Raw genomic sequence first — 72,089 nt, 5'->3', positions numbered from 1 at the left:
GACAGCGCACAATTTCATAAAGCAGGATCTGTGAGGCAATGGTCTGTGGACGATAGCATTGCCGAAGTGGACTGACTAGCCCAGAGTCTCGATGTGAACTCTATGGATCCGCGTTGAGATGAGTTGGAACGTCGACTTCCTTCAAAACTCCCCAATCCGTTGCAACCTATTACAAAACGATTTACATAAAATACCTGTATGGTGAGAAAATTGGCAAGTGACCCTAAATAATCAAACCTGTGAGGTCGTCCACATGAGTTCTAGAAGGAATCCGCTAAACTTTGGTCACTCGATAAATCAGTCAGCTCCAAAGGCCGTAAATTCTACTAAATACGTAGAAATTATAATGACAAACAACTGAAATTGGAAAGAACACATAGAAAATGTTGTGGAGAAGGCGAACCGAAGACTGCGTTATATTGGCAGAACACTTATAATATGCAGTAGATCAGCTAAAGAGACTGTCTACATTACGCTTGTCCGTCCTCTTTTGGAGTACTGCTGCGCGGTTTGGGATCCTTACCGTATACGATTGATGGAAAACATCGAGAAAATTCAGAGAAGGGCAACAGGTTTTGTATTATAGAGAAATAGGGGAGAGAGTGTCACGGACGTGATCAGGATTTGGGGTGAAAGTCATTAAAACAAAGCCAGATTTCTTTGCTGCGGGATCTTCTCACGAAATTTCAATCACCTACTTTCTCTTCCGAGCAAATGTTTTGTTGACACCGACCTGCAAAGGGAGAAACAATCACCAAATTAAAGTAAGGGAAACCGGAGCTTGCACGGAAAGTATACGTGTTCTTTTTCCTGCTCGGTGTTCGGGAGTGGCATAATAGAAAATTAATGTGAAGGTTGTTCGATGAGCCCTCTGTCAAAATTTAAGTGTGATTTGTAGAGTAGCCATGTAGATCTAGATCCAACATCACTACACTTTCTAGTTTGAACGCTTGAGGAAGAATGGGCTATCATTCCCCCACGGACATTGATACACTTCATTCGAAGTGTCCCCAGTACACCACATATTGTTGTTGTGGTCTTCAGTCCTGAGACTAGTTTGATGCAGCTCTCCATGCTACTCTATCCTGTGCAAGCTTCTTCATCTCCCAGTACCTACTGCAACCTACATCCTTCTGAATCTGTTTAGTGAATTCATCTCTTGGTTTCCCTCTACGATTTTTACCCTCCACGCTACCCTCCAATACTAAATTGGTGATCCCTTGATGCCTCAGAACATGTCCTGCCAACCGATCCCTTCTTCTAGTCAAGTTGTGACACAAACTTCTCTTCTCGCCAATTCTGTTCAATACCTCCTCATTAATTATATGATCTACCCTTCTGTAGCACCACATTTCGAAAGCTTCTATTCTCTTCTTGTCCTAACCAGTTATCGTCCATGTTTCACTTCCATACATGGCTACGCTCCGTACAAATACTTTCAGAAACAACTTCCTGACACTTAAATCTATATTCGATGTTAACAAATTTCTCTTCTTCAGAAACGCTTTCCTTGCCATTGCTAGTCTATATTTTATATCCTCTCTACTTCGGCCATCTCCAGTTATTTTGCTCCCTAAATAGCAAAACTCCTTTACTACTTTAAGTGTCTCATTTCTTAATCTAATTCTCTCAGAATCACCAGACTTAATTCGACTACATTCCATTATCCTCGTTTTGCTTCTGTTGGTGTTCATATTATACCCTCCTTTCAAGAAACTATATATTCCGTTCAACTGCTCTTCCAAGTCCTTTGCTGTCTCTGACACAATTACAATCATCGGCGAACCTCAAACTTTTTATTTCTTCTCCATGGATTTTAATACCTACTCCGAATTTTTCTTTTATTTCCTTCACTGCTTGCTGAATATATAGATTTAATAACATCGGGGAGAGGCTACAACCCTGTCTCACTCCCTTCCCAACCACTGCTTCCCTTTCATGTCCCTCGACTCTTATAACTGCCATCTGGTTCCTGTACAAATTGTAAATAGCCTTTCGCTCCCTGTATTTTACCCCTGCCACCTTCAGAATTTGAAAGAGAGTATTCCAGTCAACATTGTCAAAAGCTTTCTCTAAGTCTACAAGTGCTAGAAACGTAGGTTTGCCTTTCCTTAATCTAGCTTCTAAGATAAGTCGTAGGGTCAGTATTGCCTCCCGTGTTCCAATATTTCTACGGAATCCAAACTGATCTTCCCCGAGGTCGGCTTCTACCAGTTTTTCCATTCGTCTGTACAGAATTCGCGTTAGTATCTTGCATCCGTGACTTATTAAACTGATTGTTCGGTAATTTTCACATCTGTCAGCACCTGCTTTCTTTGGGATATTAATGACATATTAATGCCGATTAATTGTGTCCGGATACTTTGGATAGTGTAATCGGACAGCCAAACCGTCAGCAATTCGCTATGTTTGCTACAGCCCGCCGCACTTGCGGACAGTGATGGAGAGGCAAGATAGCCGCGCACAGTTGCCGCAGACGGGTTAAGCCAAAGTACACAAGCTGAAAAAACAAAACTCTGGCGCCCTCTTATGAAAGTTCGTGCACTCGGTGTTTTAAATCGATGTTTTGATTTAATTATGAATTTTCACGAAATGTCTCATCTATGAACGTTACACCCATTATCCAAATTGCTTCTTGGTTTTAAAGTAATTGCATTACATGTTTTAGACATTATCTTTGTTTACTCTTTTATACCGCGCAGTATTATTGCTGCTCCTCTCGTCTCTCCGTCTTCCTCTGTTCCCCCCTCATCATCCACGACACATGTCTCTACGTGATAGGGATGTGACGGAGAGGCGCGGCTTCTAGTTCTCAAGCAATTATCGAGAAGGTTAACGAGAAACGGCGCGTGTTTCCGGTTACCTTCGAGTAAAGTTGTGATTCAGTTTCTTACAGAGGATGGAAATAGCATTTCAGCGACATTTATTTGAAAAATCTCCGTAAAGTGGCAAAAAATACAGTGGGCTTGGTTAGACATCTTAAATTACACAATTTATCTAGCAATGAAAACCAACGTCTATGGATACAGAGGCTCATTCTTCTAATAAGGCGAGTCAGGCAAAATATCCAGGCATGTATGACATCCATTCAAATAGCACAAAAAGGGAATTCTGGGAAAAAGATTGGATAGTGCCCGAAGCAGTCCGCCAAAGTCGGAAAACTTTAATTTTTAAATCGACTCCGCTAACATACGGCGTACCCCAAAATCAAAACCATGCAAGCTTTTGCACAGTACGATAGGTCATTTTATTGGACTAGTTTTCGAGCTAAACGTGTCTCCTTGCAGCAGCACTGATCTAAATGTTGCTTTCTTTTCAAATAGGGAAGTCAATGGCAACAAAAACTACATGAAACACTAGTGGCCATGATAGAAGACAATTTTCAACCGCTCTCAGTCGTAAAGGGAACTGATTTTCGATGTTTTGTTGCTTGGTTGAACCAAAGATATTCGATATCAAATTGAAAAAAAATGCGCAGCATGGCTGAAGAAATTTACCATAAAGAGAAAGATGGTTTAAACGTGGAAGTGAGAGACTTCACCTGCGTTTCTCTAACGACAAATATATGAATATATGGCTGCAACTGGTAATTCAAATAACAGTAATTGGTTCCTGTATGCTTTAATTCTCGAGACATTCCGTTTCCCAGACAAGCATACAGCGCTAAATATTAGTGACGCGTTGGATAACTTCGTTTCAAAACGTAACATCAAAAACAATGTTGTAAGCATCACAACTGACATGACGGCAGGCTTACATCTTAGTCATACTGGCAGCATAGATACTGCAACAGGTGTCTTGTTTAGCACACAAAATCAATTTAGTTGTGAAATGTTATTTGAACAGCAACAGTGAGCTCTGCACTATGCGGAAAAAGCGAGAAAAGTGGTCAATTATTTTAAAACAAGTTGCAACGTTAATGAAAAACTCTACGAAATCGAGGTCCTAATGAAACGTGTGCATAAATTAATTCAGGAAACCGAAAACCGATGGAACAATGCATTTTGTATGCTAAATACCTATCCTACCGGATCAAAAGGAATGTTCTGCATCGTGTGTATCACACTCACATTCAGGTGTTGAGAACATCACAGCTGACGAGTGGCGAATTTCGAACTAGGGCTTATGTGTGCTGGAGTGATTTGAATTGGCAACAGGTGAAATCTCAATTGAAAACTATACCTCTCTTTCGGAAGCTACTTCAGTAGTCAGACGAGCCGGCCGGAGTGGCCGTGCGGTTCTAGGCGCTACAGTCTGGAACCAAGCGGCCGCTACGGTCGCAGGTTCGAATCCTGCCTCGGGCATGGATGTGTGTGGTGTCCTTAGGTTAGTTAGGTTTAATTAGTTATAAGTTCTAGGCGACTGATGACCTCAGAAGTTGAGTCGCATAGTGCTCAGAGCCATTCAGACAGCTTATGCTAACCGTACGCAAAGGAAAACAGGCAACATATGCAAAACTCACTAATAGCTAGACTAGCGTTAATAGAAACTGAATACACTCCTGGAAATGGAAAAAAGAACACATTGACACCGGTGTGTCAGACCCACCATACTTGCTCCGGACACTGCGAGAGGGCTGTACAAGCAATGATCATACGCACGGCACAGCGGACACACCAGGAACCGCGGTGTTGGCCGTCGAATGGCGCTAGCTGCGCAGCATTTGTGCACCGCCGCCGTCAGTGTCAGCCAGTTTGCCGTGGCATACGGAGCTCCATCGCAGTCTTTAACACTGGTAGCATGCCGCGACAGCGTGGACGTGAACCGTATGTGCAGTTGACGGACTTTGAGCGAGGGCGTATAGTGGGCATGCGGGAGGCCGGGTGGACGTACCGCCGAATTGCTCAACACGTGGGGCGTGAGGTCTCCACAGTACATCGATGTTGTCGCCAGTGGTCGGCGGAAGGTGCACGTACCCGTCGACCTGGGACCGGACCGCAGCGACGCACGGATGCACGCCGAGACCGTAGGATCCTACGCAGTGCCGTAGGGGACCGCACCGCCACTTCCCAGCAAATTAGGGACACTGTTGCTCCTGGGGTATCGGCGAGGACCATTCGCAACCGTCTCCATGAAGCTGGGCTACGGTCCCGCACACCGTTAGGCCGTCTTCCGCTCACGCCCCAACATCGTGCAGCCCGCCTCCAGTGGTGTCGCGACAGGCGTGAATGGAGGGACGAATGGAGACGTGTCGTCTTCAGCGAAGAGAGTCGCTTCTGCCTCGGTGCCAATGATGGTCGTATGCGTGTTTGGCTCCGTGCAGGTGAGCGCCACAATCAGGACTGCATACGACCGAGGCACACAGGGCCAACACCCGGCATCATGGTGTGGGGAGCGATCTCCTACACTGGCCGTACATCACTGGTGATCGTCGAGGGGACACTGAATAGTGCACGGTACATCCAAACCGTCATCGAACCCATCGTTCTACCATTCCTAGACCGGCAAGGGAACTTGCTGTTCTAACAGGACAATGCACGTCCGCATGTATCCCGTGCCACCCAACGTGCTCTAGAAGGTGTAAGTCAACTACCCTGGCCAGCAAGGTCTCCGGATCTGTCCCCCATTGAGCATGTTTGGGACTGGATGAAGCGTCGTCTCACGCGGTCTGCACGTCCAGCACGAACGCTGGTCCAACTGAGGCGCCAGGTGGCAATGGCATGGCAAGCCGTTCCACAGGACTACATCCAGCATCTCTACGATCGTCTCCATGGGAGAATAGCAGCCTGCATTGCTGCGAAAGGTGGATATACACTGTACTAGTGCCGACATTGTGCATGCTCTGTTGCCTGTGTCTATGTGCCTGTGGTTCTGTCAGTGTGATCATGTGATGTATCTGACCCCAGGAATGTGTCAATAAAGTTTCCCCTTCCTGGGACAATGAATTCACGGTGTTCTTATTTCAATTTCCAGGAGTGTATATGCTGATGGTATCGTGCTCGACTCAAGACTCAAAACGTTACCATTTATAAATCGATTTCTTTCAAAAAATGCCGTTGCAAGCGTAATTGCAAGCGCTCGCTCGAGATAGAGATCTCAAGATCTGTTCATTCGCCCGCCAACGCCATTAGCCACGAATAGCATTTCGAACAATACGCCAGTAGTTCCTTTTGGGTTTTCTCGATAAAGAAGTTTCCAATTAACATCTGATGAAAAGCGGCCGTGGTAGTGTAGACGTAGATATACAGCGATGTTTGGAAGCACGGCACCTACAAAAAAATGGTTCAAAAGGCTCAAAGCACTATGGGACTTAACATCTGAGGTCATCAGTCGCCTAGAACTTAGAACTACTTAAACCTAACTAACCTACGGACATCACATACATCCATGTCCGAGGCAGGGTTCGAACCTGCGACCGTAGCAGCAGCGCGGTTCCGCACTGAAGCGCCTAGAAGCGCTCCGTCACAGCGGCCGGCCGCACCGTACCTACAACGCACAGAGAATCCTGTACACTTTTGGAAGAATAATACAAGTTACCAAGTTATAGCTGTCGTGACAAAAAAAATCTCGTAATACCTGCAACCTCTGTTCCCAGTGAGAGAATGTTTCACAAAACGGGATTACTTTTAAACAAACAAACAAAGAAGCAGTGTAAAAGGCCACCTGGTTAATAAAATAATATTTGTAAACAAAAATCGCTGTCTGTTCTGTAACGGGAAGAAAAAATACATGGTGATGAATATATTTTTTTCTTTTTTTTCTACAATAAATAAATATTGATAAGCAGTTTCTGCGTGTAATAGGTTGTAGCATTTCTCTTTTAGCCTGAGGTCACACAAGTCATGGGATACCTCCTAGTGTCGTGTCGGACCCCCTTTTGCCAGGCATAGTGAAGCAGAAGTCCCCTGCAGAAGTACTGCGCCATGCTGCCTCCATAGCTGTGCACAACTGCGACAGTGCTGCCGGTGCAGGATTTTGTGCACGAACTGATCTCTCTATAATGTCCTATTAATGTTCGATGGCACTCATGTCGTGCGATCTGGATGGCCAAGTCCTTCGCTCGAATTGTCCAGAATGTTCTTCAAACCAACCGCGCACAATTGTAGCCCGGTGACATGGTGCATTTGTCAACCCTAAAATTTCCATCGTTGTTTGTGAACTTGAAGTCCATGAATCGCTGCAAACGGTCTGCAAATAGTCGAACGTAACTATTTACCATCAGTGATCGGTACAGTTGTACGAGAGGACCCAGGCCATTCCCTGTAAACACAGCCCACACCATTGCGGAGCCGCCACCAGCTTGTACAGTGCCTTGTCGACAACTTGATTCAGTGACTTGATGAGATCTGCGCCACCCTCGAATCTTACCTTCAGCTCTCACCAACTGAGATCGTGACTCATCTGACCATGCCACGGTTTCCCAGACATCTAGGATACAAACGATACGAGCATCTCGTCAACATCAAAAAGTGAAATAATCCTGAACACAACAATATATACACTCCTGGAAATTGAAATAAGAACACCGTGAATTCATTGTCCCAGGAAGGGGAAACTTTATTGACACATTCCTGGGGTCAGATACATCACATGATCACACTGACAGAACCACAGGCACATAGACACAGGCAACAGAGCATGCACAATGTCGGCACTAGTACAGTGTATATCCACCTTTCGCAGCAATGCAGGCTGCTATTCTCCCATGGAGACGATCGTAGAGATGCTGGATGTAGTCCTGTGGAACGGCTTGCCATGCCATTTCCACCTGGCGCCTCAGTTGGACCAGCGTTCGTGCTGGAAGTGCAGACCGCGTGAGACGACGCTTCATCCAGTCCCAAACATGCTCAATGGGGGACAGATCCGGAGATCTTGCTGGCCAGGGTAGTTGACTTACACCTTCTAGAGCACGTTGGGTGGCACGGGATACATGCGGACGTGCATTGTCCTGTTGGAACAGCAAGTTCCCTTGCTGGTCTAGGAATGGTAGAACGATGGGTTCGATGACGGTTTGGATGTACCGTGCACTATTCAGTGTCCCCTCGACGATCACCAGTGGTGTACGGCCAGTGTAGGAGATCGCTCCCCACACCATGATGCCGGGTGTTGGCCCTGTGTGCCTCGGTAGTATGCAGTCCTGATTGTGGCGCTCACCTGCACGGCGCCAAACACGCATACGACCATCATTGGCACCAAGGCAGAAGCGACTCTCATCGCTGAACGTGTCTCCATTCGTCCCTCCATTCACGCCTGTCACGACACCACTGGAGGCGGGCTGCACGATGTTGGGGCGTGAGCGGAAGACGGCCTAACGGTGTGCGGGACCGTAGCCCAGCTTCATGGAGACGGTTGTGAATGGTCCTCGCCGATACCCCAGGAGCAACAGCGTCCCTAATTTGCTGGGAAGTGGCGGTGCGGTCCCCTACGGCACTGCGTAGGATCCTACGGTCTTGGCGTGCATCCGTGCGTCGCTGCGGTCCGGTCCCAGGTCGACGGGCACGTGCACCTTCCGCCGACCACTGGCGACAACATCGATGTACTGTGGAGACCTCACGCCCCACGTGTTGAGCAATTCGGCGGTACGTCCACCCGGCCTCCCGCATGCCCACTATACGTCCGTCAACTGCACATACGGTTCACGTCCACGCTGTCGCGGCATGCTACCAGTGTTAAAGACTGCGATGGAGCTCCGTATGCCACGGCAAACTGGCTGACACTGACGGCGGCGGTGCACAAATGCTGCGCAGCTAGCGCCATTCGACTGCCAACACCGCGGTTCCTGGTGTGTCCGCTGTGCCGTGCGTATGATCATTGCTTGTACAGCCCTCTCGCAGTGTCCGGAGCAAGTATGGTGGGTCTGACATACCGGTGTCAATGTGTTATTTTTTCCATTTCCAGGAGTGTAGTATTAACTCTCAGGAGGTTAAATTATCCTAAACACGACAATATTAAAGTTTAACTAGAAGTTTTTTAGAAAATTGTTCCTACACTTACGTTATGATGTTGGTCAGTACTGTGAAAATCGTGCGATTCCGGTTCAAAGTTCGGTACTATTTTTAGAATGACAATCAAATCTACAGTGGCTGGTTAGTTACGTGACAAACTGAGCAAAAGATTACCCAAGGTCGCTCGAGTTTACATTGGACCCAAGCTGGTGAACCAACAAGTTCACGCTCTGCACGCAGTGTTTAACTTAACGCTTCGATGAGCTGTCGCCTGCTAGGCCGCTCTCTTCCACTGAAATTCCTTTGCTGAATTTCCCAGCAGAAACTTTCCCTGTGTCTCTCGTTATGTGAGAGAACATGTACTCATCCCTAGTCTTAGAATGTGGCGATATACAGGCGCTTGGTTGGAGCAGCGTGCATATTATAATGCCCTCTCAGTTCTCGCAAGAACAATTAAGTAATTGGCAGGTTCGTTTCTCCACAGTTGGGGCTAAACGAGGCTACAGCTAATTTCTAGCTGGATATCAACCGCTGTGAATGCAGTGATCACACAAATTACTCCTCTGCATCGTACAGAGCGTTATGCGCTCTGTTCTGCACTTGATGCCAGTTCAGAGAAGAGTCCCCAAAAATATCCGTCTTGTCTTACTCATAGCCGAACTGTCTCCCCACCTGGGTTCTTTCGTTCTTCACGTCACGGCTTTTATCGACCAATGGAAGCGTTCCTCTTATTTTGTGATAACTCTCTCTACCAATCGCAAGGTCCCTACCATTACATTGCGTCGAAACTTTGGCTCTTTTCTGCTTCCTAGCGCGTTTCCGCCAATCGGACGTTTTGTGCCCAGTCCAGACGCCTAAATGCGTACATTGACTCTCTCACGTATGTACCACTTGCTGGACATGTGATCTAAAATGCATCACTGGTCTTGTTACATATCCATTTGGAATTCCAAAACGCAGTTTTCTAAAAGCTTTCTTTCCTATCCTCTCTCAGATGGGCCGTTATACTTACTCTCCCCATCTGAGTCACCTGGTCGGTCGTTGACTTTCCGCCTGGGACACCCCTTTAAGTGGTTTCCGTGGTACAACCTGTAGCGCAGCCTTGCCTCTGCGTCGTCCCTCTGAATTCCAAACTAAAACGCCTCTTGCTGCTTGTTTCACCTTCCGCTCAGACTTGCATTATAGGAACGGTGTGTTAATTACCTTCAGTTGAATGTCATCCCTTTTTGCATTACATACTGCTAGGCAAATTTGCTCATTACCGCCAAATTAAGTTAGGTGCCATATTCACCTTCCCGTTGTGATGTATAAAGCTCTCACGTAAGGTGCAAACCTGACCTTCATTTATTCTGCCACCTTACAAGCCTAATAACTACGGTTCGACCCTGACCTAGCAAGGCTCACACGTGTCTACAAGCATTGGAACACCAATTGGAGCCTTCCAACACGCTGCAGCAGTGGTCGTTAAAACATCCTAATGGTCAAAAACTGGAGACGTGTTTTAAGGCTGACATGAATTGCTGCTCTCAGTGAATGAGACTGTGAAAGGAACTACTTGTGCGTAATAACTAGATTGGGATAGGAGGCAAAAGGCGGCACAAAATGTTGCATACCTGCAATGGGCGAAACAACAGAAATTGTACAGTAGATGGTGGCGGAACAGTAGAGTGGTGGCGTGTAACGTGGTCACACGATTCACGATTTTGCCTCTTTAAAAATGATGCAAGACAGGGAGGGCACCGAAGCGTCAATGAGTCGTGTAACCCGCTGAGTGTGGAAGGTGTAGTTCTGTTGTTCTGTGATGTTTTGGGGGTGTTTTGAACCATGACTCTCTTCCTGCTGACTTGAGGCCATTATCAATGATAGAGGAGGAGTTACACGTTACTAGCGTGCTGTCTCCTGGAGGTTTACTAATTTTCTGTCCGGCGTGCTTACAAAGTCAGTAAGGAATGTGATTGTCCCGATAATAATACCGCACTTTGTGACGACATTAACTGTGACCTCTATGAGATTCCTAAGAAATGAACATTATTGCTCAGAAAAGCTATTCAGAACTTGCATTGTATATCTAAGATGACAGCGAAATGCAAGCAGCAGATACGAGATTCTTGAAGTGAGTAAAGGACTGCACAAGAGGATAGTTAATAAACAATGAAGATGGCAAAAAGAGTTTAAATGTACACGCTCTTGATGTGGAAATAACTGAATACAGAAAGTAGTGAAAACAAAATGAAAGATAATCCTACCCAAAATGATCCTGAACTACAATACGAAAGCAAGAAGAACAAAGGTCGAACAAGGAAACGATGGACACAAACTTTTTGAAGACGGAATAGGCAGATGGCTAATCCCTGTGTATAAGAAGACGATGAGAACGACGTGCATATTTACAGAATTTTAATGACTGTTCCTAAAATATCACACTATCTTTATTGAAACCGCATAACGTCGGATCTTGACTTGTTCTGGCCTTTATTTAAGTTTCCATTTTCCTCTTACATGATATTTTAATCCGTTTAGCTATCTCAGGCTTAATTTATTTTTTAATCGCTTTACAGAGAATGTTTTACGATAGCTGCTTTCAAATATTGACGTAAATTTACTGTGGAATATATTGAATTTCACGTTGATATTTCCTTCTATAGCTTATCCCATATCACTTCTTGTAAACTAGGCTGAAAACATTGTATCCTGATACCATTAACAAGCCTCGCAACTTTCTACGAAAATGCTTCTGATCTGTAAGGTTCTCCTATGTTGATTTCCATTAATTGTGCATCATGATACTCCACTAACAATTTCATGCGTGTTGTTTGAGTTTATTGTCTGTGTTCGAATTGATCAGTACCTGCTTCTAATACAGTCGTTCTGTACTGGAACTCTACTGTTTGAAATTAACTGTGTGTCTTGTGTTTTCGTAAGATCTGTGACATGTAGCGTTGGATTTGTAATAGCATATTGCCTACCATGAGCATGGTCTTTGGTTGAAACAGGTCGCTGAATAAAACATAATACAAGTCAGCGTTTCTTTAGAAAAATTTGAAAAATGTTTCAGCCTGAGTACTATCTATAAAAATGTCGTCAGTCAGAGTCCTGTTATCTTGATGCACCCAGGTTGGAAAATTTACAACCGAAATCAGATTGACATAACTATATAATAACTTTCCCTGACACAATCTTTTAAGAAATTTACAATGAAATCTCCTCAAACTACTGCTTTATCTTGTTTGTTAGGTAGTTTAGTAGCGAAACTATAGCTCTCGTCAATATCTGTAAGTTTCTTAGAGGAGATCATTAGACTGTTACAATTACAAGAGATGAATCCTAAAGTAGAAACTCACAAGCACATGTTTATACGTTCTGCATTATACCAAGCCAAAAACTGCTTGCTTCAATATTTTTGATTTGTGTCTAACTTTTATATATGTTGCAATTCCTCCTTTTCCCATATTAATTCTAAAGGAAAAATATTTAACTTCTCTATCATATGGTTTCGTGGAGTTCAGAGACATACAGAAAATCTATCACTTCATAAATTTCCACATCTTCTAGACAAGGAAGAAGCTCATTTGCCTTGTTTTTCAGCTCCCTAATATTCTGATGAAACAAACTAATTTTACTTCTCTGGAAACTGTTACGTGTATTATGGCCCTGTTCTAATATAGTACTCTGCAGTGTGCACAACCTTACTCTAACGTATAAAATAAGCCCCTGTGACTCCAGTAATCACATGGATTTAGCTTGCCTTACTCTCTCTGTTAATACGTCCTTTTTCATTCTATTCAGCTGCAGGCCACGATTTGCGTATCTCCGTTTCCCACCATATCACCAGAGTCTTAGCACACTCATTTACCTTTTATCTTTTTCTATACCTACGTTACCTATCGCGACACCACTTCCTATGTCTTATTATTTAGACAGCATTATTATTTAGATGGTTTCATCATCTATAGATAGGTTCTTAGGATATTGCCTTACACGCCCATGGAAATAGTATGACACTGTCGGCTGAGAACTTTGAGGACTCCCCTCGGTTAAGTAGGATTTCAGATAAATATAAAGGAAACGAAATCATACCTTTTTATTTCCATTTGCTGTATAACTTAGGCCCACAAGGTGTTTGTGAATGTTCTTAGTGTGCTCTTTGTATGCTGTTTCTCTTAGTATGTCGACGGCAGTTGGGTTTTGCATGGAGTTGTTTTTTGTGATGCTATGATTACTAATTATATCACTAGTTGTGATAGTACTTAGGCCATAAATATTCATACTATTGTACGTCATTGATTACTGTGCGTCATTTTACTTTAAACGAAGATAGATCCTCATATATACTAGGGATTCCATCACCTATAAGATTTTCATGCTTTGTTTCAACGGAGCTCCTGATTGTATAGTGTCTAATTCCGATCTTTTAAATGTTTTTGCATGTTCTCTTGTAGATCTGTGGTGTTAAACTGTTTTATGACTAACAAATATGTACACATGTTTTAGCCTATTCTGCTTTATGTACACAGTACACATAGATTTGGTTTAACGCCACTACTTTCATTTTTAAGCTTTAAGCGCTATTATGATTACCCGTCACTTTCTGTAAGCTTGCTTGGTACACCTGATATACACCACATTTATACTCTGTTATTAAACAGGGGTATGAAGCTAGCATAATGAAATGCTGAAACTGGTAACCTTCAAAATAAAATAAAATAACATGTTAAGTTACACAGCTGTTGGTAATTTTCATTGACATTGACAATTACTTAAGCAGCCGATGTCGCCTGTCCATTATGGACCAACAGAGACTTACAGAAAAATTGGTTAACAGTAACTAGTTGAAATTTTATCCCAAAGCAATACGAAATCTGTCTACAACCACGGCTTCCAACACACATTGATACAAGATAGGACAGAAATATTAAATAACACACACAACATCTACCGGAAATAGCCTAAACCTTCTGGCGCATAGTGAATAATCACATTACGCCTATGGGTTACCATCCACAAAATTATCTACGAAATTTTAAAACACCAAGATAATAGGTTGGTGCGTAACTTCGTAGCGTTTTTGTTTTGCATGCTGGTATTCCGGTTGCTATGGGTCTATTTATCGATTGTCACCTTTTTATTTGTAGTTCATTGTTGCTATTTGAGTTTACATTTTGTCATGTTCTCATTTGGAGATAGAGAGTGGACCTGTGGACCCTAGAAAATGGTGTGCCAAGTGCAGAAATTGGGACATTTCCGACATATTCTTCTGTTTGAGTTTAGTAGAGAGGTGACAGTAGTGGAGGCAGCCATAAACATTTGCGCCGTGTATGGGGATAATGCCGTTGGACAGAGCACGTCAAGAAATTGGTTTTCTCGTTTTAAGGAGGATCGTTTTGACAGTAGTGGGCTCTTCACGTTCAGGAAGACCATCGGGGTTTCATAAAGACCGTATAAACACATTAATCCACAGTGATCCACGTCAGTGTACGAGAACTGGTAAACGTGATGAACTGTGATCATTCTATCGTCGTGCAACATTTGTGTGATATGGCTGACATCGAAATAAGTGTCCAAGGAATAGAAAAGCAACTGAAATCACTCAACAGAGGAAAGTCCACTGGACCTGACGGGATACCAATTCGATTCTACACAGAGAACGCGAAAGAACTTGCCCCCTTCTAACAGCCGTGTACCGCAAGTCTCTAGAGGAACGGAAGGTTCCAAGTGATTGGAAAAGAGCACAGGTAGTTCCAGTTTTCAAGAAGGGTCGTAGGGCAGATGCGCAAAACTATAGGCCTATATCTCTGACATCGATCTGTTGTAGAATTTTAGAACATGCTTTTTGCTCGCGTATCATGTTATTTCTGGAAACCCAGAATCAACATGGATTCCGGAAACAGCGATCGTGTGAGACCCAGCTCATTTGTTCATGAGACCCAGAAAATACTAGATACAGGCTCCCAGGTAGATGCCATTTTCCTTGACTTCCGGAAGGCGTTCGATACAGTTCCGCACTGTCGCCTGATAAACAAAGCAAGAGCCTACGGAATATCAGACCAGCTGTGTGGCTGGATTGAAGAGTTTTTCGCAAACAGAACACGGCATGTTGTTCTCAATGGAGAGATGTCTACAGATGTTAACGTAACAAAAATGTGTTCAAATGTGTGTGAAATCTTATAGGACTTAACTGCTAAGGTCATCAGTCCCTAAGCTTACACACTACTTAATTTAAATTATTCTAAGGACAAACACACACATCCATGCCCGAGGGAGGACTCGAACCTCCGCCAGGACTAGCCGCACAGTCCATGACTGCAGCGCCTTAGACGTTAACGTAACCTCTGGCGTGCCACAGGGGAGTGTTATGGGAACATTGCTTTTCACAATATATATAAATGACCTAGTAGATAGTGTCGGAAGTTCAATGCGGCTTTTCGCAGATGATGCTGTAGTACACAGAGAAGTTGCAGCGTTAGAAAATTGCAGCGAAATGCAGGAAGATCTGCAGCGGATAGGCACTTGGTGCAGGGAGTGGCAACTGACCCTTAACATAGACAAATGTAATGTATTGCGAATACAAAGAAAGAAGGATCCTTTACTCTATGATTATATGATAGCGGAACAAGCACTAGCAGCAGTTACTTCTATAAAATATCTGGGAATATCCGTACGGAACGATTTGAAGTGTAATGATCATATGAAATTAATTGTTGGTAAGGCGAGTACCAGGTTGAGATTCATTGAGAGAGCCATTAGAAAATGTAGTGCATCAACAAAGGAGGTGGCTTATAAAACACTCGTTCGACCTATACTTGAGTATTGCTCATCAGTGTGGGATCCGTACTAGGTCGGGTTGACAGTGGAGATAGAGAAGATCCAGAGAAGAGCGGCGCGTTTATTCACGGGTTTATTTGGTAAGCGTGATAGCGTTACGGAGATGTTTAGCAAACTCAAGTGGCAGACTCTGCAAGAGAGGCGCTCTGCATTGCGGTGTAGCTTGCTGTCCAGGTTTCGAGACGGTGCGTTTCTGGATGAGGTATCGAATATATTGCTTCTCCCTACTTATACTTCCCGAGGAGATCACGAATGTAAAATTAGAGAGATTCGAGCACGTACGGAGGCTTCCCGGCAGTCGTTCTTCCCGCGAACCATACGCGACTGGAACAGTGGCACGTAAAGTGCCCTCCGCCACACATCACTGGGTGGCTTGCGGAGTATAAATGTAGATGTAGGAAGGTTCAAAAATCGGGTGTATGGGTACCGCATGCTGCAAGCCAGCCAAAATCGCAAAAATCAGCAGGTGACCATATGCGCATCTCTGCTCGGCTCGTGAACAACACTGACCATTCCTATCCTATATCGTTTCTGGTGACGAAAAACAGTGTCTTCATGCTAACATAAGGAAAAGAATGGAATGGTTGAGCCCAAACGAAGCAGCGAACCCCTGTACAAAGACTTGCGCGTTTCCTCAAAAGATAATGTTATGCATTTATATGTAACACGTATTGCTTCCCCGAGATGTAACCGTAACTGCTGACATTTATCGCCAACGATTGAGTCGTCTTGTGGATGCCCTCCAAGAGCAACGGCCAGCTAGACTGGGTGAAATGATGTTAATGCACAATAACTTCCACCTGCATTCTACTAGACTCACAAACGCTGTATAGGACTTGGGTTGCGACATCATTCCTCACCTGCCCTCAGATTATCAGCTCTCTATCAAACAACCGCCAAACCTCCGAACATGGCTCGGCGAGTTCTTCGCCTCAAAACCACGTGATTCCTACACTCGTGGAATCGAAAAGGTACTTCATTGTTGCCTGACCCTTGTAAACAATGAAGGAGACTATATTATTGACGCCGGCCGGGGTGGCCGAGTGGTTCTAGGCGCTTCAGTCTGGAACCGCGCGACCGCTACTGTCGCAGGTTCGAATCCTGCCTCGGGCATGGATGTGTGTGATGTCCTTAGGCTAGTTAGGTTTAAGTAGTTCCAAGTTCTAGGGGACTGATGACCTCAGATTTTAAGTCGCTTAGTGATCAGAGCCATTTGAACCATTTTTTTATATTGTTGATAAACACAACAAACTCACGAAACAGAGACTTTAGTCATCAATGTCTCTGTTTCGTGTGTCTGTTGTATTTATTAAACTTGTGCAGCAACCCAAAGTATCTACTTATGACTGGAAATCAAAAAACTTAAGAAATGTAACTCCGCGATTAGGCCCCGAGGAGCACCCGTTGCCGACTGAACGCCCTCTCATCCTCTTTCACTTATCTGCGATATGGAGAGGCTTGGGGCCGTTTCTGGTTTCTGGTTTCTGGACATTGGAGCCGCAACTTATTTTGGTTTCATGAGGTTGAGTGCACCCCGTTTCAACGCTTCCGTTAAAGAAAATCTCTGGCAGTGCCGGTAACTGAACCCATATCCTTTGGGTGGCAACTGAGATTAGATATATTTTTTTATTCGATAGATCCAAGTTGAAGAGGTCCTCATGGAGGTCGAACATGTCAAAGAATAAGAACGCAAATACATCTTTATAAGAAAAGAGGTAATGTTCCTGACTCAGATCTTAAAGAAAAAAAAGTCTCATAGACGTGAACAAGTCGACAAGATCTTAAAGATACTTTCATTTACTTGTAGCAAAATATGGAAATGTAAAACACACAAAGACTCACACATTAATTCTGAGACTAATGTAGGCATATATCATCAAACAGAAAATTATTTGCTGAGGCTACAGTACAGAAGCGAAAGACTAAATAATTACTTTTTTTCACACCTTTAGAGACCAAAGGAATTAATTGTACTGAGCTGGTTTAGCTTCATTACCATCAACGCTTATTTTTAGGATTACTGTAGCTTATCATTTTAGCACACGAATAGCTGTATTGGCTCTCCCTGTATAAAGATATCTTTATTTAGTCATCATCATCATCAAAAGAGACAGGATATCTTGGGCAACGTGTAGCAATGCGCCGCTGTCAAATAGAGTTTCAAAATATCATGTATATTAATTATATCACTGGGTGATAATGAATGCTGACAGGCTCACCATTTATGTCATTATCCGTCTGAATGTGTTATTAACACTGAATCTGCAAGTGACTTTGCCGACAGGCAGCCAATTCAATAATTTGCGGGCGCTTCCCCGTTATTTTAAATGTCAGAGGCAACGTTCCTTTGGCTCTTTATGAAATGCCTTTACAATTTACAAGCTGTACGCTTACAGAACCAATTTCTAATAGCACAGTAATGTGAGTAGAGATAGTGAAATTTAAATTTCTATCGGCGCAGGTAGTGATCTCCACAACTTTAGATGTACTGAAGGCAGCTTCATCAATCAGATTCACTACACCTTTAACTATTTGATGTCCAGTCTTCCTATGTGGCTTGTAATATTATGCTGTTAATTATAAATTTAGGTACATCTATCACAACTAAGTGAAACAAATTTTTTTAGTGCCATACGCTTTTAGTCTATATTATTTGTAAGGCATCTTCAGTGACAATTTTCGTAGATGCTGGTCTATATATGTTGTTTTTCCTGCTTTAGAGCAGTTATGCTTCTGCTTTCTGCCACACAAAATTTCGTTTTCACAGCACCATCCAAAACATAACCTCAAGTAAACAAATTTTCGTTTCCTAATGTTGTAAAAACGAAATTTCGTATGGCAGAAAGCAGAAAGAGAACAGCTCTAAAGCAGGAAAAAGAACCCATGTAGACCAGAACTACGATAACTTCCGCTGAAGATGCTTTGCAAATAACAAAGCCAAACGCGTATCGCAAGGAAAAAATGGTTTAATTCAGTTGTGATACACCGATCTAAAATAATAATTATCAACATAAGATTCGTTACAGTCTTCGAACTACGGCTCCAGTTATTAACATTAGATTTTTTGCTTCACATTGTCTAACGTTTCTTTCGCTTATTGTAATTAAGCCATGCAATGTCAGGGACTTTGCAGTAGATATTTCTGAAAAACCATAATACTATCTTCAATGACATGTTGTTACAATATTTTAAGGGTCCTTTTACATTGGTCAGTGGGGAGAAACATCCGACTCGAACTGAATAAGGAGATTAGAAACATTCGTCAGCTCTTCATTGGACGGAAAATAACCCCAAAACTATTGGAGCTCATTCAGGTAATTCTCCCCGCTAACGTCAAACCGTTCCAGAAACAACCTATCTTGACCCAACCGTAAACACCTCTGAGCGATTAGGCCTTGCGCCTCTCCCAACTGGCCGACCGCTGCTGCCACGCAGTAGTTGTGGGACACGTGATCAGCATGCCACCAATCCCTCCAGACGTTATTTCCAGTAAATGAATGCTGGTGACGTCACTGCTTCTTTGATCAAGAAGTTCCTCATTTGACCTCACATGGCTGAGTGGACTCCGTTCCAGTCGTCCCCACAGTAGAAAAATCCAAGCAAATACTGGGAATCGAACCCAGGTCCTTCCGCAACGAAAGTAGCGACGCTAAGCATCTTTTTCTGTCTTCTTTCTTTCAGTCTGTTTCTTCCACTTTTTTCGTCGATGGTTCTGTGCAGAAATCACATGACATCTCTCAGATTCTTAGGATGAAAACTTAACTTAGTTTCTTCTCTTATTTCAGAGGGTAACCAGTCCCCTGGCCGAACACCTTCGGCTACGGAAGCGGTCATTTTCTAAAAGCACCAAGGTTAATTTTACCACAAGGAGAAAGCTCTTTCCTTCAACACATCGATAAATAGTTTACACATAATCCCTTATTCAACGCTCGTAAGTTCTCTCTGGGGTATCTTTCCTATACATGTTGTTTACACGCTCGTGGTTGTGTTGTCACGTGTACTGTTCTATAAATTTATCACACACCTATTTTCTACACTTTTTCAGATATGAGTCCCACGTTAGAAATTTATATCAGGCCTCCATTTGCCAGTTAAGAATACCGTAGTTTTCACTCCGCTTATTCTTAATAAAGCGGGCGGAACCCGTGGCCTAGGAGTAGCGTTTTTGACTAGTAATGAAAAAGTCCTGCGTCCTGGCTTCCAACCTTGCCCATGCTGAAATTCAGAATAACAGTTCAGCAATGGCGGCCGAAGACTTCCAGTATAAGACGTCACCCTCGTTCTACCAACTGCCTTTTCAAAGATGGTAGAGGAGTGGACAGAGGCTCATGGCACTCTCTTGCTCTTGGAGTGGAAATCTGCCCGTAAAAGACAGGAGAACCAGCAATGCTCAACGGCATGAGAATACAAAAGGGAACGGAAACCACTGCATAACAGACACGCAATGTGTATCCACATGACATGTGCCACATAACAGAAAAAGTGTCATGAAGATTTCTCCATTGGCAAAAGATTCCTGACTAGTCTCCCATTCGGATCTTCGGGAAATGACTGCCAAGGGGGAGAGGGAGGTGACCAAGAGAAACAGACTGAATACCCAACGAAAGGGTAACTTTCTATAGGTCGGGGCGTGGAATGTGAGAAGTTTGAGCGTGGTAGGGAAGCTAGAAAATACGAAAAGGGAAATGCTAAGGCTCAATCTAGATATAGTCGTATTCAGTGAAGTGAAATGAAAGAAAGAAAAGGATTGCTGGTCAGATGCGTATAGGGTAATATCAACAGCAGCAGAAAATGGTATAACGGGGCTAGATTTTACTATCAATAGGAAGGCAGAGAAGAGAGCGCGGAACTGTGAACGATTCAGTGATATGTTTGTTCTCATCAGACCTGACGGCAAAAAATGAAATGATCGTAGGGCATTGTTGTCCGGGAAGCCTCGTCCGGCGAAGTTCGACCGCCAGTTTTATTGCAGGTGACGCCACATTGGGCGATATGTGCGTCGGTGATGATGAGATGGTGATGAGGACTACACGACACCCAATCCACAGGAGGAAAATCTAGAACCCGGCCGGGCATCGAAGGCGGGCCCGCTGCATGGGAGGCAAGCACGTTACCACTCAGCTGAGCAGGCGGACAACTTGACAGCAAACCAACACCGAGAATAGTTCAGACATACACGTCGACGTTGCAAAGAGAGGACGAAGAGCTAGTGAACACATATGGGGATACAGAACAGGTAATTCATTACGTAGAGGGATACGAAAATGTAATAGACGTGGAATGCTGTTATAGGAGAAGGAGCAGAAGAAACGGTTACGGCAGAATGCGGGCCTAGTAGTAGGAATAGAGAGGAGAAAGACTAATTGACTTCTGCAATAAATTTCAGCTATTAATACTCTGTTCAAGAATCACAAGAAAAGGAGGTATACTTAGAAAAAGCCAGGAGATAGAGGAAGATTCCATTTCGATTACTTCATGATCAAGCTGAGATTCCGAAGTCAGGTATTGGTCTGTAAGGTGTACGAAGAGTAGACATAGACTCCGATCACAATTTAGCAACGGTGAGGAGTCTGTTGAAGTTTAAGGGGATTGTCATTAAGGAATTGTCATTAAGGAATGACGAAATATGCTTGAAGTTCACTGATATTGCAACAATGAATAACTCAGTAGACAGCTGAAATGGAATAGACATCTCTAAAAAGGGCAATCACAGAATATGTAAAACAAACATAGATACAGGGAAGGTAAATGTGAAGAAACTATGGGTAAAAGAAGAAATACTTCAGTTGATCGATGAAAGAAGGAAGTACAGAAATTTTCACGGAAATTCAGGAAAACAGCCATACAAGTCACTTAGGAATGAAATAAATACGAAGTGCAGGGAAGCTAAAGCGAAATGGTTGCATGAAAAATGTGAAGAACTCGAAAAAGAAATGATAGCCGTAAGGACTGACTCAGAAAACAGAAATTTCAAAACAATCTTTGGTAAAATTAAAAGAAAGGGCGGCAACATTCAGGGTGCATTGTGATTTCCACTGTTACACGCAAGGAGAGTGCGGATTGGTCGAAAGAGTACATTGAAGGCCTCTGGGATGGAGAGAACTGGTCTGATGATGTGATAGAAGAAGAATCAGGAGTCGAAATAGAAGAGATTGGTGATCCAGTATTAGATCAGAATTTGAAAGAGCTTTGGACGACTAAAGATCGAATAAGACAGAAGGGTCGGATAACATTCCATCGCAACTTCTAAAATCGTTTGGAGAAGTAGCAACAAAACCGCTATTCACATCGGTGTGTGGGCCGTATGAGTCTGGCGATATATCATCAGACTTTCGGGAAAAGACCATCCACACAATTGTGAAGATTGCAAGAGCCAACAACTACGAGAGTTATCGCATAATCAGTTTAACAGCTCATGCACCCAAGTTTCTGACGAGAATAATACACAGAAGAATGGAAAAGAAAATTGAGAATCTGTTAGATGATGAACAGTTTGGCTTTAGAAAGGGTAAAGACACCAAAGAGGCAGTTCTGATAACGGAAACAAGACTGACGAAAAAGCAAGACACGTTCATAGTATGTCGACCTGGAAAAAGAGTTTGGCAATGTAAAATTACACAAGGAGTTCGAATTTCTGAGAAAAATAGGGGTAAACTATAGGAAAAGATTGGTAACATTCTGTACGTACAAGAACCAAGAGAGAACAATAAGCGTGGAAGATCAAGAACGAAGTGCTCGGATTAAAAGGCGTTTGCCCCTGCTGTTCAATCTACATCGAAGAAGCAATGACGAAAGTAAAAGAAAGAATCAAGAGTGGAATTAAAATTCAGCGTGAAAGGATATCAATGATAAGATTCGCTGACGTCATTGCTATCCTTAGGGAAAATGATGAAGAATTACAAGGTCTTCTTATATGAACAGTCTGTTAAGAACAGAAATCGATTGCGTCTAAATTAGAGAAATATGAAAGTATTGATAAGTAGCAAAAATGGTAAATTTAATATCAGAATTGGGGAACACGAAGTAGACGAATTTAATGACTTCAGCTACCTAGGCAGCAAAATAAGGAGGACATAAAAAAACGGATTAGCACTGGCAAAAGGGCATTCTCGTCCAAGAGGAGTCTACTAGTATCAAACATAGGCCTTAATTAGAGGAAGAAATTTCAGAGTATTTACGTTTGGAGCTCAGCATTGTTTGGTAGCGAAACATGGACTGTAGGGAAACCGGAAAAGAGGAGAATCGAAGCTTTTGAGATGTGGTGCTATAAGCGAATGTGGAAAATTAGACTTATAAGGTAAGGAATGAGGAGATTCTCCGCAGAACCGGCGAGGAAAGGAGTAAATGGAAAACACTGACAAAAGAAGGGACAAGATGATTGGACATCTTGTAAGACATCAGGGAATGACAGTCATAGTACCTCGAAATAGTGACAAAAGGAAATGTTTAGTCAAAATACTATTTCCACAATATCGTTTATCTGCAGACTAGGATCAAACTGTACAGATGTGCTTTCAAAGATTGTTCAGATGTGCTTATTGATGATTACTCAGAATATGAGACTTTCTCTCTCTCCAAAAGATGCAGGGTGGAATTCTTTCGTTGTGGAAATGAAGGCGCGAAGCAGTGAAGCAAGGTATACAGCAAATGGTGGCGACCATAGATGAGCAAGGTAAAATGAAGACTCCTATCTGATTCAAAAGTGCGGTATTGGTCGTACAATTAGTTGCAAGCCCAAAAGTCCTATCATCACTGGGCCGAGTCGCTCGGCCACCGACCGGAATGCCGTTAGTGAACCACAGTTTGACCCTTTGTCAGGGCAGACCGTGAAATCTATAGCTACCGTCCAAACAGGCTACCACCGGCCCTGAGTAGCGGCTCGCACCGATTCGGGGATAGTGCTCACTGCCATCATGTCACTCGGCTGCAGCTAGTTGGACGGCGTGGGGCGTGAGCTGCACCACAACGCATGTGGTCACATGCTCTCCGTTTGTAGAACGTCTACTGATTGCAAACCACATTCTGAAAAATTTGAAAGATGCAGTTACCCTTCACAGAGAAATCAAAGGACGCAGGTTGGACCTTTGGGAAGAATTAGAGACCTATAAACATCATGAGCGCAAAGACGGGAATTTACTAAACGACCAGCTGCAGCTCGCCTGTGCACAACTTGTCGATGGTTTCAAATCTATAGTGTTCGCAAAAAACTCATCATACGATTGCTGGTAGCCTTTGTAAGTGGTTCATTCCCTCAGAATTCTAAATACAATTTTTGTGCATACACTTTCGTTTGTCATTTTATATTGTACTAAGATATTGTTAAGTTGGCCATTGTTCAGAGATCTATGAATTTCTACTCTTTATTGTCATAATGTTTAATATCGTGCTTATGCACTGGCAGTTTTACTTCTCGTACGATGATGTACTGGAGGTGATATTAATTTCATTGCTGTCATTATGATTGTAATAACGTGATTATGCACAGACACCACTATTTCCGTACGATAATGTACTGATAGGTCTATAAGGGTCTTAACTGATGCAACTATAGTTTATGCACTTGTCTTTTTCAACATCTTATTCTATACTCGTTGATTCGCATGTTGTTTTTCTGTTAGTAATTTCAATGTGGTTACTCTTATTGTCTGTTTCGACCACCACGCGTATATGATATCGGCACATGTGCCTCAGGCGTTGTTTTCTTGGTATCCACCCCGTCCACTCCCTCAGTCGGCATGTAGCCACTTACATGGTCTGTTATTTTAAGTTGTTGGTTTTACTGACGTGACAAGCCCTTGATTCTAGGGGACTTATTTTTTACATATGGACATACAGACCGTTGCTGATACATGTGATGTAGAGACAACTTTACTGAATGAATTGCCAATGTGAAGTTTGTAAGTACCACGTACCCTATGTTGATGGCCAATGTGAAGTTTGTAAGTACTACTTACCCTATGTTGACATATACCATGTTGTTTGTGATATTCCCTGACTTGTTTTAGAGAGTGATTTCTGTTTGACACGTAATATTGGTCCGTGGTATTTTCTTTGTAAGTTATTTTATCGCACTGTATGCAGGTTTGTCCTTCTGAAGAAGACTGGTTTCAATCTGTCGAAACCACGGTAAAGGTTATTTGAAAACCACTATTTATTGCAACTGGTTGGGTGTCTATTATACCTCCTGTAAAATAGGATTTGTAATGAAACAGGAAACTCCCTAATATTCCTTCTACCGAAATGACAGTGCTAAAATAAAAACAGAGTAATAAAATAAGTGATCCTGTAGATGGTAGCAACACTTAACTCAAAACAGCACATTAAAGTAGGAGGAAGCCTGAGACATTTCCAATTATATGTATAAAGGTTCTCCTGTATTATTTTTTGGGGTAACTAAAAACATAAACATTTAACTGTACCCCGAATTCACTGAATGTTACATGCTGTCGGCCTGAACCCATTACTGTAATTCTTCACGCAACGAAAAACGGGCTCCACAATTTCTCAGGAACACCATAATGTGAAGAATTCTGATACGTAAACGAATGCTATGCAACACGCTTCTATCAGAATCAAAATTTTCACTCCGTTAAAATCATTAAAGAATAACATTTCACCTATTATTTTCTGAATAGCGATAACCAGCTAGCTTAATGACGGACATTATATGACGCGTAAACACTAGCACATCGCATTAAACATTACAAAACTCGACATGTGATTTGGATGAATATGCAAAAGGTACGCATTTGAATGTAGCAAAAGATGAAGCAAACAAAAACTGAAAAATTTTGTATTACTCCAGATAAATGTAGCTGGCTTAAATGCAGCAAGAATGAAAGCAGTGTCAAAGTACAAAGTATTCGCGAAGATGTAATATTTGCTATGGGACGTCATTTAGAAAAAAAATTTAGTTTCAGCTTTTGAAACCACTAAAAGTGTAATTTAAAATGCTTGGGATTTAAGTTATTTTGATGAAGGTAGCAATAATGAGAAGTTGTAAGAAATAACTTCAGCACAAAATGATGTTTTTACTACATTTTGCAGTAAATTCTGACATTTGTCCACGAGAGAAGAACTTCCTATAATTTATAAAATGGTTCAAATGGCTCTGAGCACTATGCGACTTAACTTCTGAGGTCATCAGTCGCCTAGAACTTAGAACTAATTAAACCTAACTAACCTAAGGACATCACACACATCCATGCCCGAGGCAGGATTCGAACCTGCGACCGGAGCGGTCGCTCGGCTCCAGACTGCAGCGCCCAGAACCGCACGGCCACTCCGGCCGGCTATAATTTATAACCCTGAATAATTGCTTAGCTGTAGTAGCAGAGGTTGAAAATACCGCTTCAGTTGTAAATTACTTTATTTTCACACGACCGGTTTCGGACTGTTATAAGCCCATCCTCAGGTGTCGTAGCTGTCGTGTGGTCCCCGAGCGCCGCGTGTATCAGGTGCGGTGTGCTGCCTATGAGCGCAGAACAGGGAGTAGTAATCGACGTCTAGTCGACCCACGCTGGCAGTCTATAAACCAACAGTGTAGTCCTAATTAAGGATTGCTGCTGTACTCGTCCCCTTGAAAATGGCCACTCGTTTGTAGATGCCCAAGGAAAGTGCGACATCTGCAGTCCGCTTGTCTATTGCAGTACCTACACTGGGCAAGGTAGATCAATCGTGCTTCATCCAGAGAAAACATGGTGTTTACAAACGCCAGTGTACTCATTCGTTTCTCACCACGGTTCGAACGTTGCAGTCTTCACACTAGTTTTAGGCGAGAAGCACTTAATTTACCACTGTCCGAAGTGTGGATCAGAAAACGCTCAATTAGCAGGCACGTGACTCCAAAGTCCAAACACTGTACCTTTCTGATCATTATTAGTTCCTGACGAGAAGTTAAATTTTGTTGCACTGCACAGCACTGTTATAGAAAGCGGTCGACTTGGTACAATTCTCTCTTCCTTACGGCCCAGATAAATAGCTTTCACCTTATTAGGTCATGGTGCAATAATTTACACCGAGAAACACTTAATTCAGTCGTTCCCAAACTGGAGGGCGGGGGCAGGGGGGGCGGCGGTCACTCCTCCCCGAGGTTGTGGCGAGAGTGGGGTGTGAGAGATATATAGAAGGGGCGGGGCGCAGGTAACTCAAAGAAAGTAGAAACATGTGGTCAGACAAGTCAGAAATTTATACAATATTCTAATTACAGTTATAGAGAGCGTTTTTTTTGTTTTTTTTTTTTTTGTAGAGTTGGCAGCTTCAGCTTTGCCTCGTGCGTCACCAAGTTACTGCTGACACAACACATTTTTCAAACTGTACTCTGCATTCTTAAATCAGTATTACACCTGTTGTCCTTTGTAGAAGTAAATAGTATTTTATTGGTTTTGTACGTTGAGTGAAAATGTCTGCTAAAAGAAGATTGTATAATGCAGAAGAAAAGTATGGATTTACATTTTTTGAAAAAGATAAGGTCCAATGAACACATGGAACGGCCTCAAGAAGAATCCAGACTTTATTTTTCTTACTTGTCTTCAAAAGACTGGCAGGGCAAATTAGCAAGATCATCCTTCACAATTGATGTGCATGCGTTCCTGGTGAAATATAACAGTATACAATTGAATATAAATGTGATTAGAGTGCTAAAGGAAAGTTCCAACAACCATGTTGGAAGAGTTTTGGGCCAGATTCCTTTCTACTTAACCAGGGGTGGCAAAGTAAGCCTTAAAAGTCCTTGTGCAGTTCTCATCTACATACCTACGTGAGACCGGATTCTCAACACTTGCCATCATGAGAACAAAACATCGCAGTCCTCTGAACATGGGGAGTCATGTTTGATGTGCTTTAACTAGTTTGAAGCCAAACATCAGGAACTGCTTACAGAAAAAGAATGTCATCCGTATCATTGATGTTATGGAGTTTTCTTCTTTCATCACATAAGAGTTCTTCAAGTGAAAACAATATAATTAGTTATTTAAGTAAGTAATAAAGACATTTCTGCATCGGGTGCCAAATCCTTTGAAACACTGTAGTTTTGTAACACACTGTATTTAACAGTCCTCTTTTACTGAAATGTGGATTGCAGATTATTGTCAGATATAGTTTTTTTTAAAAGAAGCAAAAACATAAATAAATCAAATAAATAAACGTAGGGCGGTATCAGATATACTGGGGTTGCAAATAGGGACATCAGGTAGAAAAGTTAGGGAACCACTGTTTCTTATTTGTGCGTCCATTTAAAATCATAGTCTGTACTTTTCATACAAAGCGGTTAGCTTGGTATAATGTCTCTTCACTATCCCGACTGACAGCTTTCATTTCATTACATTATGGTTCAATAATTTGCACCGAGAATCACTTCAATTTGTGCATCCATTAAGCACACAGTCCGCTCGACACGGCAAAGCAGTCTACTCCACAAACACGTGATTCCCGTGTCTGCACGCTGCATTTGCAAATCCACCATGCACGATGTCAATCTGCAATATGACGCAGTTCAACACGTTTATTTTTCAATTTCACGGACCGCAATATGTTCCGAAACACTACACGGCGTGCACCGGGAAAATCCAGTCTAAAGCTGCTGCTGCCGACACACACCGCCCTCTCTCGTGCACGACAGACCTTTTTTTCACTTCTCTCCAGACACCTTTGTTGCCATTTTCACCAGCGACCTGTCGATACATTTATAAAGCTCGGTCTGTCTCGCGCAACATTACACTGATTACAAGGTTCAGACCTTAAGTGAAATTACAATTTTGTACTGTTACACTGCTAAAAATATATTAAACCACATGTTAATAAATATGTAAGCACACATCAGATATAAATGAAAGATAACAATTTCATCAATTGCGGTTACATAAAGCATACAGGAACAAACATTCGAAACCTGTATAGCACTACAACTCTCTCCGATCTGCACACGAAAAAAAAATTGTACTATAGAAGTTGCTCCACAGGTTGTAGCCTCTCGCCGATGTTATTTAATCTATACATAAAGCAGACAGCGTAGGTCACCAAGGAGGTATTTTGAAAGAGAGCCACAGTTCAAGGAGAAGAAGACATCTAAGATTTGCCGATAATAGAGTAATTCTGTCAGAGATGGAAAAGTCAACAAAAGTTAAACAAGGGTAATGAAATGTAGAGGAATCATATCAGGTGATTTTGAGGGAGTTCGATCAGGAAATGAGACACTAAAAGTAGCAGATGACTTTCACTATGTAGTCAGCAAAATAACTGACAATGGCCGAAGTAATAAGGATATAACATTCATACTGGCAGTAGCAACAAAGGCGTCTCTTATAAAAATAAATTTAACATGAAATATAAGTTTAAATGTTAAGACGCCGTTGATAAAGGTTTTTGTATGTAACGTAATTTTGTATGAAAGTGAAACGTGAACAGTAAATAGTTCACAGCGAAGAGAGTAGAAGCATCGGAAATATGGTGCTCCAGAGTAATGTTGAATATGAAATGGGTAGGTCGAATAACTAATGAGGAGAAAAGTAACCGAATTGAGGAAAAGAGAAATTTATATCACAGTTTAAATTTAAAAAAACTGGTGACAGGATACGTCATGCAGCAGGGAAAATTTGTCAATTCGGTAATGGGAGAGAGTGCCAGGGGTAAAGATTGGACAGGGAGTCCAAGGCTTGAGTATTGTAAACGGGTTCAAATGGTCGTAGGATATTGGAAATGAAAAGGCTTACATAGAATAGACTAGCGTGGGAAGTTGCATCAAAGTAGTCTTCGAGCTGAAGAGCACACCAACAACAACAAGATAGGAAGAAATACAACACACGGTTAAGTGTGATGTGGAGAGGCACTCTCAGAAGTTGCAGCTTTGTGGCTATAAAATGGTTCAAATGGCTCTGAGCACTATGGGACTTAACATCTGAGGTCATCAGTCCCCTAGAACTTAGAACTGCTTAAACCTAACTAACCTAAGGACAACACACACATCCATGCCCGAGGCAGGATTCCAACCTGCCACCGTAGCGGTCGCGCGGTTCCAGACTGAAGCGCCTAGGACCGCTTGGCCACACCGGCCGGCTATTTGGCTATAGAACTTCGCCTGTGGGAATTTGGTTGACGTAACTAGAAATTATATGTTGTGAAGTCTCCACGTAATCAGGTTGGAATTTATACGGAATTCTGATCAAAGAAAAAAAAATGGAAATATAAAGGTTGACTCTGAGTTAGGTATTCATTGGTTCTATAACCGATAACAACGTACTATTACAAAGTTAGCCCTCCCGACTAGCCGCTCAGTCTAACGCGCTGCTTACCGGGCGGGAAGGCGTACCGGTCCCCAGCACGAATCTGCCTGGCGGATTTGTGTCGAGGTCCGGTGTGCCGGCCAGTCTGTGGATGGTTTTTAGGCGGTTTTCCATCTGCTTCGGCGAATGCGGGCTGGTTCCCCTTATTCCGCCTCACAGTATGTCGGCCATTGCTGCGCAAATGGTCTCCACGTACGCGTACACCATAATTACTCTAATGGGGTTACACTCATCTGGTATGAGACGTTCCCGGTGGAGTCCACTGGGGGCCAAACCATAAAATAACCCTGGGTTCGGTGTGGGGTGGCGGTGAGGTGGGTGAACTGCTGTGGCCTGTTGTTGGGTTCTGAACCCAACCCTGAGGACTACGGCAGGACGAAGCCACTCTGTTGTTTCTAGGTCCCCTGTTCCATACACAATAGACACAGTACACTATGCAACGTTATGATTCATGTTCTCCATGGTTTAAAGAACTTGACAATGGGGTGATATTGTGTTAAATAAATCACACGTTTTGAACAACTTGTGTATAATCGTCTTCTTCAAAAATGGTTCAAATGGCTCTGAGCACTATGGGACTTAACTGCTGAGGTCATCAGTCCCCTAGAATTTAGAACTACTTAAACCTAACTAACCTAAGGACATCACACACATCCATGTCCGAGGCAGGATTCGAACCTGCGACCGTAGTGGTCGCGCGGTTCCAGACTGTAGCGCCTAGAACCGCTCGGCCTCTCCGGCTGGATAATCGTCTTCTTATTGACGACTAAAAGCTGCCATGACAGAACGAAAACTTCGTAGAATAAATACTTAACTCGCTAGGATGGCCGAATGTGTTAATTAATATAGTGGCACACTTACAGATAAATTGTTAGTTTTGTTGAAGCCTTGGTGAGAATTGGAGAGCCGTTCCATAAGCCGTTTGCTCCGAGACTATATACAGGGTGAGGCGTGGGACACTGGGGAAATCTTCTTTCATCTAATATCGTGCAGCACGCACAAGACAGCGATACACCAACAGCTCTCGGAAGACAAGTGTTCATCGCATTTAAAAAAAAAAAATAATCTCATAGCAAATAGGATAGCATTTGGGTCTCAGCTTTCGTGCTGCTAAGGTATTCGAGTGATGGACTTGGATAGCCACATCATTCGTGTGTGATGAAGACTGACTGTAATTGTATTTACGTATTTGCGATTAGTTTCTTTTGTTTTGAATTAATGCTTTGTGTCAGACTTTCAGTACAACGTTTTGAACTGAACATTTATTTTGGTGATCTGACAGCTGTTGTTTACCACCACCACGAACGTTTGGCAACACGAACTGAAGTGAAAGATCATTTCATTCGTAGATTTTGTTACATACATCAGACTACGTAATCAGGTTACCATTTATGTGCAATTGGACTTAGAGTAAAAACAAAAAAATTGAGAACTGTAGAAGTTGATTCTGAATACCTGTTCAACGGTTTTATAAGCAACAGCTAATTTAAAATTCACCCTCGACTTCTGCTAAGCGATTTACAATTCTTAAACCTTCTTATTAGTGGTTTCACAAGACTTATTCGCGTGTTCATTCTGTAAACACTGGAAAGCCAGACTATAACTGAGTCTAGAAGGATGTGTAGTCCGTTTATGTTTTAACTGTGTGCCACGACAAAGTTTTAATTATATCTAACAGTACGAGGAGCATTCAAGTTCTAAGGCCTCCAATTTTTTTTCTCCGGACTGGAAAGAGATAGAAACATGAACATCGTTTTAAAATGAGGTCGCGTTCATTGTCAATACGTCCCAGAGATGGCAGCACCGTACGGCAGATGGAATTTTACCGCCAGCAGCGAGAATGAGAACTGTTTTAAATACTTAAAATGGCGACGTTTTCCTTACTTGAACAGCATGCAATCATTCGTTTTCTGAATTTGCGTGGTGTGAAACCAATTGAAATTCATCGACAGTTGAAGGAGACATGTGGTGATGGAGTTATGGATGTGTCGAAAGTGCGTTCGTGGGTGCGACAGTTTAATGAAGGCAGAACATCGTGTGACAACAAACCGAAACAACCTCGGGCTCGCACAAGCCGGTCTGACGACATGATCGAGAAAGTGGAGAGAATTGTTTTGGGGGATCGCCGAATGACTGTTGAACAGATCGCCTCCAGAGTTGGCATTTTTGTGGGTTCTGTGCACACAATCCTGCATGACGACCTGAAAATGCGAAAATGGTCTCCAGGTGGGTGCCACGAATGCTGACGGACAACCACATGGCTGCCCGTGTGGCATGCTGCCAAGCAATGTTGACGCACAAAGACAGCATGAAAGGGACTTTCTTTTCGTCGGTTGTGACAATGGATAAGACATGGATACCATTTTTCAATCCAGAAACAAAGCGCCAGTCAGCTCAATGGAAGCACACATTTTCTCCGCCACCAAAAAAATTTTGGGTAACTGCCAGTGCTGAAAAAATGATGGTGGCCATGTTCTGGGACAGCGAGGGCGTAATCCTTACCCATTGCGTTCCAAAGGGCACTACGGTAACAGGTGCATCCTACGAAAATGTTTTGAAGAACAAATTCCTTCCTGCACTGCAACAAAAACGTCCGGGAAGGGCTGCGCGTGTGCTGTTTCACCAAGACAACGCACCCGCACAAACGTTACGCAACAGTTTCTTCGTGATAACAATTTTGAAGTGATTCCTCATGCTCCCTACTCACCTGACCTGGCTCCTAGTGACTTTTGGCTTTTTCCAACAATGAAAGACACTCTCCGTGGCCGCACATTCACCAGCCGTGCTGCTATTGCCTCAGCGATTTTCCAGCGGTCAAAACAGACTCCTAAAGAAGCCTTCGCCGCTGCCATGGAATCATGGCATCAGCGTAGTGAAAAATGTGTACGTCTGCAGGGCGATTACGTCGAGAAGTAACGCGAGTTTCATCGATTTCGGGTAAGTAGTTAATTAGAAAAAAAATCGGAGGCCTTAGAACTTGAATGCACCTCGTAAGACAGAGAACCACTACCATTAATCCAACCCGAGAGGGCAGATTTACAATTAGTAGTGTAACCAGAACACTCACATCGCAAAACAACCACCACATATTTGTTAATACTCAAGACGTCACAAAAGTCCGTCATCATTTGAAAATGCACTAATTCACGGCGGAGGTTCGAGTCCTCCCTCGGACATGGATGTCTGCGTTTGTCCTTAGGATAATGACCTTAGCAGTTAAGTCCCACAAGATTTCTCACACATTTGAACATTTTGAACTAATTCACGGAACAATGTAGTTAGAGAGTTAAAACTTACACACCAGCCCGAAATGTCATGGGGTTTTATTGAAACCAAAAACGAATCCAATATACGGCCAACAGATGGCGCTGGACAACGGGGTGCTGCTTTCCAGATTGTCTGCGTGACGAGTGCGAGGTACGCCGATATGTTACAGAATCGCATCACCCCCAGCCAGGCTGATAAACACCTGCTGGAAGGTACAACTTCCATGCAGGCAGGCGCTCACCCGATACTGTTACAAGTGTGACAGATCTCTTGCGCACATCGTTTGGTGAGGATCGCGTGCTGAGCTACCTGCCACTGTCGTCATGCCTGGGCAACCAAATCCCCTCAATCTGTGTGATTATTGATTGTTGGGTTACCTGAAGTCGCAGGTCTACCGCGACCGTCCGACATCATCGCGATAGTCCGACCTCATTAAGGATGCTAAAAGACAACACCGACGGCAATTACTCACCCCTCTTTTCCAATATCTGTTCCCTTCTACATTTTTTACCCTCTACAGGTCCCTCTAGATCCATGGAAGATATCCCTTTACGTCTTAATGCATGTCCTATCATCTTGCCTATATACTCCTTTCCTCGCCGATTCTTCAGAGAACCTCCCCATTCATTACCTTATAAGTCTACTTAATTTTCAACATTCTTCTGTAGCACTACATCTCAAATCTCAAATGCTTCGATTCCCTTCTGTCCATGTTTCACTACCATACACTGCTGTGCTCCAAACGTACGTTTCTAGAAATTTCTTCTTCTGGCGAAGGTCTATGCTTGATACCGGTAGATTTCTCTTGGCCAGGAATGCCTTTTTTGTCAGTGCTAGTCTGCTTTTTATATCCTCCTTGCCCCGTCCGTCATGGGTTATTTTGCTGTCTAGGTAGCACAGTTTCTTAACTTCATCTACTTCGTGATCACCAATTCCGATGTTAATTCTCTCGCTGTTCTCATTTCTGCCGCTTCTTATTACTTTCGTCTTTTGCCGGTTTACTCTCATTCCGTATTCAGCACTGTTCATTCCATTCAACAGTTCCAGTAATGTTTTTCACTTTCATTTGCGATAGCAATCTCATCAGCGAGTATTATCATTCATAACCTTTCACCTTCAATTTTACTCCCATTCTTGAACCTTTCCTTTATTTCCATCATTACTTCTTCAATGTTTCAATGTATGGATTGAACTGTAGGGGCGAATTTCTACATGTCTGTCTTATATCAGCCGCGCGGGATTAGCCGAGCGGTCCTAGGCGCTGCAGTCATAGACTGTGCGGCTCGTCCCGGAGGAGGCTCGAGTCCTCCCTCGGGCATGGGTGTGTGTGTTTGTCCTTAGGATAATTTAGGTTAAGTGGTGTGTAAGCTTAGGGACTGATGACCTTAGCAGTTAAGTCCCATAGGATTTCAACCACATTCGAACATTTTTGTCTTACACCACTTTTAATCCGAGCACTCCGTTCTTGGTCTTCCACTCTTATTGTTTCCTATTGATTCTTCTACATGTTGTATATCATCATTCTTTCCTTATGGCGTACCTCTATTTTTCTCGGATTTTCAAACATCTTGTGCCATTATACATTATCGAAATATTTTTCTAGCTTGACAAATCCTATGAACGTGTCTTTATTTTTCTTCAGTCTTGCTTCCATTATCAGCCGCAACGTCAGCACTGCTTCTCTGGTGCCTTTGCCTTTCTTAAAACCAAACTGATAGTCCTTTAACAGATGCTGAATTTTCTTTACCATTCTTCTGTATATTAATCTAGTGAGCAACTTGGATGCATGAGCTGTCAAACTATTTCTAAGATAATTCTCACACTTGTCAGCTCTTGAAGTCTTCGGAATTGTGTGGATGATGTTTTTCTCGAAAGTCAACTGGTGTATCGCCAATCTAGTAGATTCTACACCGCAGCATGAATAGACGTTTCTTTGCCATTTCCCCCAATGATTTCAGAAATTCCGAAATACCTTCTGCCTTATTTTATCTTACGTGTTCCAAAGCTCTTTTAAATTCTTAATCTAACACTGTCCCCCTATCTCTTCCCTATCGATTCCTGTTTCTTCTTCTATGACAACATCAAACAAGTCCTCCACCTCAGCCGGCCGGAGTGGTCGTGCGGTTCTAGGCGCTACAGTCTGGAGCCGAGCGACCGCTACGGTCGCAGGTTCGAATCCTGCCTCGGGTATGGATGTGTGTGATGCCCTTAGGTTAGTTAGGTTTAATTAGTTCTAAGTTCTAGGCGACTGATGACCTCAGAAGTTAAGTCGCATAGTGCTCAGAGCCATTTCCTCCACCTCAAAGAGGCCTTCAGTTTGCTGTTTACAACTATCCGCTCTCTCCTCTGTATTTAACAATGCAATTCCCATTGGAATCTTACTGTTACCGCCCCATTGAATCATTGCTAAATTGTGATCTGTGTCTATATCTGCTCCTTGTTACGCTTTATAGTCCAGTATCTGATTCCCGATTCCCTGTCTCACCATGACGTAATCTAACTGAAATTTTCCCATATCTCCTGGCCTTTTCCAAGCATCCCTCATGTGATTTTTTGAACATTGTATTCGCTGTTATTAGCTGAAATTTCTTGTAGAACTCAGTCTTTCTCCTCTCTCATTCCTACTACCAAACTCACATTCTTCCGTAACCCTTTCTCCTTGTCGTTCCTCTGCAACCACGTTCCAGTCCCCCACGACTATTACGTTTTCGTCACCCATTACATGGTGAATTACCTGCTCCGTATTCTGATATATTTTCTCTCTCTCTTCATCAACTGCTGGCGACGTCAGCATGTATTCCTCACCTATTGTTGCTGTTGATCTGCTGGCGATTCAATCGAGAACAACCGTAACACTGAACGTTCACTGTAACTCACCTTTTGCCCTACCTTCCTTTTCACAACGAATTCTACTCTCGTTATATTATTTTTTACTGTTGTTGATATTCTCCTACACTCGTCTGACCAGAAATCCTTGTATTCTTTGCATTTTACTTCACTGCTTCCCACTATATCTAGGCTGAACGTTAGAAATATTCTTTTCAGTTTTTCTAGCTTGTCTACCACGTTCAAATTTTGATATACTGCATCCCGACTCATAGAACGTTATCCTTTCATTGATCATTCAGTCTTCTTCTTATCGTCACCTCCCCTTTGGCACTCTTCTGCCGGAAATCCGAAACAAGGAATAGCCCACAATCTTTTTTTCAATCGAGGGATCACATTTACAGTCCACCTGTCCTGTTGATAAGCATGATGTGCCTCCAGACTGAAATTTTCACTCTGCAGGGAAATGTACACTGATATGAAACTTCCTGTCAGATAAGAACTGTGTGCCGGATGGAGACTTGAAAGCGGGATCTTTGCCTTTCGCAGCCAAGTGCTCTACCGACTGAGCTACCCAAACGCTACTCACGACCCGTCCTCACGGCTTTACTTCCGCCAGCACATCGTCTCCTACCTTCCCAACTTCACATAAGTTCCCCCGGCTGTCTAGCACTCTTGGGGGAAAGGATATGGTGGAGACATCGCGTAGCCACAGCCTGGGGGAAGTTTCTAGAATGAAATTTTCCCTCTGAAGTGACATGGTGGACATCAAGCTGTGAGGACCGGTGGTGAGTCGTTGGGGTAACTCATGAGGTAGAGCACTTGTCCACGAAAGGCAAAGGTCCCGAGTTAGAGTTTCGATCCGGTACACAGGTTTAGTCTGCCACTAAGTTTCATATCAGCGCACACTCTGCTGTAGAATGACAGTTTCATTCTGGAAGCATCCATCAGCGTATGGCTATGGCTAAGCTATGTCTCCGCAGTATCCTTTCTTCCAGGAGTGCTCGTCTCGCAAGTTTCGCAGGAGAACTTCTGTGAAGTTTGGAAGGTAGGAGGCGAGGTAGTGGCGGAAGTAAAGCCGTGAGGACGGGTCGTGAGCCGTGCTTGAGTACCTCAATTGGCAGGGCGCTTGCACGCCAAAGACGGAGGTCCTGAGCTCGAGTCTCCGTCCGGCACACAATTTTAATCAGCCAGGAAGTTTCATGATGTGTCTTTAATGTAGTTGTTTCCATCGCATCCTCGTTCCATTGATGATTGCTCATTCTTCCCACTTTTAGGGGCAGTTACACAAACCAAAGGTAAGGGAGTGCCCTGAACGATTGCTGATTCTTTCTACTTTTAGGGGCGGTTACTCAACCCAAGGGCAAGAGAGTGGCCTGAACTTCTATCCACTCCTCCGCTCTCTTCGACAACGCGGTTGACAAAATACGGATTACTTACTGGGTCGGAAATCTTCGTCTACCATTTCTGATGATTTCTATTCAAAATTCAAGCTGTGGCAAGCTTCGAACGCAGGAACGAGGCTGTTTTGATTACTAGTCAAAGACATTACCCCTAGACGACGGACGTATTCTCAACATGGGTCCTGATGTGCTGTACTGTGTTGTTAACGTCATTGTCCCTCGACTACCAGTGTTGTTGATGAATGACTACGATGTTGTGCCTATATTATAAACAACATCCTCTTTGCTAAAAATCAGTTGTAATACTAATTATTACTTTCGTATTATTTGAAGCGCTATCTGTTGGTCATTTTGTTTTCAAAATAAAGTCTTGTCAGTTCAAGCAATTGTGTCAGTATTTACATCTCTACTTACATTATTCAGTCAGCTATTGATTTTTCAAATGTTAACGGACTTAGAGTCACCGTGTACATCGTCCCATCGTACTACGTTTGCTGACTACGAACTATGAACAAATAGTAATAACTTCATAGACATACAGCTCAGTCAGTTCTGCTCTGCTTTGCATGATGCCACCTAAACTTGACTTCACTCGAAACTACCGGCACCATGAAGTTAAAAGAACTTGGTTTTTGGACGGTTCTCCTACGCTAGCGTATGACGACCACGGGTTTGCTTACCATTATCGTCAGGACATTTATATACTCATGGTGTGACTAATCACAACGACTAACCCTGAAACACGGGCGCAACTATAGGTAAGTGTTATTGCCTTCTTTGCTGTTCTGTTGGTATTACCTTGTACAAATGTGATTCTGTCGTAATAAATTGCGGGTTTAAGAACTACATAATTATTACCATGCTATTAGCTTAAATCAGTATTCGGTGATACTGATCAGTTTCGAGTGTGTGCATATTTTCACGTGGAAAATTCGATGTGCACACAATCCGTATGCCATGTAGAATTAAGTACGGAAGGTCGTCAATAGACTCTACACGACACCTATTTTTTCTTTTTTCTTCTTTTGTCTCCTTACTGGTTTGATGCTGCCCGCAACTACACTCCTGGAAATTGAAATAAGAACACCGTGAATTCATTGTCCCAGGAAGGGGAAACTTTATTGACACATTCCTGGGGTCAGATACATCACATGATCACACTGACAGAACCACGGGCACATAGACACAGGCAACAGAGCATGCACAATGTCGGCACTAGTACAGTGTATATCCACCTTTCGCAGCAATGCAGGCTGCTATTCTCCCATGGAGACGATCGTAGAGATGCTGGATGTAGTCCTGTGGAACGGCTTGCCATGCCATTTCCACCTGGCGCCTCAGTTGGACCAGCGTTCGTGCTGGACGTGCAGACCGCGTGAGACGACGCTTCATCCAGTCCCAAACATGCTCAATGGGGGACAGATCCGGAGATCTTGCTGGCCAGGGTAGTTGACTTACACCTTCTAGAGCACGTTTGGTGGCACGGGATACATGCGGACGCGCATTGTCCTGTTGGAACAGCACGTTCCCTTGCCGGTCTAGGAATGCTAGAACGATGGGTTCGATGACGGTTTGGATGTACCGTGCACTATTCAGTGTCCCCTCGACGATCACCAGTGGTGTACGGCCAGTGTAGGAGATCGCTCCCCACACCATGATGCCGGGTGTTGGCCCTGTGTGCCTCGGTCGTATGCAGTCCTGATTGTGGCGCTCACCTGCACGGCGCCAAACACGCATACGACCATCATTGGCACCAAGGCAGAAGCGACTCTCATCGCTGAAGACGACACGTCTCCATTCGTCCCTCCATTCACGCCTGTCGCGACACCACTGGAGGCGGGCTGCACGATGTTGGGGCGTGAGCGGAAGACGGCCTAACGGTGTGCGGGACCGTAGCCCAGCTTCATGGAGACGGTTGCGAATGGTCCTCGCCGATACCCCAGGAGCAACAGTGTCCCTAATTTGCTGGGAAGTGGCGGTGCGGTCCCCTACGGCACTGCGTAGGATCCTACGGTCTTGGCGTGCATCCGTGCGTCGCTGCGGTCCGGTCCCAGGTCGACGGGCACGTGCACCTTCCGCCGACCACTGGCGACAACATCGATGTACTGCGGAGACCTCACGCCCCACGTGTTGAGCAATTCGGCGGTACGTCCACCCGGCCTCCCGCATGCCCACTATACGCCCTCGCTCAAAGTCCGTCAACTGCACATACGGTTCACGTCCACGCTGTCGCGGCGTACTACCAGTGTTAAAGACTGCGATGGAGCTCCGTATGCCACGGCAAACTGGCTGACACTGACGGCGGCGGTGCACAAATGCTGCGCAGCTAGCGCCATTCGACGGCCAACACCGCGGTTCCTGGTGTGTCCGCTGTGCCGTGCGTGTGATCATTGCTTGTACAGCCCTCTCGCAGTGTCCGGAGCAAGTATGGTGGGTCTGACACACCGGTGTCAATGTGTTCTTTTTTCCATTTCCAGGAGTGTAATTAGTTTATTGTATCATCTCATAATCTCATAGCAGCACTTGCACCCGACATCCTCAGTTATTTATTGAATATACCACATCCTCTGTCTCCCCTACTGTTCTTTCAAGTATCATGGAAGTTATTTCTTGACGTTTTAGCACTTGTCCTATCCTCCTATCCCTTCTTCTGTTCAATGTTTTCCGCATCATCTCCTCTCGCTCACTCTGCGGAGGACCTCCTCGTTTCCATCAGTCCACCTACTTTTCAAAATCCTTATACAGCACCACATCTATCTTTTTCCGGATTTCCCACAATCTATGCTTCACTTCCATACAATTATTTTCAAGGTAGCAGAATTCCTTCACTTCGTCTACTTTGTGTTCCTAGGTTTGATGTTCAGTTTATCGTTAATCTCATTTCTGGTACTACTGTTGCTTTCGTCATTCTTAGATTTACTCTCAATCCATAGTGTGTGCTCGTTAGACTGTACATTTCGTTCAACGAATCTTATTAAATCTCTCTTCACTTTCACTGAGTTAGTTATGTCATCAGTCAGTCCTATCATTGATATCCTATCACTCGGAATTTTTAATCGCACCCCTGAACCTTTCTTTTATTTCCATCACTGTTTCTTCGATGTATACATTGAACAGTAGCGGCGAAATAATACAAAATACCACATGCTCGTCTTACATGCATTGTTATCATAACACTTCATTCGTGATCTCCCATTCTTATTTTTCCTCTTCCTTCTTGTACGTTTTGCATATTACCCGTCTTTCCTTATAGCTGATACCTATACTATGAGGTTCCCAAGTATCTTTCACCATTCTTCATTGGCGATTGCTTATTCTAAGTCGACAAATCATATGGAAGTGTCGTGGTTGTTTTTAATTCTTGCTTCCATTATCAAACGCAACGTCAGAGCTGTATCCACAACCCACTTACACAACTGTCTCCAGTCCAGCCATATGTGTTTACAAGTATATGTAAGGATGTTTAAAACTGTCCATAAACGCCTTGGAAAAGTCGCAAGTTGCTGTATGAGAAAATATTTATTGGGCTACCTATTTCGTTCTAACTGCACGTCATCTGCACAACATAGTTTGTTCCTTGTAGCAGCCTCGTATTGTCCTCATGTCCTAGTAAAAAGAAACTTCTTGTTAAGCATATGCTTCTGTTAAAACTACCTTTTTTCATAATCAAAGTCCATTACATTAATAAACCCATCTAACGTTCATTAATTCCGCAGTAGAAGTATGAGTACGAGTGTGGTTAAAGTTAATAAACAGAAGCGCATGCGTATTCAACTACAGAGATGTGTAAACAGGCAGAACCCGGTGCTGCGGTCGGCAGAGCCTAAATAAGACAAGTGCCTGGCGCAGTTGTTAGATCTGTTACTGTTGCTAAGATGGCAGGTTAGCAAGTGAGTTTGAACGTGGTGTTATAGTCGGCGCACTAGCGATGGGACGCAGCATCTCCGAGGTAGCAATGAAGTGGGGTTTTCCTGTACCAGCATTTCACGAGTGTACTGTGAAAATCGGGAATCAGGTAAAACATCAAATCTCCGACATCGCTGCGGCCGGAAAAAGATCCTGAAAGAACGGGACCAACGACGATTGAAGAGAATGGTTCAGCATGAGAGAAGTGCAGCCCTTCCACAGATTGGTGCAGATTTCAATTCTGGACCATCAACAAGTGTCAGCGCGCGAACTATTCAACGAAACATCACCGATATGGGCTGTCGGAGACGAAGGCCCACTTGTGCTTCCTTGATGACTGCACAAAACAAAGCTTTACGCCTCGCCTGGGTCCATCAACAACGACAGTCAACCAGAAATATGTTGCCTGGCCGGACGAGTATCGTTTCAAATTGCATCGAGGGGATGGACGTGTATGGGTATGGAGACAACCTCACGAATCCATGGAGCCTGCATGTCAGCAGGGAATTGTTCAAGACGGTGGGAGCTCTGTAACGGTGTGGGGCACGTGCAGTTGGAGTGGTATGGGACCCCTGACATTTCTAGATACGATTCTAACAGGTGACACGTCCGTAAGCATCCTGTCTGATCAACTGCATCCATTCATATCCACTGCGCATTGCGACGGACTTGGGCAACTCCCGCAGAACAATGCGACGCCCTAAAAGTCCAGAATTGCTACAGAGTGGCTCCGGGAACACTCTTCTAAGTTTAAACACATCCGCAGGCCACCAAACTCCCCAGACATGAACATTATTGAGCATATCTGTGATGCCTTGCAACGTGCTGTTCAGAAGTGATCTCCACCTCCTCGTTCTCTTACGGATTTATGGACAGCCTGCAGGATTCACGATGTCAATTCCCTTCAGCATCGATGCAGACATTAGTCGAGTCTACGCCACGTCGTGTTGAGGCACTTCTGCGTGCTCGAGTGGGCCCTACACGATATTAGGCAGGTGTACCAGTTTCTTTGGCTCTTCAGTGTATAAGCGATCGCCATATCTGACTACTAAAATTCCACGTTAATGTCCTATTTTCGTAAAATATTTGAATGAGTAGTTGGCAATTCTATTCAATGGATGTTGAGTGGAAGCTATCAGAACAGTGGAGAGATAGCCTGTGTCGGGCCACTATAGGGCCACAGTCTTTTTAAATAGACATGCACCACTTTTGCGAGGGAGGGAGGAGTAGCCAGGTAGAAGCCACGGGAACTGGTATATCGCTTGTGGGCTGCGGTCCGCCAGACAAGCGCCGTCTGCGTCTGCGTCCTAAACGATGAAAGACTGCTTTTATCGTGGCATGTCCACCAGTGCCTGGGAGGCGCATCGTGCGCTAACGGCCCCAGGGCATGCAATATCGTAATGCACTATGCCCTGCAAGAAGCCCCTATTCTGGGAACCGTTAGGCGCGGAGGGTTTAGACGTAAGATCTGTGAAGTGGAATGAGAAGTGACAATCTGGCTCTTCTGTGCTTTGGAGCACGGCATCCGCAGCTGTCATGCGGCAGCCAAACTAGCTGAATTGACCGTGCTGAGATATAGTAGCCAGCCGTGCGGTTCTAGGCGCTACAGTCTAGAGCCGAGCGACCGCTACGGTCGCAGGTTCGAATCCTGCCTCGGACCTGGATTGTGTGATGTCCTTAGGTTAGTTAGGTTTAATTAGTTCTAAGTTCTAGGCAACTGATGACTTCAGAAGTTAAGTCGCATAGTGCTCAGAGCCATTTGAACCATTTGAGATATAGTAATAGCAGCTACCAACGGCTCATATAAATAACTGCTGTAGTGGGAGAACAGAACTCACTTGTGCGTACGTGGAGGAAACCTTATTGGAGAAATAGGACAGATAGTGGGAGTCAGACATTGCCTGTTCTGAGCTTCAGCACTAAAAACCCACAAACCCACATTATTGGGTGGTTGTTGTGGTCCTCAGTCCTCAGACTGGTTTGATGCAGCTCTCCATGCTACTCTATCCTGTGCAAGCTGCTTCATCTCCCAGTACGTACTGCAGCCTACATCCTTCTGAATCTGCTTAGTGTATTCATCTCTTGGTCTCCCTCTACGATTTTTACCCTCCACGCTGCCCTCCAATACTAAATTGGTGATCCCTTGATGCCTCAGAATACGCCCAACCAACCGATCCCTTCTTCTAGTCAAGTTGTGCCACAGACTCCTCTTCTCCCCAATTCTATTCAATACCTCCTCATTAGTTAGTGATCTACCCATCTAATCTTCAGCATTCTTCTGTAGCACCACATTTCGAAAGCTTCTATTCTCTTCTTGTCCGAGCTATTTCTCGTCCATGTTTCACTTCCATACATGGCTACACTCCATACAAATACTCTCAGAAACGGCTTCCTGAAACTTAAATCTATACTCGATGTTAACAAACTTCTCTTCTTCAGAAATGCTTTACTTGCCATTGCCAGTCTACATTTTATATCCTCTCTACTTAGACCATCATCAGTTATTTTGCTCCCCAAATAGCAAAACTCCTTTACTACTGTAAGTGTCTCATTCCCTAATCTAATTCCCTCAGCATCACCCGAGTTAACTCGACTACATTCCATTATGCCGGCCGCGGTGGTCTAGCGGTTCTGACGCTGCAGTCCGGAACCGCGGGACTGCTACGGTCGCAGGTTCGAATCCTGCCTCGGGCATGGGTGTGTGTGATGTCCTTAGGTTAGTTATGTTTAAGTAGTTCTAAGTTCTAGGGGACTTATGACCTAAGATGTTGAGTCCCATAGTGCTCAGAGCCATTTGAACCATTTGAACCATTATCCACGTTTTGCTTTTGTTGATGTTATTGGGTAATTATTTTAAAACTCACTGTGGAAGAGAAACTGCTGCTTTATTAGAAATGATGTGATTGGTTGGCACTGGGAAGAACCGCTGTCATTGGCAATCGAAGTCATGCACAAGTAATTCACAGAGGCAGAATAGAACTTTAGTTTCTGTCTTAGTCTTCTTTTACCTTACAAGACGGCTCTGGGCAGAACACCTTTCACAGCATGGCGTGAGAGAGGCAGCTCAAATAACTTAGAATTCTGCACACACCATCGCAACCGTTCATTGCCGCTGATATCTTCAAGTATGATGAGCAACCACGGTGTTCGCAAACCGAGTTATAGCCTGTATGTCAAGATTTCTGATTGACGTTAGGACTTTCATATTTTCAATTCAAGTGTATTTATTAGCAATTGTGAGCTCATCATGAACTCAATTAAGGTAGTAGGTCCATGCGCGATTCATTCCGTAGTTCTCCCTTTTCTCCCTTGATTAATACTTGGCAATCACTGTGCGACTTCCGTGAACTTACTTGTTTCCCCAAATATTTTGTTGACCAACATATTGACGTCAGATTCATTATCTGATTTTTGTCAAGGTGCTGATATTTTATACTACTGGCCATTCAAATTGCTACACCACGAAGATGACGTGCTACAGACGTGAAATTTAACCGACAGGAAGAAGATGCTGTGATATGCAAATGATCAGCTTTTCAGAGCATTCACACAATGTTGACGCCGGTGGCGACACCTACAACGTGCTGACATGAGGAAAGTTTCCAACCGATTTCTCATACACAAACAGCAGTTGACCGGCGTTGCCTGGTAAGACGTTGTTGCGATGCCTCGTGTAAGGAAGAGAAATGCGTACCATCAAGTTTCCGACTTTGATAAAGGTCGGATTGTAGCCTATCGCGATTGCGGTTTATCGTATCGCAACATTGCTGCTCGCGTTGGACGAGATCCAATGACTGTTAGTAGAATATGGAATTTATGGGTCCAGAAAGGTAATACGGAACGCCATGCTGGATCCCAACGGTCTCGTATCACTAGAACTCGAGATGACAGGCATCTTATGCTCATGGCTGTAACGGATCGTGCAGCCACGTCTCGATCCCTGAGTCAACAGATGGGGACGTTTGCAATACAACAACCATCTGCACCAACAGTTCGACGACGTTTTCAGCAGCACGGACTATCAGTTCGGAGACCATGGCTGCGGTTACCCTTGACGCTGCATCACAGACAGGAGCGCCTGCGATGGTGTACTCAATGACGAACCTGTGTGCACGAATGGCAAAACGTCATTTTTTTCGGATGAATCCAGGTTCTGTTTACAGCATCATGATGGTCGCATCCGTGTTCGGCGTCATCGCGGTGAACGCACATTGGAAGCGTGTATTCGTCATCGCCATACTGGCGTATCACCCGGCGTGATGGTATGAGGTGCCATTGGTTCCACGTCTCGGTCACCTCTTGTTCGCACTGACGGCACTTTGAACAGTGAACGTTACATTTCAGATGTGTTACGACCTGTGGCTCTACCCTTCATTCGATCTCTGTGAAACCGTAAATTTCAGCAGGATAATGCACGACCGCATGTTGCAGGTCCTGTACGGGTCTTTCTGGATACAGAAAATGTTCGACTGCTGCCCTGGCCAGCACATTCTACAGATCTCTCACCAATTGAAAACGCCTGGTCAATGGTGGCCGAGCAACTGGCTCGTCACAATACGCCAGTCGCTACTCTTGATGAACTGTGCTATTGAGTTGAAGTTGCATGGGCAGCTGTACCTGTACACGTCATCCAAGCTCTGTTTGACTCAATGCCCAAGCGTATCAAGGCCGTTACTACGGCCAGAGGTGGTTGTTCTGGGTACTGATTTCTCAGGATCTATGCACCCAAATTGCGTGAAAATGTAATAACATGTCAGTTCTAGTGTAATATATTTGTGCAATGAATACTCATCTGCTCTTCTTCTTAGAATAGCAATTTTAATGACCAGTAGTGTAATTCCACCGAATCTGTGTTAGTATTCAATGAATGTAATTGTTCTGTCTTTTTCCATGTGATTAATTTGAATTATAGAGGAACTTGTAAAAAAAGGATTTTATAGTGATCATTATTTCATTCAGTATTTGAGGAACCTCCTATTTTTGTCATTTTGTGGGTTATAGCACCCATGTTTCGCTTTCGCTAGGGCCACCCCCGTTTAATAAATACAATTCATTAAGTTATCCGTTGGGGGCACCTGTGATTTAGTTCACATGATCCTAACGGGAGCGATCTGTTTGCCGGTAATGTCAGCAAGTAAAGGGCTTATGACAGGCACAGGTGTATATTTATAGCTCAGCCCAACCTCAGATCGTCTTCAAGTAAATATTTTGTCATACGGTAGCATGGGACGCTTTGAATATGTCATCATTCAAATTTTTAAATCATGTAGAAAATTTTATTTCAAAGTCTTTCTTAATTCTTAAATCATAGTTGAAACTTTTGTTTAAGAGGTATCTAGCGTAAATTCCATGGTGCAAAATCACTTATTTTAAAAAAATTATATTCTGAACTGCTATGTCTATCATCTATACGTAATCTGTGATCATTATGACGTTCGCTGATGCATCCCCGTTTATAACTGACACAGCCAGAATCTCTGACGTCGTGCGCTCATAGGAAGACGGGCTGGCAGGCTTGTCTGGCTCCCCTACACGGTTCGTCCCCTTACTGAACGCCAGTTATACAGGCTGCGAGATGTCTTCACTGACGCGAGGTAATAGGATTTGCAGTCTCGTCCTGTGGTGGAAATGTATAATCAGATTCCCTGCCGAGGAAGATCCCTAGGCAGTTGATAACCGAGAAGGCGGCGGCTGCCTCAAGCGGCTTCTATTACCGGCTCGGGAGTCAGTTACACAATAGTCGCACGGTTGAATAGTCGGGAATCTCAGACAATGCCAGGCGAGCACTGCTCACTTCAAGAATAAGGTACAACATCTGGAAGAGAACAGACGAATCCATGGAAGTGCTACATCCCGTTCATTATATACTCAGCTGTTTACCAAGGGCTTCACAGACACAGGCGCCTTAAATAGAAACGACGATGACAGGTACGCTGTTCTTCAGTAATACTGTTTCCAAAAATAATCGAGCTACTAGTTCATTTTATAAGACCTTCACAAATTCCTGAATAACGAAAGATATATGTGGTAAAATAGTCCCCTTTTGTTAGTTAAATTATGATAAAGAACGTCGTTTATGTTGTTACCCCCGTGTACTATCCCGTCATTCTTCAACTTTGTCTGATACTTGACACAATTTCACAGTACTTTGTTAAATTTTTAGACACATGCAGCTTCGCCCATCTGAGGAAATATATGATAGAGAGTGAAAAATTATTTCCCTACAGTCACTTTTAGAAACATTGTCATAAATTCAGTTGTTTATTTTCTCCGTTGCCGAGACAAATAGCGATGGTGGTTAAACGGACGCTCAACAAAATCGATGCTAGTTACACGTGAAATTAATATTTTCCAACATTAATAGACCATAGGATTATTTCCTAGATAATCTCAATGTAAACCTTTCATCAAACAATAGTTTGTATCTGTTTCCTGTCGGAGACGCACACAAAAAATTTTTGTATAAGTACTCGTAATCGAAGTACAGGGTGTCTATAATCAAAATTTCTCTGCTTGTGCCAGTGTGGACAGAAAACTATGTGCCGTAATGGTATGCAACATTATAGGAATGACGTTCAGACCAGAGGTGTACTCAATCCCTTTTGACCTGCCCATGCTAGCCTTAGCCAGGTAGGCAAGCTGCCGCGTGTGGGCTGCTGTGTTCCTATCCAGGCCAAGCTACGCTCAATCCAAGCACGCTAAAGGAATCTTGCTTGCTTACCCGTCTCCCCGTGGTGCTACGCTCCATACCAGTTTATTCTGTACGCTTTCAATGTAGTGTTAAGAGTACAGTTCGAAAGTTTTTACCCGAGTATCGCAAGACGGAGCCCAATGAAATATATATTCATTTTGGGTCAGTGCAGGCCAGAAAATTTTGGATTTTAGTTGTCCTTTTTTTCCTTTTCGGCGTATTTCGGGCTTATTTATTTCTCTGCAACTTCACCCTCTTTCGACTAGTACTGGTTGTTCTCAATTCGAACAATCATTAGGTCACTTCCAGAGTGGATATTTGTCTTGTTGCAAAAAAGCTCATATCCTGCCTGAAGGTAAGTGACGCACATGAACGATCCTGCACAGCCGAGCGAACAGTATGTCTGTCGTCTGAGGCCCCTAGTAGCGTGGGATCGTTGAGAGCCTATATGGCACTCAGCATGGCTCTGATTAGCTCGATTTCATACTCACATGAAAGTGATAGGGACCCGGCTACTGTGTGCAAGTATATCGTGGAACGAGAAACGGACTGTAATCTGAAGAGGCTACGATACTTCCGCGTCGCTGGTAGACGTTTCTGCATCTTACGCGATGCGTAATCCGACCTCCACACAACCAAAAAACATTCAAATCTGATTTCTGAATGACGAACTCGCTGTGTAGATGGTGTTACTCCTACCGCTGTATGCTGTTCCGGTAAAACAGTAATAACTTGCAATTTCAACCATGCAACCATGCAGTACACTTCGTGCCGATTTGACATACGCAGCATGCCGCCATAATGGTGTTGCAGCTCTCACAGCCAGCAGTTATATAAGCAAAAGCGTCTATGTCACTAAATGGAACCTGGTCCAGACTGCCTATCTAAGTGCTTTCTGGGTCAATAAAATTTTGGTTTTCAATATTACATACAGTGTGATTCAGGTGCCCCTACCGACGGGTTTTATGCAACCCACAAAGCCTTCAAACACCCTGCATAAGATTTTCATATTCTCTCGCTCGCTATGTGCAAAATGTTAGTCCTACAGAAAAAATGAGCAGCACATTTCTGTGGGAAATTTAGTGTAGTCACATTTTGTATTATGTTTTCGCTAGGGGCCGTAGTTTTCGAATTATTCAAGAAAAACATACAAAAGTGAACTTCAAATGCATTTTTCTTTCAAAATATTTGTGGGGTGAGGAAACTGCTGGTCAAATTAACAAACACGTCGTAAAACACTTGAGGTTCCCGAATGAGTGTTTAGTGACTTTTTACACAATCTACATTGCAAGACAATGATTTATTTGAAGCTGCCTCATAAACACACTTAAACATTTCCCCTGTTGGACTTTGTTTCGTCAGTGGTATATATTCCCAGTACTTAATTTCTCCTCAGTCTCCTTTGAGTCTGGTTTGTTGATTTTGTTGCCCCCACAGTTAAGATAGCTGAGCTACACTGAAACTACCTACATAGATGTACAGCTGGTTATTCTCTAGCCACGTGTATTACAGTTGCAGACAGTCAAAAGGAGTCTGGACAAGGTGAGCAGGACTCTATTCGTGAAGTTGTTTCATCGAAACAACAGCAATAGTGTTTTTGCCGTTCACGAATATTGATGCATTAAAGGAATACGGAGAGGCCCTCTTTCCGCACCGGGGTTGAAGAATATGATTCGAAACTTCGAATTAAGTGGCGATTTGGGAGTTTCTCGTGGGGGAGACGGTCGGCCAATTGCGCCACAAATTCTTGAGGAACTTACTGTTGTCATGGCTGAAAATACTGGTCGCAATATGCTATCTTCAAGCAGTGCATGAACTGTTTCACGAAATCTGAACATTCCATGGTCCACGGTTGTTTCAGGCAGCAGTAGAGTAATCCCCAGTGCGGTTCCAGGCAGTCGTGGCTATATGTGGTCATCACACTGAGCAAAGCTTGTAACCTGTGTAACGTGGTTACTTATTATATGATTGAGAGCAACTGTGTAAGTTGAAATGACATGTTTAGTGTCGCAATTTTTAGCACAAAAATACACGCTTTTACACAGTTTTCAATTTTACAACATAAAAACTGTTGTCAGGATAACGCATCTCGCCACATCAAATAGTGAAATAATCCTAAACACAACAATATTAAATATTAACTCTCAGAAAGAATATTAATCCTAAACACAACAATATTAAAGTTTAATTAGAAGTTTCTTTACAAAATTATTCCTACACATACATTATGATGTTGGTCAGTACTACTAAAATCGTCCGATTCCGGTTCAAAGTTCGGTACTATTTATGATGACAATCAAGTCTATGGTGCATGGTTAGTTATGTGACAAATTGAGCGAAAGATTACCCAAGGTGCTCGAGTTTACAGTGGACAAACTGGTGAACCAACAAAGTGTACACCTTTGCATGTGGTATTTACCTTAAGCTGCAACATGATGCCGTCTGCTAGGCCACTCTCTTCCACTGATATTCCTATAAAACTAATCAGACCTTTGCTGAATTTTCCAGCAGAAACTATCCCTATGTTTCTCATTATGCGAGAAAACACGTACTCACCTCTAGTGATAGTATGTGGGGATATACACGCACATGATTGGAGCAACATGCGTATTATAGTGCCCCCTCAGTTCTCGCAAGAACAATTAACTAATAGGGTGGTTCGTTTCTCCACAGTTGGAGCTAAACGTTGCTACAGCTAATTTCTAGCTGGATTTCAGCCACTGTGAACACAGTGTCCACACAAATTTCTTCTCTGCATCATACAGAGCATTAAGTGCTCCGTTATGCACTTGACACCAGTCAGAGAAGGGTCCCCAAAAATTTCCCTCTTGTCTTACTCATGGCCAAGCTGCCTCACCCACCTGGGTTCATTCGTTCTTCTCGTCACGGCCTTTTTTGATCAATAGGAGCGTTCCTCTTATTTTGTGGAAACTCTCTCTACCATTCGCAATGTCCCTTCTATTAGACTGCGTCAAAACCTTCAGTATTTTTCTCCTTCCTAGTGCGTTTCCACCATTCGGACGTTTTCTGCCCATTCTGGACGTCTAAAGGCGTACATTGACCTTCACATGTGCTGCACTCACTGGACACGTGATCGAAATGTTTCACTGGTTTTTGTTCGTATACCTTTGGAATTCCAAAACACAGCTTTCTAAAGCTTTTTCTCTGTCCCTCTGCAGATGTGCCGCTACATGCGTTTCTCCCACTTGAGTCACCTGGTCAGGGTCGCTGACTTTCCTCCTGCCACCCCTTTAAGTGGTTTCCATGGTAACCCCTGTGGCGCACCTTCGCTTCTGCCCTTGTCCCTTTGGCTTTCAAACTAAAAAAAGAAAATCGTGCTGCTTGTTTCTCCTTCCACTCAAAGACGTGCATTATATAGGAACGATGTGCTAATTACTGTCGATTGACTGTCGTCCCTTTTTGCATTACATACTGATAGGCTAATTTGCTCATAACCGCCGAATTACGTTAGGTGTCTTATTCACCTTCTTGTTGAGATGTATAAAGCTTTCATGTAAGTTGTGGATCTGAACTTCATTTATTCTGCCACCTTACATAACGTGGAATGTAAACATGGTATGTTATTAACAAATGTCACCCGCACATGTGGAAATTAAAATCTATTTCTTTCAGTTGTTTATGCATTATTTCTCTTCTGCATAACCTTATAAAGGTTTCCACAAAGTTTCATTGTCCTGCGATCACTCGTTTATTATCGGCGCCCACTAATATAGCGAAAGTTTAATTATAACCACCCTGCTTCCGACTTTTAGCACTTCTCAGTATTAAACAGTTTTTTCATAAGCATCTAACAAGTTAAAACTAGGTAGCAGGCTCAACTGAAATCATGTTGTTCTTGCATATTAAATGTAAGATACAACATTCAGTGATTATTTAATAGGTTTCATAAACTTTTTAATTGGGTTTATTTCCACTAACGGTGTACAATGATAGGCCACGTAATAATACGTCTTCACGGCGAGAAATGGCAGCATCACAGAGAGGTTTACTATCGAAATTTGAGAGAGTACTTTCCAGTAAGAGTCAGACAACGTATCCCTTCGTCCCACATACTCGTACGTCTCGCAAAATGACTACGATGAGAAAATTTGAGAAATTAGTGATAACAGAGAGGCTTACCGATAATCGTTCTTCCCACTGTCTAGTCGCAAGTGGAACAGGGAAGGAGGAATCAGTTAGTAGTACCAGAAATAACCTCAGCCACACACCGTCAGGTGGCTTGCGGTGTATTGATAGATGTAGACGTTTATTCGAGTGTGAATACATTTTAAGCATCATACAAAACTGTGAAAATTGACCATTTATTTTACTGTAAGATCATAATCGCCGTAGGAGATGTGATATAGCTTCAGGTTTATCCTGGTGGTGGATGGCTGTCGACCAACTGGGTATTGTTATCAAGTCTCCCCAGATTTCTGCGACGCTTATGTATGAAGTAAAGCAAACAAAACACTTTATTATTTTGCATTAAACAAAAATATTATAATGAAGCTGTTAGATTAAGTATACACATAATCACACATTCTATAGGCGAACAAGTTCTCCGTTATTCTGAGCAATTTCTATCTTACTACAAACTGTAAAATTGTGACCATTAGCATTTCATATTAAGGATGTTAGAACTCGTAATCAAATGGATCACACTTCTCTTCACTTACTGAGCTCATTTTCAAAGTTGCAACTCGCAGCTTATAACACTGTTAAATAAGACGCACTCATACTTCGGGTTCACCTTCTTCGTATCTATGCTCTCAACATTGTATTTGGTCACATCATTAGGTGTATGTTGAAAACATCGTGATAATTAGCCTTGGATCAATTTCACATGAACGGGGAATTTGACTATTATATGCTAACCCACAGGAAGCACATTCCTTGGGACAGATACTCAGCTGGCCATTAACAACAGGAAGAATTGCAAATAATTAAATTTTGATTACTGTACTCATATAATATAGTAGCAAGAATATGCTATTTAATTTAAAAGTGATTTAAGGATACACACGATGGGAAATTTAGTACATAGAGCTGTAACTTGTGGCAGCAACAATGACTCTATCTCGTCCGGGTGTCGAGCAGGTAAGGCTATGCCATTCCAAACTGCTTCAGCTCTGTGCCAGAGATCGACTGTTGTACGTCATTCCAGGCTGCTTCAACTCTGTGCCGAAGTCCATTGACTGTCATACAGAGTGCAGGTGTGTCACCCCAGGCTGCTTAAAATACACTCCTGGAAATTGAAATAAGAACACCGTGAATTCATTGTCCCAGGAAGGGGCAACTTTATTGACACATTCCTGGGGTCAGATACATCACATGATCACACTGACAGAACCACAGGCACATAGACACAGGCAACAGAGCATGCACAATGTCGGCACTAGTACAGTGTATATCCACCTTTCTCAGCAATGCAGGCTGCTATTCTCCCATGGAGACGATCGTAGAGATGCTGCATGTAGTCCTGTGGAACGGCTTGCCATGCCATTTCCACCTGGCGCCTCAGTTGGACCAGCGCTCGTGCTGGACGTGCAGACCGCGTGAGACGACGCTTCATCCAGTCCCAAACATGCTCAATGGGGGACAGATCCGGAGATCTTGCTGGCCAGGGTAGTTGACTTACACCTTCTAGAGCACGTTGGGTGGCACGGGATACATGCGGACGTGCGTTGTCCTGTTGGAACAGCAAGTTCCCTTGCCGGTCTAGGAATGCTAGAACGATGGGTTCGATGACGGTTTGGATGTACCGTGCACTATTCAGTGTCCCCTCGACGATCACCAGTGGTGTACGGCCAGTGTAGGAGATCGCTCCCCACACCATGATGCCGGATGTTGGCCCTGTGTGCCTCGGTCGTATGCAGTCCTGATTGTGGCGCTCACCTGCACGGCGCCAAACATGCATACGACCATCATTGGCACCAAGGCAGAAGCGACTCTCATCGCTGAAGACGACACGTCTCCATTCGTCCCTCCATTCACGCCTGTCGCGACACCACTGGAGGCGGGCTGCACGATGTTGGGGCGTGAGCGGAAGACGGCCTAACGGTGTGCGGGACCGTAGCCCAGCTTCACGGAGACGGTTGCGAATGGTCCTCGCCGATACCCCAGGAGCAACAGTGTCCCTAATTTGCTGGGAAGTGGCGGTGCGGTCCCCTACGGCACTGCGTAGGATCCCACGGTCTTGGCGTGCATCCGTGCGTCGCTGCGGTCCAGTCCCAGGTCGACGGGCACGTGCACCTTCCGCCGACCACTGGCGACAACATCGATGTACTGTGGGGACCTCACGCCCCACGTGTTGAGCAATTCGGCGGTACGTCCACCCGGCCTCCCGCATGCCCACTATACGCCCTCGCTCAAAGTCCGTCAACTGCACATACGGTTCACGTCCACGCTGTCGCGGCATGCTACCAGTGTTAAAGACTGCGATGGAGCTCCGTATGCCATGGCAAACTGGCTGACACTGACGGTGGCAGTGCACAAATGCTGCGCAGCTAGCGCCATTCGACGGTCAACACCGCGGTTCCTGGTGTGTCCGCTGTGCCGTGCGTGTGATCATTGCTTGTACAGCCCTCTCGCAGTGTCCGGAGCAAGTATGGTGGGTCTGACACACCGGTGTCAATGTGTTCTTTTTTCCATTTCCAAGAGTGTATGTGCCAGCGTTCATTGACTATCATACAGATAGATGTACGTCGTTACAGGCTGCCTGTATGCCAGAGTTCATCGACCATCATACAGATAGATGTACGTCCTTCCAGGCTGTTACAACTCTGTGCTACAATTGATCGACCGTCATAGCTGGTGAGTAGTGATATGTCACCCCCTCCACAAACTTATGATCAGATTTGCATGGGTGAGAAAAATGTGGAGAACTTGCTCGCCAGGGCAACATTCCTTTGTATTGAAGTAGACCAGGGCAGCACGGGCAACACTTGCGCTATCTTGTTGAAATGTAACATCACTCTCTAAGCCCCTGGCCTTATCAAATGACTGGAATGCATATTAGGGGTTATGCGTACCAAAGGTCATTATGTTGTGCAACCAGTGACAACATACACCATTATCTGTGTCGCTGGGTCCATATTACAACGACGACGAATGCAATTCGGAAGACTTCATTCTCCACGGAGATGCTAATTGTCAAGACCGAAACCTGTTTGAAAACACGACGTGCTGAAATCCCTGCATCCAGTGGTGTTGTTGGGAGCACCACTATTGGCGCATCTATCTCCGTTGCCAAGCAAAGGGAAGCTACAAAAATAGTCGTCATGCTGACAATCTGTGCTGCTCGAGACATAATCACACTGTCCGTGTGGATATTTGTCGTGTTGCAAGCAAGACCATTTCCTGAATGAAGGTACTTGACGCACATGATCGATCCTGCACGATTGAGCCAACAGTACGTCGGTCGCCTCAGCTCCTAGTTGTGTGGGACTATGGAAACCCTATATGGCGTTGAGTATGGCGCTCTTCAGCTCATCGATTTCATACACGAAAGTGATAGGGACCCGGCTATTGGTAGCAGCTGTATCGTGGAACGATAAACTGTCATCACCGTAGGGTACGATACTTGCACTGACAAATTACGGCATCTTACACGATGCGTAATACGACCTTCTCACAAGGAAACAAACTTTCAAATGTGATTACTGAGTGGCAAACTCGCTGCATAGATGCGAGTTTGTCATTAAGAAATCACATTCTTCCTACTGTATGCGGTTGCGGTAAAACGCTAATAATTTGCAGTACACTACATGCCTATCAGAAATACGTTGTATGCCGCCACAATAGTATTGAAACTCTAACAGCCAGCTATTATGTGGGGAAAGCATATACGAGGTATGTCCACAAAGTAAGTTCCGTTTGGTTATATGAAACAAACGTGTACAGATACAGAAAAAATTATTTACTGTACAAAAATCTACAACTGTTAAACTACTTTTCTACGTAGCTTGCGAAATTTTGCAGGCACTTGTCATAGCGTGGCACAAGTTTTTGTATACCTTCTTCATAGAAGGTTGCCACCTATGTATTCAACCATGTGTGTAACACGTTCTTTCAGCTCGTCATCATCGTTGAAGTGTTGACCACCAAGGACAGATTTTAGGTATAAGAAAAGTTGAAAGTCCCTAGGACCATCTCATGGTCCTATTTCCTGCATGGTTTATTGTCCCAAATTGGACCCTGTTCGGAACAAATCTCAGTTTAAAGAATTTTGTCTCTGTCGTCCCCTTGTATTATTTTCTCCTCTCCCATCTCTCTGTTCTTGCATTGGCCTTTGATAACTCCTGTTTCCATTTCCCCATGCCATGCACCTCTCTCGTACCTGACATCATCATTAAATCTTTCCCTGTTATCCCTCCAAGTTGAATTTTGAATTACCATTTTGATTCCCTTCCCTTTCCAATATTCCTCTGATTGTTCCCTGAATGATTACCCCCTGAATTTGGCTTATGGCACATTGCCTGGTCCATCATCTCAATAAAATCCAAGAAATTTTCTATAGAATCTGTTCGACAATGTGTCAGTTCCCACTGTACATTTTCGTGAAACCTTCTCCTTAGAGTAGAAATGTCAGTCAAAAGCCCCAATGGCCTATCCAAATGTACCAACTTCCTTAATTCCTCCTGACAAAATTCTCTCACAGTTTGCCTACCTCCGCTGTAAACTGGCCCATTCAAAAAATCATTCTGTAATCTGCATTGTTTTGCTTGGCTCCAGTACCTATTTAGAAACATCTGCTAAAAAATATACTATATGATTTAAATTGTTCACTACATTGATTTGCCCATGTCTGAGGAGAACCCCCCCAACAATTTTTTTACCAGTTTAATTTTGCTGTTGTCACTCACACCATCAATAAAACAACCCTAACATGCTTCCAGAAACTCTACAGCATGGCACTTGCTTTCCCCTGAAAAAGTCGTACCACTGGGTACTTGTACCAAAGGCCACCCCATACTTCCATTAGCCCCACATAATTCTACATTACTTAACCTACTGTTAACTTTGTCAATTTCTACATTACTCTTCACAGTAACTGCAGCCACATTTTCAATTTCCTTTCTTAGATCGCTAGCTGTCTCTGCCAGTTGACCTAATACTAAAGTTCTGGTTTTATCACAACTAGCAACAATCTTACGATCCACATCAATCAGAGCTTGCCTTGTCTCATCATTTCTTGAGTCACACAACTGCCTGTCTGAATCAATTCTACCCCTTAATTCAACATCAACTGGATCAATGTTAGCATTCAAATTTCCTTCTAACTCCTCAAATTTTTCTGATAAATCTCCAAATTTATCATTTAATTCTCTAATTTTTGCCCCCAAAGAACTTTCCATATCACCTCTATAGTTTTTAATTCATTTCTGAATTCTCTCATTTGGCTCATTAATGATCTAAGCATAGCCACTACATTAGCTTCTGCTTGTTCTCCCTGTACGTGTGGACTTTGAGGCTCACTTCCACTCCCTGTAAACTCAACACCACTAGCTGACTTCTTTATCACCATGTCGCTGAATTCGGATTGCATAGCTAAACTGGCTGTGAGATAGAGAACTGAAAAATTAATGTGCCTGCTGCCAACGCTTAGCTTTGTTGAGACCGCTGCTGAGTGACGACTGCTGCCTGATGCTGCCGGCTGCCTTGCAGTGAGGTGGGGTGCGGTGTGTTGTGGAACGGCTTGCAGGTTGGCTGCGGAAGCGGCCCCAGCTCCGGAGTGCGGCGACGAAGTCGGTCGGTGATGTTTAGCGGCCAGCGGCGCTTCAGCTCCCGCTTTGGTGGTCGACGTCGGACTCAACGTACTGCTCGACGATGGGCAACGCGTTTCCTCCCAATCTTCTTCACTTCCAAAAGCAATCCTGCACTGCCTACCGAGCCTGTTCATTTAAGACAATCCCGGACGAGAAACCCCATATTAGGACGGTTTTTCGTCGTAGAGCGCCAGCTTACACCTGTCGTGAACTCAATTTTTAAAGCTGAAATAAAATATAAAAAAACAATGCAGGCGGGTATTGCGGTGATATTTAAATAAAATATTGAGTCACTCACGTTAATTTATAATTTGAACAAGTAGTTTATTTTTATTTTTCCACGAATAGTCTTCAGTATATTGAGTAAACACTTAAAATTCAGTCTGAGGGGCTTTCACATAAGGGCAGCCTTTAACAACCGACGCTACAACACTTCACTATAAAATTCTTATGTCGCGATCACAGCACCCGACAGTCTGTTCACAACTCACAAAATACACTATTGTCTGCTGTCCTAAACCACTACATTGCGCTTCATGTGATCGCTTTCAAACGTGGCTACCAACCCACTACTACCCCCTCCCTCCGCCCCCCCCCTCCATGTGTGGCACGTCTGACTCTTAGCGTCGCTCTGTACCAACTGTCCTGTCATCAAATATGGCCGCCCTATGCACCCTCGAAACGACTGCCTAACTCAAAACAATGTTTGACAAATAGAATTACGAATTTCTAAAACTAAACACAAAAACACATATGAACATTCAAAATTAGGGAAAATTTCTGGGCAATAAAAATTTTTACCTGCCACCGTTTTTTCACAAATAATGTTCTTGTGGCGTGATATTGCTTTTCCCATGGAGACGATCGTAGAGATGCTGGATGTAGTCCTGTGGAACGGCTTGCCATGCCATTTCCACCTGGCGCCTCAGTTGGACCAGCGTTCGTGCTGGACGTGCAGACCGCGTGAGACGACGCTTCATCCAGTCCCAAACATGCTCAATGGGGGACAGATCCGGAGATCTTGCTGGCCAGGGTAGTTGACTTACACCTTCTAGAGCACGTTGGGTGGCACGGGATACATGCGGACGTGCGTTGTCCTGTTGGAACAGCAAGTTCCCTTGCCGGTCTAGGAATGCTAGAACGATGGGTTCGATGACGGTTTGGATGTACCGTGCACTATTCAGTGTCCCCTCGACGATCACCAGTGGTGTACGGCCAGTGTAGGAGATCGCTCCCCACACCATGATGCCGGATGTTGGCCCTGTGTGCCTCGGTCGTATGCAGTCCTGATTGTGGCGCTCACCTGCACGGCGCCAAACATGCATACGACCATCATTGGCACCAAGGCAGAAGCGACTCTCATCGCTGAAGACGACACGTCTCCATTCGTCCCTCCATTCACGCCTGTCGCGACACCACTGGAGGCGGGCTGCACGATGTTGGGGCGTGAGCGGAAGACGGCCTAACGGTGTGCGGGACCGTAGCCCAGCTTCACGGAGACGGTTGCGAATGGTCCTCGCCGATACCCCAGGAGCAACAGTGTCCCTAATTTGCTGGGAAGTGGCGGTGCGGTCCCCTACGGCACTGCGTAGGATCCCACGGTCTTGGCGTGCATCCGTGCGTCGCTGCGGTCCAGTCCCAGGTCGACGGGCACGTGCACCTTCCGCCGACCACTGGCGACAACATCGATGTACTGTGGGGACCTCACGCCCCACGTGTTGAGCAATTCGGCGGTACGTCCACCCGGCCTCCCGCATGCCCACTATACGCCCTCGCTCAAAGTCCGTCAACTGCACATACGGTTCACGTCCACGCTGTCGCGGCATGCTACCAGTGTTAAAGACTGCGATGGAGCTCCGTATGCCATGGCAAACTGGCTGACACTGACGGTGGCAGTGCACAAATGCTGCGCAGCTAGCGCCATTCGACGGTCAACACCGCGGTTCCTGGTGTGTCCGCTGTGCCGTGCGTGTGATCATTGCTTGTACAGCCCTCTCGCAGTGTCCGGAGCAAGTATGGTGGGTCTGACACACCGGTGTCAATGTGTTCTTTTTTCCATTTCCAAGAGTGTATGTGCCAGCGTTCATTGACTATCATACAGATAGATGTACGTCGTTACAGGCTGCCTGTATGCCAGAGTTCATCGACCATCATACAGATAGATGTACGTCCTTCCAGGCTGTTACAACTCTGTGCTACAATTGATCGACCGTCATAGCTGGTGAGTAGTGATATGTCACCCCCTCCACAAACTTATGATCAGATTTGCATGGGTGAGAAAAATGTGGAGAACTTGCTCGCCAGGGCAACATTCCTTTGTATTGAAGTAGACCAGGGCAGCACGGGCAACACTTGCGCTATCTTGTTGAAATGTAACATCACTCTCTAAGCCCCTGGCCTTATCAAATGACTGGAATGCATATTAGGGGTTATGCGTACCAAAGGTCATTATGTTGTGCAACCAGTGACAACATACACCATTATCTGTGTCGCTGGGTCCATATTACAACGACGACGAATGCAATTCGGAAGACTTCATTCTCCACGGAGATGCTAATTGTCAAGACCGAAACCTGTTTGAAAACACGACGTGCTGAAATCCCTGCATCCAGTGGTGTTGTTGGGAGCACCACTATTGGCGCATCTATCTCCGTTGCCAAGCAAAGGGAAGCTACAAAAATAGTCGTCATGCTGACAATCTGTGCTGCTCGAGACATAATCACACTGTCCGTGTGGATATTTGTCGTGTTGCAAGCAAGACCATTTCCTGAATGAAGGTACTTGACGCACATGATCGATCCTGCACGATTGAGCCAACAGTACGTCGGTCGCCTCAGCTCCTAGTTGTGTGGGACTATGGAAACCCTATATGGCGTTGAGTATGGCGCTCTTCAGCTCATCGATTTCATACACGAAAGTGATAGGGACCCGGCTATTGGTAGCAGCTGTATCGTGGAACGATAAACTGTCATCACCGTAGGGTACGATACTTGCACTGACAAATTACGGCATCTTACACGATGCGTAATACGACCTTCTCACAAGGAAACAAACTTTCAAATGTGATTACTGAGTGGCAAACTCGCTGCATAGATGCGAGTTTGTCATTAAGAAATCACATTCTTCCTACTGTATGCGGTTGCGGTAAAACGCTAATAATTTGCAGTACACTACATGCCTATCAGAAATACGTTGTATGCCGCCACAATAGTATTGAAACTCTAACAGCCAGCTATTATGTGGGGAAAGCATATACGAGGTATGTCCACAAAGTAAGTTCCGTTTGGTTATATGAAACAAACGTGTACAGATACAGAAAAAATTATTTACTGTACAAAAATCTACAACTGTTAAACTACTTTTCTACGTAGCTTGCGAAATTTTGCAGGCACTTGTCATAGCGTGGCACAAGTTTTTGTATACCTTCTTCATAGAAGGTTGCCACCTATGTATTCAACCATGTGTGTAACACGTTCTTTCAGCTCGTCATCATCGTTGAAGTGTTGACCACCAAGGACAGATTTTAGGTATAAGAAAAGTTGAAAGTCCCTAGGACCATCTCATGGTCCTATTTCCTGCATGGTTTATTGTCCCAAATTGGACCCTGTTCGGAACAAATCTCAGTTTAAAGAATTTTGTCTCTGTCGTCCCCTTGTATTATTTTCTCCTCTCCCATCTCTCTGTTCTTGCATTGGCCTTTGATAACTCCTGTTTCCATTTCCCCATGCCATGCACCTCTCTCGTACCTGACATCATCATTAAATCTTTCCCTGTTATCCCTCCAAGTTGAATTTTGAATTACCATTTTGATTCCCTTCCCTTTCCAATATTCCTCTGATTGTTCCCTGAATGATTACCCCCTGAATTTGGCTTATGGCACATTGCCTGGTCCATCATCTCAATAAAATCCAAGAAATTTTCTATAGAATCTGTTCGACAATGTGTCAGTTCCCACTGTACATTTTCGTGAAACCTTCTCCTTAGAGTAGAAATGTCAGTCAAAAGCCCCAATGGCCTATCCAAATGTACCAACTTCCTTAATTCCTCCTGACAAAATTCTCTCACAGTTTGCCTACCTCCGCTGTAAACTGGCCCATTCAAAAAATCATTCTGTAATCTGCATTGTTTTGCTTGGCTCCAGTACCTATTTAGAAACATCTGCTAAAAAATATACTATATGATTTAAATTGTTCACTACATTGATTTGCCCATGTCTGAGGAGAACCCCCCCAACAATTTTTTTACCAGTTTAATTTTGCTGTTGTCACTCACACCATCAATAAAACAACCCTAACATGCTTCCAGAAACTCTACAGCATGGCACTTGCTTTCCCCTGAAAAAGTCGTACCACTGGGTACTTGTACCAAAGGCCACCCCATACTTCCATTAGCCCCACATAATTCTACATTACTTAACCTACTGTTAACTTTGTCAATTTCTACATTACTCTTCACAGTAACTGCAGCCACATTTTCAATTTCCTTTCTTAGATCGCTAGCTGTCTCTGCCAGTTGACCTAATACTAAAGTTCTGGTTTTATCACAACTAGCAACAATCTTACGATCCACATCAATCAGAGCTTGCCTTGTCTCATCATTTCTTGAGTCACACAACTGCCTGTCTGAATCAATTCTACCCCTTAATTCAACATCAACTGGATCAATGTTAGCATTCAAATTTCCTTCTAACTCCTCAAATTTTTCTGATAAATCTCCAAATTTATCATTTAATTCTCTAATTTTTGCCCCCAAAGAACTTTCCATATCACCTCTATAGTTTTTAATTCATTTCTGAATTCTCTCATTTGGCTCATTAATGATCTAAGCATAGCCACTACATTAGCTTCTGCTTGTTCTCCCTGTACGTGTGGACTTTGAGGCTCACTTCCACTCCCTGTAAACTCAACACCACTAGCTGACTTCTTTATCACCATGTCGCTGAATTCGGATTGCATAGCTAAACTGGCTGTGAGATAGAGAACTGAAAAATTAATGTGCCTGCTGCCAACGCTTAGCTTTGTTGAGACCGCTGCTGAGTGACGACTGCTGCCTGATGCTGCCGGCTGCCTTGCAGTGAGGTGGGGTGCGGTGTGTTGTGGAACGGCTTGCAGGTTGGCTGCGGAAGCGGCCCCAGCTCCGGAGTGCGGCGACGAAGTCGGTCGGTGATGTTTAGCGGCCAGCGGCGCTTCAGCTCCCGCTTTGGTGGTCGACGTCGGACTCAACGTACTGCTCGACGATGGGCAACGCGTTTCCTCCCAATCTTCTTCACTTCCAAAAGCAATCCTGCACTGCCTACCGAGCCTGTTCATTTAAGACAATCCCGGACGAGAAACCCCATATTAGGACGGTTTTTCGTCGTAGAGCGCCAGCTTACACCTGTCGTGAACTCAATTTTTAAAGCTGAAATAAAATATAAAAAAACAATGCAGGCGGGTATTGCGGTGATATTTAAATAAAATATTGAGTCACTCACGTTAATTTATAATTTGAACAAGTAGTTTATTTCTATTTTTCCACGAATAGTCTTCAGTATATTGAGTAAACACTTAAAATTCAGTCTGAGGGGCTTTCACATAAGGGCAGCCTTTAACAACCGACGCTACAACACTTCACTATAAAATTCTTATGTCGCGATCACAGCACCCGACAGTCTGTTCACAACTCACAAAATACACTATTGTCTGCTGTCCTAAACCACTACATTGCGCTTCATGTGATCGCTTTCAAACGTGGCTACCAACCCACTACTACCCCCTCCCTCCGCCCCCCCCCCTCCATGTGTGGCACGTCTGACTCTTAGCGTCGCTCTGTACCAACTGTCCTGTCATCAAATATGGCCGCCCTATGCACCCTCGAAACGACTGCCTAACTCAAAACAATGTTTGACAAATAGAATTACGAATTTCTAAAACTAAACACAAAAACACATATGAACATTCAAAATTAGGGAAAATTTCTGGGCAATAAAAATTTTTACCTGCCACCGTTTTTTCACAAATAATGTTCTTGTGGCGTGATATTGCTTTTCCCATGGAGACGATCGTAGAGATGCTGGATGTAGTCCTGTGGAACGGCTTGCCATGCCATTTCCACCTGGCGCCTCAGTTGGACCAGCGTTCGTGCTGGACGTGCAGACCGCGTGAGACGACGCTTCATCCAGTCCCAAACATGCTCAATGGGGGACAGATCCGGAGATCTTGCTGGCCAGGGTAGTTGACTTACACCTTCTAGAGCACGTTGGGTGGCACGGGATACATGCGGACGTGCGTTGTCCTGTTGGAACAGCAAGTTCCCTTGCCGGTCTAGGAATGCTAGAACGATGGGTTCGATGACGGTTTGGATGTACCGTGCACTATTCAGTGTCCCCTCGACGATCACCAGTGGTGTACGGCCAGTGTAGGAGATCGCTCCCCACACCATGATGCCGGATGTTGGCCCTGTGTGCCTCGGTCGTATGCAGTCCTGATTGTGGCGCTCACCTGCACGGCGCCAAACATGCATACGACCATCATTGGCACCAAGGCAGAAGCGACTCTCATCGCTGAAGACGACACGTCTCCATTCGTCCCTCCATTCACGCCTGTCGCGACACCACTGGAGGCGGGCTGCACGATGTTGGGGCGTGAGCGGAAGACGGCCTAACGGTGTGCGGGACCGTAGCCCAGCTTCATGGAGACGGTTGCGAATGGTCCTCGCCGATACCCCAGGAGCAACAGTGTCCCTAATTTGCTGGGAAGTGGCGGTGCGGTCCCCTACGGCACTGCGTAGGATCCCACGGTCTTGGCGTGCATCCGTGCGTCGCTGTGGTCCAGTCCCAGGTCGACGGGCACGTGCACCTTCCGCCGACCACTGGCGACAACATCGATGTACTGTGGGGACCTCACGCCCCACGTGTTGAGCAATTCGGCGGTACGTCCACCCGGCCTCCCGCATGCCCACTATACGCCCTCACTCAAAGTCCGTCAACTGCACATACGGTTCACGTCCACGCTGTCGCGGCATGCTACCAGTGTTAAAGACTGCGATGGAGCTCCGTATGCCATGGCAAACTGGCTGACACTGACGGTGGCAGTGCACAAATGCTGCGCAGCTAGCGCCATTCGACGGTCAACACCGCGGTTCCTGGTGTGTCCGCTGTGCCGTGCGTGTGATCATTGCTTGTACAGCCCTCTCGCAGTGTCCGGAGCAAGTATGGTGGGTCTGACACACCGGTGTCAATGTGTTCTTTTTTCCATTTCCAAGAGTGTATGTGCCAGCGTTCATTGACTATCATACAGATAGATGTACGTCGTTACAGGCTGCCTGTATGCCAGAGTTCATCGACCATCATACAGATAGATGTACGTCCTTCCAGGCTGTTACAACTCTGTGCTACAATTGATCGACCGTCATAGCTGGTGAGTAGTGATATGTCACCCCCTCCACAAACTTATGATCAGATTTGCATGGGTGAGAAAAATGTGGAGAACTTGCTCGCCAGGGCAACATTCCTTTGTATTGAAGTAGACCAGGGCAGCACGGGCAACACTTGCGCTATCTTGTTGAAATGTAACATCACTCTCTAAGCCCCTGGCCTTATCAAATGACTGGAATGCATATTAGGGGTTATGCGTACCAAAGGTCATTATGTTGTGCAACCAGTGACAACATACACCATTATCTGTGTCGCTGGGTCCATATTACAACGACGACGAATGCAATTCGGAAGACTTCATTCTCCACGGAGATGCTAATTGTCAAGACCGAAACCTGTTTGAAAACACGACGTGCTGAAATCCCTGCATCCAGTGGTGTTGTTGGGAGCACCACTATTGGCGCATCTATCTCCGTTGCCAAGCAAAGGGAAGCTACAAAAATAGTCGTCATGCTGACAATCTGTGCTGCTCGAGACATAATCACACTGTCCGTGTGAATATTTGTCGTGTTGCAAGCAAGACCATTTCCTGAATGAAGGTACGTGACGCACATGATCGATCCTGCACGACTGAGCCAACAGTACGTCGGTCGCCTCAGCTCCTAGTTGTGTGGGACTATGGAAACCCTATATGGCGTTGAGTATGGCGCTCTTCAGCTCATCGATTTCATACACGAAAGTGATAGGGACCCGGCTATTGGTAGCAGCTGCATCGTGGAACGATAAACTGTCATCACCGTAGGGTACGATACTTCCACTGACAAATTACGGCATCTTACACGATGCGTAATACGACCTTCTCACAAGGAAACAAACTTTCAAATGTGATTTCTGAGTGGCAAACTCGCTGCATAGATGCGAGTTTGTCATTAAGAAATCACATTTTTCCTACTTTATGCGGTTGCGGTAAAACGCTAATAAATTGCAGTACACTACATGCCTATCAGAAATGCGTTGCATGCCGCCACAATAAAATGGTTCAAATGGCTCTGAGCACTACGGGACTTAACATCTGTGGTCATCAGTCCCCTAGAACTTAGAACTACTTAAACCTAACTAACCTAAGGACATCACACACATCCATGCCCGAGGCAGGATTCGAACGTGCGACCGTAGCAGTCCCGCGGTTCCGGACTGAGCGCCTAGAACCGCTAGACCACCGCCGCCGGCGCCGCCACAATAGTATTGCAACTCTAACAGCCAGCTATTATGTGGGGAAAGCATATACGAGCTATGTCCACAAAGTAAGTTCCGTTTGGTTATATAAAACAAACGTGTACAGATACAGAAAAAATTATTTGACTGTACAAAAATCTACAACTGTTAAATTACTTTTCTACATAGCTTGCGAAATTTTGTAGGCACTTGTCATAGCGTGGTACAAGTTTTTGTATACCTTCTTCATAGAAGGTTGCCACCTGTGTATTCAACCATGTGGTAACACGTTCTTTCAGCTCGTCATCATCGTTGAAGTGTTGACCACCAAGGACAGATTTTAGGTATAAGAAAAGTTCAAAGTCCCTAGGAGCGAGGTCCATGCTGTACGGAGAATGATCAAAAGTGTCCCAGTGAAATTCCCGTAAGAATTGTTTGGTCACATTCGTCGTGTGAGGTCGGGCATTATCGTGGAAAAAACACCTTTTTACAGTAATCCTCGGCGCTTGTTCTGTATTGCGTGGCGCAATTTCTTAATGGTCTCACAGTAACCATGTGCATTGATTGTTTGGCCTCGTGCTAAGAAATCAATCAGCAAAATGCCTTTTCTGTACCAAAAAACGGTCCACATGAGTTTTCGAGGTGTCAGGATTTGATTAGGCTTAACCTTCGTTGGAGATGAAGTGTGCCTCCATTCCACTGATTGCCGTTTTGTTTCAGGGGTGTCGTACGATACCTAAGGTTCAACCCCCATACCTATCCGAGAAAGAAAACCATCGCCTTCTTCATTGCAGCGTGTCAAAAACTGAAGCGCACTGCCCATCCGTTGTTTTTGTGTTGTTCAGTAGGAATTTTGGGTACCTAACGTGAGCAAAGTTTTCGAAATTTCAGTTTTTCATTAACAATTTAATGAATTAGTGATCGTGAGATTTGCGGAACTTCCAAGCAAGGGCACTAAGTCTACTCTTACGGTTGTGCTTAATCTTCTCTTCAATTGTGTGAACCAGTTCATCAGTAACCACAGACGGGCGTCCATTTCGTTCTTCATCGTGCACTTGATCACGTCCTTCACTGAACAGTCTGACCCATCTTCTAACCATTGAATCACTCATAGCATTTTGTCCGTAAACCTCTCAGATTTGCCGATGAATTTCCTTTCCTTTATCTTTCTTTGCATTTAGAAAACGAATCACAGATCTGATTTCACACGCGGTGGCGTATTCAATTACGACTGACGTTATAAAGAAGCACTACAAAGCACACATCGGCAGCAGCGATCTGAAAATGGCGTACATGTTTTCTCCTTGAGTCAGAGTAACTGCCGAGCATGCTCGGAACTGCGATCGTAGCGCTGCCGCGGATAGAAATAGAAACGGAACTTACTTTGTGGACGACCCGCGTATATCACTAAATGGAACGTGGTACAGAGCACTCAGACAGAGTTGACAACTACCTCTCCAACTGCTTTCAGGGCCAACAAAACTTTGGTCTTCAATATTACATATAGGGTGATCCAGCTGCCCCTACCGATCGATGTTATGCAACTCGCAAAGCCTTCAAATACCATGCACAAGATTTTCATATTCCCTCGCTCGCTACGTGCAAATTGTTAGTCCTATAGAAATATGAGCAGGACTTTTTGTAGGGAATTTAATGTAGTTAAATTTTGTACTGGGCTACGTTTTCACTAGAGGCCATAGTTTCTGAATTATTCAAGAAAAATATACAAAAGTGACCTTCAAACGCATTTTTCTTGAATAATTCTAAACCATGGCCTCCAGCGAAAACGTATCCCAGTACAAAATTTAACTACATTAAATATCCCATAAACGTCCTCTTCATTTTTTCTGTAGGACTAGTAGTCTTCTTGTAGCTCGCGGAGGAATATTAAAATCTTATGTGTGGTTTTTGAAGGCGGTGTGAATCCCATATAAGCCATCCGCAGAGACAGGTGAGTCAACTGGTATAATTATTGAACGAATGTACAAATTTAAAATGCTGACAAGTTACTTATTTAGAGGTATGATTTTATTCCATATTCCAACATAATTGTCGTAAGGAGTGTGACCATAATATAACTTCAATGATTATTTGACACTACAGCAGTGAAGCCATAATCACAGTACATAACTTTTTTAAATAAAATTTTATGTACTGTGAATATGGCTTCGTTATTGTAGTGTCAAATAAACATTTAAGAATGATTTTATGTTGAAGTTTTAATCCAATAAGACAAGTCTTGCAATTAGAAATTGCTAGTAAGTCTTAAGGGAGCGTAACTCACTCTGGACAAATACCAACACTATATTCATCCAGTATTTGAGAATACTTGCAACAGCCTTTACACAGGTTTTCGGAAACCTTTTCCCACTGATATCCCCCAACAAAATGATAAAAGGAAAAATGTTTATCGCTTGCTACATTATGCACGCCACATCTGTCATGACGTTTTAATTTATTTATTCTTTACTAGTACCTCCATTAGCTACACATTTCGCAGACATTGTCCTCATGTATAGCACTGAATTTAAGTGCAAAATTATATCGTTGTACGACTCACAATTCAGGGCATGTGACATCAGAAACATTGAGATGTGTCAAAAACTAGCCCTTGCTCAATACTGGGTGTAAATTACACAGACTACAAATATCCAGTGTTTGATAATGAGAGGACTTAGTGACTTCCAAAAAACTTAGACACAATTCTAAACCTTTTAGAGTCAACTATTTAACACATTAACTCAACTGTAAACAGTCAGTCGTCTGAAGCTATTGTATTTATGGGAGTCTCATTCTTTAAAGAATCGAGGTTTACTGGCACACATATGGCATCAAACCGAGAATTTTAAATTTCCTCTATTATTGTAGTAGTGGTGTGCCACTGCCCGTTGGCGTGGAGAAGAAGAACTAATTCCCCATGATAGCAGTTTTAAAACTGCCTCACGATAAATTATCATTTTGGTGCACGTGTGTGATGCCCAAGTAAACAGCTGCAGTAAGATTTTTTTCGGCCTGGTGTGCTTCCGGGTACTCTAGTTAATAGTTGTTTCCATTTTATGTACTACATTTCCTGCTCGACCCAGGCGTTTTGTTAAGGACAAAAATTTCAGTTTAAACAAGACTTGGTGTCCAGCTCTCAGTTTATCAAGATCTGGCCGTCCACTGCGTTGAGCAGTAATTGGAAACGCTGAGGGAATTTTCGTTTCACGGAATATCAGTGCGTTCTCCTAAAAACAAAAGAGCTTCAAAGGGCTAGTGGATATCGGGTATCAGACGCAGCTGTAAATGGCGGCACGAGACCTACAATAGTTCACCGTCTGGTGGGAGTCTAGGCAGCACTCGATGTAGACGGCTGGGTGGTTCGTCGAAATATATGCAGAAAATGGAAACAACAGAACGGCAGAACATCCGGAAGCACGTCGCTACGCTGCAATAAATTTACCTTAGAGGAATCGTGTGCCTCATATGTTTGGGACGATATGAATTAATATCAACGGATGGGCTGCTCCGCAGACGCAGAATGTAGGGCCGACAAATGCAGCGCCATGCATTTCAGAGGTCTGGCGCGTTCGGTACTTTTTTGTGGTATTTATTTTACGACGGTACTGGATACTACACACTGAAATTTGAATAGTTTGGCTCGAGCCCCCACGTGCTATGGCACGAATATACACTCCTGGAAATGGAAAAAAGAACACATTGACACCGGTGTGTCAGACCCACCATACTTGCTCCGGACACTGCGAGAGGGCTGTACAAGCAATGATCACACGCACGGCACAGCGGACACACCAGGAACCGTGGTGTTGGCCGTCGAATGGCGCTAGCTGCGCAGCGTTTGTGCACCGCCGCCGTCAGTGTCAGCCAGTTTGCCGTGGCATACGGAGCTCCATCGCAGTCTTTAACACTGGTAGCATGCCGCGACAGCATGGACGTGAACCGTATGTGCAGTTGACGGACTTTGAGTGAGGGCGTATAGTGGGCATGCGGGAGGCCGGGTGGACGTACCGCCGAATTGCTCAACATGTGGGGCGTGAGGTCTCCACAGTACATCGATGTTGTCGCCAGTGGTCAGCGGAAGGTGCACGTGCCCGTCGACCTGGAACCGGACCGCAGCAACGCACGGATGCACGCCAAGACCGTAGGATCCTACGCAGTGCCGTAGGGGACCGCACCGCCACTTCCCAGCAAATTAGGGACACTGTTGCTCCTGGGGTATCGGCGAGGACCATTCGCAACCGTCTCCATGAAGCTGGGCTACGGTCCCGCACACCGTTAGGCCGTCTTCCGCTCACGCCCCAACATCGTGCAGCCCGCCTCCAGTGGTGTCGCGACAGGCGTGAATGGAGGGACGAATGGAGACGTGTCGTCTTCAGCGATGAGAGTCGCTTCTGCCTTGGTGCCAATGATGGTCGTATGCGTGTTTGGCGCCGTGCAGGTGAGCGCCACAATCAGGACTGCATACGACCGAGGCACACAGGGCCAACACCCGGCATCATGGTGTGGGGAGCGATCTCCTACACTGGCCGCACACCACTGGTGATCGTCGAGGGGACACTGAATAGTGCACGGTACATCCAAACCGTCATCGAACCCATCGTTCTACCATTCCTAGACCGGCAAGGGAACTTGCTGTTCCAACAGGACAATGCACGTCCGCATGTATCCCGTGCCACCCAACGTGCTCTAGAAGGTGTAAGTCAACTACCCTGGCCAGCAAGATCTCCGGATCTGTCCCCCATTGAGCATGTTTGGGACTGGATGAAGCGTCGTCTCACGCGGTCTGCACGTCCAGCACGAACGCTGGTCCAACTGAGGCGCCAGGTGGAAATGGCATGGCAAGCCGTTCCACAGGACTACATCCAGCATCTCTACGATCGTCTCCATGGGAGAATAGCAGCCTGCATTGCTGCGAAAGGTGGATATACACTGTACTAGTGCCGACATTGTGCATGCTCTGTTGCCTGTGTCTATGTGCCTGTGGTTCTGTCAGTGTGATCATGTGATGTATCTGACCCCAGGAATGTGTCACTAAAGTTTCCCCTTCCTGGGACAATGAATTCACGGTGTTCTTATTTCAATTTCCAGGAGTGTATATATATTTGTTACACTCAGCTTAATTGAGCGGCCCAGAGATGTGGCAGCTCTCATTGTTTGACTTACTATTATTTTTATTTCTAAAGGCCCTCCTCTTATCATGCTGATTAAACCAGTCTCAAAACATCTCATCATTACCCATAATTGCCTCCATTCCACAAATCATTTCTTCCCTCACTTGTTTATTTTTATCATGATCAACAAACCCCCTGTTAATTCACCTATAATTCTTATTCCAAACTCTCTCTTCCCTTGTTCCATTGCTTTTGCTTTTACTAAAATACCTCCCTTTTTTGCCAAAAAGTATTAGAAGGTCCACCACTATTTCTCCCACAATTCTTTTCCCATCTCAGGGTCCTATTTCCTGCATGGTTTATTGTCCCAAATCGGACCCTGTTCGGAACAAATCTCAGTTTAAAGAATTTTGTCCCTGTCGTCCCCTTGTATTAATTTCTCCTCTCCCATCTCTCTGTTCTTGCATTGGCCTTTGATCACTCCTGTTTCCATTTCCCCATGCACCTCTCTCGTACCTGACATCATCATTAAATCTTTCCCTGTTATCCCTCCAAGTTGA

Source organism: Schistocerca cancellata, chromosome 7 (assembly GCF_023864275.1).
Source record: "Schistocerca cancellata isolate TAMUIC-IGC-003103 chromosome 7, iqSchCanc2.1, whole genome shotgun sequence".
In the NCBI taxonomy this organism is placed as follows: domain Eukaryota; kingdom Metazoa; phylum Arthropoda; class Insecta; order Orthoptera; family Acrididae; genus Schistocerca; species Schistocerca cancellata.
This window is presented reverse-complemented; position numbering follows the sequence as displayed.